This window comes from Lactuca virosa, chromosome 9, assembly GCF_052849685.1.
Source record: "Lactuca virosa cultivar CGN04683 chromosome 9, Lactuca_virosa_CGN04683_v6, whole genome shotgun sequence".
NCBI classification, from domain to species: Eukaryota; Viridiplantae; Streptophyta; class Magnoliopsida; order Asterales; family Asteraceae; genus Lactuca; species Lactuca virosa.
Window position 1 is genome coordinate 26630733 of NC_136434.1, and position 70993 is coordinate 26701725.

Here is a 70993-nt window from a genome sequence, read left to right on the forward strand (position 1 = left end):
ACAAATGATGTCCTCCACCCCCGTACGTTTCCGCCGTCTGGTTTGGGGGTGTGACAGTTGACACCCTTCATGGGCCTATGAGTCAATGGGCTTGGCCCATTAGGGTTTTAGGTCTGATCCATCAAGTATAAATATGGATGCATGCTAGGTCATTTAGTATCTTGAATTCTAGAGTGATAGGCGAATCTTTGTGTAATTGTACTTGTAACCTCTGTGTTGAGAGCTCTGAAATAAAGAATACTCCCCTCGTGCCCGTTGACGTAGGTCTCCTTGACTGAACCACATAAATACTGTGTTTTGTGTGCTTTTGGTTTTGCTAGTTATCCGTTTTACTTCCTAACAAGCACTATACGCTCACACACTAATACATGTGGTCGCAGACTCAATCATAATCTTGACCTGATCCCAGTTGCGGACCCAAACTCGATTCAAGAAAATATAAATATATATATATATATATATATATATATATATATATATATATATATATATATATATATAAGAAATGTCCGCTTACAAGTTAAGTATGATAAGCAAAAACTTGAGAATTTAATGATAATATTGATAGTCCATGACGCAAAATCACTATTTATAAACAATTTGAAAAATAAACAGCTTCTTTTAAACTGTTAAGTGTTAATATTCTGAATTGAAAACAATAATAACAAATATGAAATGACCATATACAAAATGAGAATATACAAGCAAAAATTTATGATTTCAATGCTTAAAGCATTATCATCCGCTCCACATTCATCCTTAAATAATATCTTGAATATTTAAACGTATTTATATGTATTATTAACAATATTAATAATAGTGAATTTAGAAAACAGTATACTTATTTATATTTTTAATAATAATAATAATAATAATAATAATAATAATAATAATAATAATAATAATAATAATAAGGTTTTTGTTTGCAGAAAAGTCATAATATTTTTGATTGCAGAAAAGTCATAATATTTTGGGTCAGTTTCCGAAATAGTCGGAAATTAATTTGTTACCGGTTCTATCCGGTCAAAAAGGATCAAAATGCAAATTTTTGTCAGTTTTTAGGAATTTTTCGTAAACAAAAATTAGTGTAAGACTAAAATATAAAATGGATTAAAATTTTAGGACTTTATTGGAGATTTCTCACTTCACAATCAGAAAAACATAATTAAATTTTCTTCCACATCACCACATATCACACAAAGAAAAAACGACACACCACGAGTTAACTGATAAATTGTATATTGATTTCAAATTTAAATGTTCAAAAATAAGTGATTTGTTTTGAAAATAGAAGTTAAAAAAAGTTATAGATATAAACAAATATAAATATATAGATAATAGATAATTATAATATTTTTTTTTCAAACAACTATTTCAAAATATTGGGAAACAAAGTTGCGAGGATCATGTGAAGTGCTATCGAATTCGAAGGTCCGGTAATCACAACAACACTTTCACTCCCGTATATATCTCCGTGTCACGATCGAGATTCTAGACTCTTCCGGAGTACTCAAGAAAATGGGAGAACTTACAAGTATAGCACATTAGACCCTGGAACGTCCTAGATTTCTCTAGGACATCGAAGAATGATTTAGAACATTTCGTGAAGACTTGTAAATATATGTAACTTGGTAGAATATTCTAGATTAGTCAAGAATATAGGACTAATGTAGTAATATCTAGAAACTTCCCTAAGGGGGGAAGGACAAGTATAAATAGGGAGGAGCTCATTTTCTCCAAACCATCGGAAAGTTTCCTTGTATTCTCTCGAGCTCTTATAATAGAAGTTCTCTTTCGTTTGTAGAAACTCGAAAGCCTTATTCTCTTGCTTACTTAGTCGTTTATTCATCTCAAGGAAGTGTTGTAGCCTGACTTAGTCGAAGTTACACTAAGTGGCACACGGTGATCGAGTCGTCCCGTGACACGTGGTATCAGAGCTTGGTTCGTACAAGCAAGAGATCATGGCTACGGAAGGAGGAAGTAGTGAAGTAGCAAACCTACCCCCTGTCGTCGAAGAGAGAGGAAGGAAGTCCAAGAAGAGGGACCAATCGATAGATGCCTTGGCAAGCTTAGAAAACAAGCTTACAAGGACAGAGATTAACGTCGGTGAGATCCTTGAATGGAAGGATACCGTTGATCAGTTCGTTGCAGAGATAAGTGACACGAGCGATGGATTAAAGGAGACCATCGGTGTCCTCAAGGAAGAAGTCCTTGGACTTGTCAACACCCTGCAGAATGAGTTCCGTGAGAAGATAAGCACTCTAGAAGATGAGGTGAAGCTATGCAAAGCAGCGATAGCCGGAGGATCTATTACGAAGATGACGCAAAACACAGAAGCACCTAAGCCCTCGAAATATGGAGGTAAGCGTGATCCTAAACTACTCGAGGAATTTTTCTGGTCCCTAGAATGTTATTTCAATGCTATCGGAGTAAAGGATGACAAGTACAAAATAGACACGGCCGTTCTGTACTTGAGTGAAAATGCGACACTATGGTGGAGGCGGAAGCATGGGGACATTGAGAAAGGCTTATATGTCATAGACACTTGGGACGAGTTTAAGAGACAACTCAAGAAACAATTCTGCCACCATAATGCTGAAGATGTTGCCATGAAGAAACTCCGAGGATTGAAACATGTCGGGTCTATTAAAGATTACGTAGCAGAGTTCACCGCCTTGATGTTGGAGTTACCCGATTTACAGGAGAAAGACAAGTTATTTTACTTCCAAGACGGACTACAATCTTGGGCATACAACGAGCTCAAGAGGAGGAACGTCCAAGATGTTGATGAAGCTATAGCAGTAGCGGAAGACCTTATGGACTTCCGAAGAGATACCCCGATTAGGAAGCCTAGTGGGGGAGAGAGACCGACAACTAGGCCGCAACAGAAGGACGATAAACCCGCTGCAAGACCATCAACTTTCAAGGGGAAGGCGATTGAAGGGGGACCTCGAAGGGAAGTCAAGTGCTACTTATGTGACGGCCCTCACCTAATCAAAGATTGTCCCAAGAAGAAAAGTTTCAATGCGATGGTCTTCGAAGAAGAAAAGGAAGAGAGAGACGAGGCACAACTAGGCTCAATGCGACGCCTCAATTCGGTGGCAAAAGAAGAGACCCACACAAAGAAAGAAAGAGGACTCATGTTTGTGAAAGTTAGTATAAACGACAAAGTCACTAAAGCCTTAGTAGACACAGGTGCGTCCCATAATTTTCTTTCTAAAAATGAAGCTGAAAAGATGAACATTCAATACACCAAAGAAATAGGCTGGTTGAAAGCTGTCAACTCTCCTTCCGAGCCTATTCTTGGAGTCGCTTATGGGGTAATTGTCGAGATCGGAGGATGGAAGGGTCCTATCGATCTAACCGTAGTACCCATGGATGATTATTGCATGGTCTTGGGGATGGAGTTCTTCGACCAGGTACGCCCTTTCTCGTTCGAAGATCAAACCATACGTATCACCAAGGATTCAATGATACACATCGTACCCTTGGAAAGAAGCAAAACGGAGTCTCGGATCTTGTCGGCCATGCAACTCAACAAGGGACTAAAGAAGGGAGAAATGACGTACTTAGCAGCGTTAAAAGAAGAAACCACCCTGCTCAACGAAGAGATGCCAAAGATAGTGAAAAAAGTACTAGAAGAATTCAAGGACGTGATGCCGCCAGAGTTACCAAAGAAGTTACCACCGAGAAGGGAAGTGGATCACGAGATAGAAATCGAGCCCGGAGCTAAGCCACCAGCAATGTGTCCTTATAGAATGGCTCCACTGGAGTTGGAAGAGCTAAGAAGACAATTGAAAGAGCTACTAGATTCCAGATTTATCCGCCCTTCAAAAGCCCCATTCGGTGCCCCAGTCTTGTTCCAGAAGAAACATGATGGAAGTCTAAGAATGTGCATAGACTACCGGGCCCTGAACAAAATAACAATAAAGAACAAGTACCTGATCCCACTGGTAGCTGATCTATTCGACCGACTCGGGAGTGCACGATGGTTCACAAAGCTGGACTTAAGGTCAGGTTATTGGCAAGTACGCATAGCAGCAGGGGACGAACCAAAGACGACGTGTGTGACAAGGTATGGCTCCTACAAATTCTTAGTCATGCCTTTTGGATTGACGAATGCCCCTGCCACATTCTGCACTTTAATGAATAAGATATTCCACCCATTCTTGGACAAATTCGTAGTGGTGTACTTAGACGACATAGTAGTTTAATCAGAGTCGTTAGAATAGCACGTTGAACACTTGCGGTTAGTCTTCCAAGTACTTAGGGAAAACCAATTATACATAAAGATAGAAAAGTGCTCCTTTGCCCAACCAAAAGTAACGTTCCTAAGGCATAAGATCGTTGATGGGAAGATCCATATGGATAGCAACAAGATACGAGCAATCCAAGAATGAGAGCCACCAAAGAACGTTTATGAACTACGATCGTTCTTAGGCCTTATAAACTACTATCGAAGATTTATATCCGGATACTCAGCTAAAGCCACTCCCCTCACCGACCTTCTAAAAAAGAAAGTTTCGTGGGAATGGACTGAGAAGTATCAAATGACGTTTGATCTTCTAAAGAAAGCTGTCACGGAGGAACCAGTCTTAAAGCTACCAGACTACACGAAACCATTCCAGGTGCAAACGGATGCGTTAGACTTCGCGATTGGAGGAGTGTTATTACAAGATGACCATCCAGTGGCCTACGAAAGCCGGAAACTAAATGATACAGAACGGAGATACCCGATACACAACAAAGAAATGACAACAATCATACATTGCCTTCGAGTATGGAGACACTATTTGCTTGGGAGTCGGTTCGTTATCCAAACCGACAATGTGGCGACTAGTTACTTCCAAAATCATAAGAAGTTAAGTCCTAAGCAGGCTCGTTGGCAAGATTTCTTAGCAGAATTCGATTATGTCATGAACTATAAGCCGGGGAAAACCAATGTAATTGCCGACGCCCTGAGTCGAAAGGCCGAACTAGCAACCCTCACTCGAGTAACATGCGATTTTGCTGACCGGATCAAGGAAGGGCTAAACCACGATCCGTTAATGAAGAACTTGATGGAAATGGCAAGAGAAGGCAAGACAAGAAAATTTTGGGTCGAAGACGGATTATTATTCACGGTCGGCAATCGAATGTATGTCCCAAGATGGAACAGCTTGAGAAGAGAAATCTTAAAGGAATGTCATGATTCTAAATGGATTGGACATCCAGGTACTCATCGTACGAAAGCAATCATAGAACGATCCTATTATTGGCCCAATATGCGAAGTGACATAGACGCCTATGTGAGGACCTGCCTTATTTGTCAACAAGACAAGGTCGAACAGGCCAAACCGGCAGGATTATTGGAACCACTACCGATCTCCGAAAGACCATGGGAAAGCATATCGATGGATTTTATTTCAGCATTACCGACGTCCGAAGGGTGCGAATCAATAATGGTGATTGTAGATCGATTCTCCAAATATGGAATGTTTATTCCAGCCCCTCGGGATTGCACAGCTGAAGAAGTAGGGCGACTATTCTTCAAGCATGTCGTGAAGTATTGGGGACTTCCTCGAAGCATTATAAGTGATAGAGATCCCCGCTTTACAGGGAAGTTTTGGAGGGAGCTATTTAAGCTAATGGGATCAGAACTCCACTTCTCGACTAGTTTCCACCCTCAAACCGATGGCCAAACTGAGAGGGTGAATCACTTGCTCGAGATTTATTTGAGACACTTTGTCAGTGCAAACCAACGGGATTGGGCCAAGCTAATTGATGTGGCCCAATTTTCATATAACTTACAACAGAGTGAGGCTACGGGGAAGAGTCCTTTCGAGATTGTAACGGGCCAACAACCATTGACGCCCCAAGAGCTAACAAACGGTTACAAAGGATCAAGCCCACCTGCGTACAAGTTTGTCAAAGGATGGAACGAGGAACTCGACATAGTAAAGTCTTACTTACACAAGGCAGCCAAGCGAATGAAGAAATGGGCGGACGAGAAGAGGCAGCCAAGAGAGTTCATAGTAGGGGACGAGGTGATGGTAAAACTCCCACAAAGGATGTTCAAATCCACCCGAAAGGTACACAAAGGCTTAACACGAAGATATGAGGGGCCATACAAAGTTCTCGAAAAGGTTGGGACCCGATCATACAAGCTAGAATTACCATCCTACTTAAAGATTCATCCAGTATTCCATGTAAGTCTCCTCAAAGCTTGCAATCGCGATGAAGAAGATCCATCGAGGAGCAAATCACATCGAGCCCCAGTAGCAAACATAGTCTCGTATGACAAGGAGGTGGACGAAATCCTAGTAGATAGAACAGTTCGTAAACGAGGCTTACCCAATTGGACATAATATTATGTTCGATGGAAGGGACTACCCGATAGTGAGTCTAGTTGGGAACGAGAACAAGATCTGTGGCAGTTCCGAAGCAAGATCGAGGAGTACATATCTAAGACTTGACGAGGTCGTCAAGAACTTAGGTGGGGGAGGGTGTCACGATCGAGATTCTAGACTCTTCCGGAGTACTCAAGAAAATGGGAGAACTTACAAGTATAGCACATTAGACCCTGGATTAAAATTAGTGTAAGACTAAAATATAAAATGGATTAAAATTTTAGGACTTTATTGGAGATTTCTCACTTCACAATCAGAAAAACATAATTAAATTTTCTTCCACATCACCACATATCACACAAAGAAAAAACGACACACCACGAGTTAACAGATAAATTGTATATTGATTTCAAATTTAAATGTTCAAAAATAAGTGATTTGTTTTGAAAATATAAGTTAAAAAAAGTTATAGATATAAACAAATATAAATATATAGATAATAGATAATTATAATAATTTTTTTTCAAACAACTATTTGAAAATATTGGGAAACAAAGTTGCGAGGATCATGTGAAGTGCTATCGAATTCGAAGGTCCGGTAATCACAACAGCACTTTCACTCCCGTATATATCTCCGGCTCCAAAACAATGGGCGACCCACCCTCACCCCTTCTCTCTGTCAACCCAGAGACCTTTATCCGCCATTGGTCATCGATCGAGGTACTAACACCATCGACGTTTCATCTTTTTTACAGCCCCCAATTCATCCATTTCAATACTCTTTCGTATATCATTCAATCATTCATAAAATTGACCAACATAAAACAATTCTGACAATCCCCTTTTCATAAATTCCTAAGACCCTCTCATCCAATCATTTTTATTATAACCAGAGGGATTCTTGCTCGATAGATTTTCTTTTGGTTCACAAAACCCAGTAGGTTTATAGATTATTATCGCATGTTATGTTATAGCTCTTGACCTATGATACGTGCTTTATATCTCCACTTTTGGTTTTGTTTGTGTTGATTCGTATATTATGTTTTCCTGACGTAGTTTATTGAGCTTTGAAACCGCATATACGGAAGAATCATGCTGGGTTCGAATCATACTTCCCAAGGTTTAAACATTATCGCCGATTATCCCGGTTTAAGTACCGAAATTCGATGGTTGATATCGGCTTTTGGAGGCATCATCATGTGTAAAGTTGTAAGTATTTGTTGCTGATTTTGTCTTCTTTTACATATTTGAAGTGAATATGTGTTTTGATTGACTGATTTTATAAATAATAACTTGATTGTTGTATATAGCATTTAACTTCTAAGTTTGATTGTGAGTAAAGTAGTTCATACATCATACATACACTAATGGGGTGTTTGGACTTGTGTCTTCAAAGCGATTATTAAAAGTCTAAATCAAATTAGATAATCATGATAATCAGTTGATAAAAGCTAGGATTAGTTTAGATGATCCTAGATAATCAGAAAATCAAAACGATAATCAGTTTTTGTCAATTTAACAAAAAAACATTATTGTGGGTTCAAGTGGCAATGGTATATAAAAAAGGAAATAACGAACAAGTTCCATCCATAATTGATACACAACATCAAAGAAATATCGGTTTTATTTTCATCAATCAGTTTCATTACAATACATATTAATTCATTAAGAGCAGTTAAATTCTTTGTTTGTATTCGTTTCTGCTTCATGTGCTTGTCTTTTCTTGAAGGTAGATGCCAATTCATTTGTCCTCTTCTTGTTATATTTGGAAAAGGACTAATACAATTACATTTCTTCTTTTGAAGGCTTATGAATTTACGGGAATATTTACACCCTTTGTCTTCGGAGGTTTTATCAAACTCAACAAGGCACAAAAACTAGAATGGAAAAACAGGTTATTTACCTTTATCTTTGTATCTTGGGTCATATGCAATAAATAGCAACGTACATCCCTTCATTTGTTCATTATAGCATCATATTTTTGTTTCTTACATGGAAGTACGCTGCTGTTTCTTGCATATAGCCTTTTTTTTTTTTTTTTCAAATTTTATATTTTTATTACAATTCTGTTAGTTAATGTGGTATTAGCTTCTTTTTTCAGGGGTTTCTCAACCTTCCATGCGCTTTTTGTGGCCATTGGTTCCGTTTACCTTTTACTTGTTTCAGATCTTTATGATGAACTTGAACATGAAGAGTTGTTCATCAAGAGAAGGTCTACCTTATCAGACACCATACTCGGTGTACGTCCAATTATCACATAATTTATTCATCTCAAAACAGTTGAATTCTTCCTCTGAAACCGATTAATTCATGTGCTTTTGCTAGATGTCTTGCGGTTATTTTTTGTCAGACGTGGCCATGATTATTTGGGCATATCCAACTTTAGGTGGTCTTGAATATGTAAGTAACTCTTGTTCAGTTGATTACAGCTAGGGACAGTTTCGTAATTTTACATTTACCACTCTTAGGTCTTGCACCATGGGCTCTCATTGTATTCAATCATGCAATCTGTTTTAACGGGTGAAGCCGAGTTTTACATCTTCATGGTTCTTTTCACAGAAATTACAACGCCCTTTGTGAACTTAAGATGGTAACCAAAGTGTATGGATATACTTACAATTTTCCTTTTTCTTTTTTGCTTTTATATTCCAGAAAAAAACTCATATTCACCAAACAAATGCAGGCATCTTGATGTTGCAGGCATGAAGTCTTCAAAGCTTTACTTGTGGAACGGTATTGCAATGTTCGTAGGGTGGTTGGTACGTGTATAATACAACCAAAAAAAAAATTCATCAATTTGTGTCGTTTTTACAGTAAAATGTTGATATGAAAGCTTCCCATTCTTGCAGGTTGCAAGAATCGTGTTGTTTGTCTTCTTTTTCTACCACATCTACAAGCACATTGATCAGGTAAATGATCTAATTGTGTGTAAAACTTTGTTAATTTTACAAGAATCGTGTTGTGTTTGGCTTCTTTTGCCCTAAAATTTCGGGATCAGTTTTGGGAAATTGTTGTTGAGAAATGATATTGGAGTCGGTTTTGCAGGTGAGGCAAATTAAAAACGCTGCGTTTTACAGCTTGCATACGATCCCACCAGTGTTGGCGGTGATGAATTTGTTCTGGTTCTTTAAAATTGCGAAAGGGATGATAAGAACTCTCAGGAAGAAGAAGGCTCAATAGTCCCATAGTTACACCAGCTAAAAGGAAAGGGTAATTATGTAATTAGACATCTTGTGAATTCAAATCCTGTACAGTTCTATTTGTGTTATCCTGCATTATAAATGTTGCAATGTTTATTTAAAAAAAAAAACATATTTAATTTTTTGTTTTGAATCAAAGGTATAAAAAACATGTTTATGTGACGGTGGGTTTTAAATTACGTTTGAAACATATATTCTTTAAATTATATAGAAAAAAACATGTCCATATGAGGGTAACTAGTGTTTCAAAACAGGAGTTGTACATAAACATCAAAATTCCTGGTTTCTTGGTTTAATCGGTTACGTCTGGACATCTTTGTAACTAAAATCCAAACTTGTAATTTGGATATTAGTTGATTTGGTTGAGATGTGTCCCTCATCCATAAGTTGAGTGTTTAAATATTGTTTGAGACAAAATAATTAGTTTATAAGTAGAAATAGAGTGTGTTTGTCATTTTAAAAAAAAGTATTATAACAAGGTCTTTAAAATAAGAAGAAAGTAATTTTGGTTGTTCCTAAGTAATTAAATTATTTTGTAACTTGTATGGTTTTGATTATCTAAAACAAATAATCTGAATCCATTATAACAATATAACCACCATCACTTTATTTATATACCAATTGAAATATCAATTGTTTAAGTGATTGACAAATTCTAAATATCTTAAAATACTATTAGAAACGATAAAATTAAGTTCCTAGTATATATTTATTTATTAAAGCATTTAAAATGAGAATTGAAATAGATTCGTTTCATATTTATTTATTAACAAGCATGTTAAAGGATTTGTAGTTTAAAATCCTTATATTCCTTCTTTTAATAGAATCACTAACAATAAAGAATATGGATGGGAAATCTTTAAAACATGGGGGTCAATATTTGTCTTTTTTACATACTCGGTTTTCGGGTGCCTTTCCAAAAAAAAAAAAAAAAAAAAAATCTCGGTTTTATTATAATCAAATAAATCAAATATATTTAGGATTATAAAATGATTAACTTAAGGATTAAATAGTATTAAATAATAGTAACAATTTCCTTTTTAGGTCATAATATTTAGATAATCCAGCCGACTCAACTCGCAATATGATGCGGGAACCCGTGTAAACGGTCAAAACGGGAATTCTCACCCGTTCTTCTCTCGCACCCGCTGATACACACACGCTTTCTCTCTCTAAAATTGGCATGGATTCCAATGGCTTATCATTCTTCACTTCTTACCACTGCCATGGCTAAGCTCTTGTCGATTTAAAAGCCATTATAAGACGAGATCGGAATTGCAAGAAAAAATGTGGAGGTCGTCGTTTTCGCTATTGAAGCAGGGGGTGACGTCGGCGGTTGTTAGATCAAAGCCGGTGTCGTTCGGATGGAGAAAAACCGGTTTCGTTGAATCCAATAACAAGTTATGTTCTTGTTTGTTCTCAACTTCGGCCGCCGGCGGCGGCGGCGGGGTAGGGTTAGGGCAAGGGGAAAAGGGTAATGACAATAATGATAGTATAACGTTTGCAGAGGCGAAGAAGCTAATGCGACTGGTGAATGTTGAGTCCTTGAAGATGAAATTGACTACCGAAGGCAAGGAGACGATTTGTTATTCGGAGCTTTTGGAGGCGTGTGAGAGTATGGGCGTCACGAAATCCAACGAGGAGGCGAAGGCGTTCGTTAAAGTTCTTGATGAGGCTGGTGTTGTTCTTATTTTCAGAGATAAAGTTTATCTCCATCCAGACAAGGTATAATCTAACATCCATCCTTCTCTTCATATCTCTACATCTGTTTTGTCGGATTTTCTACCTGATTCTTTGCTTCAAGTAGACGATAAGTGTTGCATCCTTTTGGGGCATGAAAATTAGATCTATAATCTGTGAAGTGGTTATGGGATTGGTGATTAATGGCGTAGTTCTTCGTTTTCATTTGAGAAACAATAGTTGTGCATGATTATTATATCACGATGGATCCTAATTAGATAATTAGATGCTTAAAGCTAGAGACAGATAGCGAACCACACTTGATAGCTATTTGGATAAAGGAGCTGTTCTAATAATGGATTTTAAGAATTGAGAGAAACATGATATTTTACTTTCATTACCAGTACAGACAATGCACTTAATTTTTCACTCAAAATAGCACCATACTTGCATCTCATTATCGACAATAGCAATATGTAATCTGAAAATTATGAAATGTTCTATATTTATTGCCCATAAGAGAAATGTACTTTGATTTCTTTATCCATAATGACAACATACTTACATTTTGTTACTTGTAAATTTGTAATAGGCTAATAGCAACATACTTCAAATCCTTTATTATGGGTAAAGAAATGTAATGATGTTGCTCTTCTTGGCCTATATTTGGTAGCGGGAGAAAGTACATTGCCTACATTGCTATTTTTCTTGATTTTTGATTTAGGTTATTGTCTCTCACGGTATAACATGTTTGCTTCAAGTGCTTAGAATATGAGTCAAATATAGAACCGGTGATTGCTTTTGCTTGGAGAGAGAAATTGTATTATAGAGCAAAAAACACATGGTCTCTTTATGCATTATACTTGTACCATTTTTGAAGTAAAGTCTTATCTTTTGACCCTATTTGGAATTTATCTCAAAAGCGAATGATTACTTTTGTGTTTTGGGAAGTTGATACTTGATTCAAAGAGCAGAAAACACATGGGTCTCTTTAGACATTATACTTGTACCATTTTTAAAGTGAAGCAACACCTTTAGTGTCAGTCTTGGATATAATCAACTGTTTTCTCAGGTGGTGGATCTGGTAAGAAGGGCGGTGCCGCTAGCGCTGACACCAGAAGACGATCCAAGGAGGGAGGAGCTAAGAATCCTACAAGCAAAACAGGACGAAATCGACATGTTGGCTCATAAACAGGTGCGCCGGATCCTGTGGATGGGCCTTGGGCTTTCGTTGGCCCAAATCAGCCTCTTTTTCCGTCTAACATTCTGGGACCTCTCATGGGACGTTATGGAACCAATCGCGTTTTTTACCACTGCATCTGGTCTAATCATCGGTTACGCCTACTTTCTGTTTACCTCGCGGGACCCGACTTACCAAGACCTGCTGAAAAGGCTCTTCCTTTCGCGTAGAAGAAAGCTCATGAAGAAGCATAACTTTGATATGGTCCGATTCATGGAATTACAGAAGAAATGCAAGTCGCCTTTAGATTCACATCCTGCAGCCAAACATGAGATAGCAGGGGTTGAACTTGAAACACGGGATCTCTTACATAGACATTAGAGTTTAGAGTTTAGACATTGACATAAAATAAAAACTCCTACATCATATGTTGCTTCTATGTTGGCGTTGGTGCCCCTTTTTGACATTAACATAGAAGCTTTGACTTTTTTTAGTTGACTCATGATCTTGTCTTGGCGAGGAAAAGCTTATAAACGGTGTAATTTTGTTTTTCTTTGAGAATATAGGAGAAGAGAATCAAAAGGGTATATTAATGGAAATTTCAGATATTAACTAAATACTTGGTTGAAATGGCAATTCGCTTTTTTTCTTTTGGTCTGATATGAAGTTGAACAGTATAAAACTGTTTTGACTGTTTGTGCTTGTTCATCTCTTGTGCTGTGATTAAAATTTTAAGAGCCTGTTACAGAAATGGTCCCTAAGATTTGCTCAAATTTTCTTTTTTGGTGCACCTTTTGAATTTCTTATACAGGCGATGTACCATCCAGATCTATTACAATCTGTCTTGGGTTTCATCTTTGCAAATACGTTTTTTGGTTTAAAGATTTTGGTTGTGGATAAAATCGATCTAGATGCAAATGCAACTTTTCTATGAAATCCATTTTGGATGCAACCAGAGAAGAAGATGACAGGTTAACCGTTAGTGTTGAGGAGGTAGTTGGGTTGATGCCTTGATGGGCCTTGAGGAATACTAATAAAAAAAACATAAAAAAACAAAAATGAGAATAACTTGGTCATTTTATAAAGGCTTGATGATTTATTTTTAACAGTGCTAGTCGCCAAAAGTGAGAAAATAACACCATGAGTATTGTCCATGCAAAAATTCAAAAGGTGGACCGAGATTTACGTCCTCCTCTTGAGTTTAAAATTGAGAGTATTAAAAAGGGGAAAATATATATATATATTCTTCTTATTTTCTTGCATTCTATCTTTTTAAATAAATTTTGAGAACATACTTCATTGTCTTTCTTTGTCTTTTTATTTTTAAAGAACAACTCTAGAACACAACTTTCCTTCCTTTTCCTTTTCTTTATCTCTTTAAAAAAAAAGTCGAGAACATTGTGTAAATGAACTTGAGAACACATTTATTGTCTGTTATTTCATTTCCTTCTCCTCCTATAAAAAAATTAAAAAATTAAAAAAAAAAACTCAAATATTTTAAATAAAGAATGGTTAAAATTTTATTAATGTTTTATCAACTTTTTAGTTATCATCATACAACGAATGAGAAGGCAAACGGGTAACAAGTTGTGTCGCTAAGCCCTTTTGTATGGTAAAGTCAATTCTTTTGAAGGCTATATCCATAGATCTAGGGGATATAACATTGTTATGCATGATCCGTTGTAGTCTACTAAGAAGCTCCACCGCATCCGACGCAAGGAAACCAAATGTATCAAATGCAAATGGTATGAACGCGTGTTGATTTTCCATGCACGGTTTCTCATGTTTGGTGACCTTACATGTAGCAGCTTTTAATGCAGCTTGCCCCGCTCTGAAACCCCCGACCCTCAAGCTTACGAGAGGGGATACCCTGTAAGGTCCACACATGCGTGTTTCCCTCCAACCCATCCTAAAATCAAAACGTCGGCCGGTCTAAGGGTTGACCTTCCTTCTGTCGGGCCAGTCAGGAAATTCACAGGAGCCTCTTTCTTGGCGGAAACCCCGACACGCTTACATATGTCGACCAAAACATCACTAACCACATTGTGCCTGTATTTAAACCCCGAGAGTTCTTTGCAATGAAGTACATGCTCGCCGAAAGAGTCCAAATATGCCTTGCGGCACACCGGACATATCCCATCGACTGGGAATATTGGAATCATGAGTCGATATTTGAGGATGGTACGATACTCCACCGGAGACATATGTTGGCCGAGCCCATCTATAGGGATAACTAAAAGAAAATCTTGAGCATGTGGTGCATGTAAACACTGGAAAACTGCTTTTTGCCGAGTCGTCATATTGAAATTCACTTCCATATCTTGGATAATTTTACTAAAAAGGGCACTCGCCAATGTATTCTGGGATTTAGGGGGGGGGGGGGCAGTGTCCTTAGTAGTAAAACTGCTAAGGTCAATGTCCGGAAGCTTGTTACGAAGAGAATCTAAGGAACAAGCATAATCAGAATCCATACCATAAATGTCGCTATCCCGTAAGATGTGGTCTTGCAATACCCAAGATTGGGCCCTTGAGGCAACAAAAGCATATGAGGTATCCTCTACTGCCGAGTATAAACCCAAACCACCAAACCGAATAGGTAGGGAAGCAAGTCGCCACTGTAAGTCGCCAAAGAAGGGGCCACCACAAACCACAATGTCCTCAATCGCCCCGCGTAATCCATTATCGAATAACAACGCCGCCTACTCCATGTGAACGGGTTGGCACGTCCTCAGCTCAAAGAAAAGTTTAGCAATACCCATACAAGACCGAAGTAGAAGGAGCTCACTCTGTGGGTCAGACAATTGTGGGAGAAGGCGCATCAAATTCACAGTGCCTTCAGCTCTCTTTATGGCTAAATTGCTAATGAAACTAGCATCTCTGCTAACAGCTCCCTCGAGAAGTTTCACCCCCAATGGCGGCCTCCCGATGCCAACCGAAAATAGCCCCTCACGCATCTTCCTTCCATCACACGAGGGCCAAAAGAGCTCGGTTTTATTGATATTCAACTGAAGGCCCAATTTTGGGCCAATAGCCTTAATGATGTCTAAGGCATTGGCCACCTCCTCAGAATCTCCAATAAGAGTGTCATCATCCAGGTACCATGCATGGAGAAGAAGCTTGCAATTGTCTCTAATATTATGCAAGAGCGGGTGCAACACAAGGGCAAAGAGAAGTGGTCCCAAGGGGTCTCCTTGTTCAACTCCAGTAGAAGACCAAATATGCGTGTCCCCTAGATATAACCTTGCTGCTTGACCATATAGGAATTCTACCCACAAGGATATAGAAGGGCACCTCAATCTGACCTCATGAAGTAATGCGGATCTGTCAACAAGGTTAAAGGCATTGGAGAAGTCCACAGTAAGCATGGAAAGAGACCCGTTATTGTGGCGTTCACTCAACACCCTGTTGGCGCTATGTAATACGACTTCAGTGCCACCCGACGCCCCGACCCCGAACTAAAAATCATTGAGATACTTGGCCATTTCTTTACCAACACCTTTCATAGCCAGCTTGGAAACCAAACGTCTCCATATAGTTCCTACTGCATTAGGTTGTATTCCCTTGTCAGGTTTTAGAACCAGTGTAAGAGGAGCAGAGGCAACAAATTCCGCCAAACTCGAAGGGCATCTACCCTAGCCATAAATTAATCATACATGTGATAGAACATAGGAGGTCTTTGGCAATTGTTGAACCTTCTCCACAAAGAGCATCTAAAATATGTTGAGCTCTCAACCCATCTCTCCCACACGAGGTTCCTTTAGGGAATGATTTAATGCCCTCAATGACATTGCCAATATCAACCACAAGGGGAGGTACTGAATATATGGTACTCGGCATGGATGGTCGTGGCTTGTGTAGATGCTTATCATCCAATGCCTTCGTGGTAGCATCCCCGTATGGAGCATGTGACATCCCCATTTTCACGGCCAAAAAAGACCGATTTTGTTTATGCTTTATAAAAATCATAGAACTTCTTTTAATAAAAATGTTGCAGAATTTGTTCCCAGAAAAACATGATAAATGTGTTATCAAAGCATTTCCGAAGAAATGTATTTTTATTCCTTTTAAAACCTTGGGATGTCATCGTCAATACAGAAACATAAGCATAAACAGAACTTACATTCATTTACACTAGTGATGTACATTTCTTTTAAATCTCTCAGTGTAAAGTAGCTTCGTATCGACACCTGTGATACAATTAAGCTTGAGTGCGTCAGGTTGGGAAACCTGGTGAGTACATAGGGTTTTCAACCCACAATAATATAATTATTATGTTTAAACATCAACAATCAACCCAACTACCCATCCCCATTATCTACCTTACTCTTAAGGATCTACCCTAAGAATCATCTATCCTGCATTCGTTCATTTCGAAGCCTATTGCTTCTAGGGTTTATATGATAGACACTCAGTCCATAGCTGCCAATGCTTGTTCGTAAAGCACTAATTCCATAGCTGCTAAAGTTCATTCATCGGGTACTAAATCCATAGCTTCGTATCGACACCTGTGATACAAATAAGCTTGAGTGCGTCAGGTTGGGAAACCTGATGAGTACATAGGGTTTTCAACCCACAATAATATAATTATTATGTTTAAACATCAACAATCAACCCAACTACCCATCCCCATTATCTACTTTACTCTTAAGGATCTACCCTAAGAATCATCTATCCTGCATTCGTTCATTTCGAAGCCCATTGCTTCTAGGGTTTATATGATAGACACTAAGTCCATAGTTGCCAATGCTTGTTCGTAAAGCACTAATTCCATAGCTGCTAAAGTTCATTCATCGGGTACTAAATCCATAGCTTCGTATCGACACTTGTGATACAAATAAGCTTGAGTGCGTCAGGTTGGGAAACCTGGTGAGTACATAGGGTTTTCAACCCACAATAATATAATTATTATGTTTAAACATCAACAATCAACCCAACTACCCATCCCCATTATCTACCTTACTCTTAAGGATCTACCCTAAGAATCATCTATCCTGCATTCGTTCATTTCGAAGCCCATTGCTTCTAGGGTTTATATGATAGACACTAAGTCCATAGCTGCCAATGCTTGTTCGTAAAGCATTAATTCCATAGCTGCTAAAGTTCATTCATCGGGTACTAAATCCATAGCTACCAGTGTTCGTAAGGCACTAATTCCATAGCTTCTAAAGTTCATTCATCGGGTACTAAATCCATAGCTACCAGTGTTTATCTAATAGGTACTAAGTCTATAGCTACCAACGTTTATCTAACAGGTACTAAGTCCATAGCTACCAACGTTTATCTAACAGGTACTAAGTCCATAGCTACCAGCGTTTATCTAACAGGTACTAAGTCCATAGCTACCAACGTTTATCTAACAGGTACTAAGTCCATAGCTACCAGCGCTTATTCAATTGGCACTAAGTCCATAGCTGTCGATGTTATTTATTAGGCACTAAGTCTATAGCTGCCTATGTTCACTCATATCATCCTTCATCTCTCATCTTTCATCTACCCATGTTTTACCCAACATATTCATAGATATAAAATACATATACAGCTTAAATCATTTAAAACTTGTATAAAATCGTTCATCCAGCATAGATAGCAAATATACAGATAATATGCACACATAGCACATAGTTTATATAAAATACTTCATATCTATGTAGGGGTGAGCAAACCCAAACCATAAAACCGAGAAACCGACTAAAACCGACGAAACCGGAACCGAAAAAAGCGAAACCGAAGCAAAACCGATGGTTAGGGTTTGATATTTTTAAAAACCGAAAAATCGGGTTCGGTTTTTACCTAGAAACCGACCCATCCAACCCGAGAAACCGACCCATACTTAAAACCGACAAACCGCCCCAAGAAACCGACCCATCCAACCCGAGAAACCACCGATACTTGATTGTGTTTTTGTTGTAATAGACTATTTCGGGCTTTGGTTGTAACTTGTAATAGACTATTTGTTGTAAGACTCATGTTTTTTGAAGTATTTAACTTCAATTTGGTGTTTTTTTTAAGTATTTAGCTTATTTTTTTCGTTTATAGAAAATGGGTTAAAACCCAAAACCCATGGGTTTAAACCCAGAACCCGTGAGTATATGGGTTGAACCCAAGAAACCGTAAAACCGACCTCAGAACCCGAGAAACCGAACCGACCAGAAACCGATCCTATTGGGTACTGAAAACAAGAAACCGACCATTTATAGGTTGGGTTGGGTTTGGATCCAACACCGACCCATGCACAGCCCTATATCTATGTGTAAGATGAAAGTAACGATGCACTCACTTGAAAAGGTGGTGACTTGGTACTTGGACAACACTTCGTTATCTCAAAACAATTTCCTTCGATAAAACCTAGTATCATTACCTCTAGGGTTTAGTCTAATATTCACTGAGACTAATTAATAGTCTAACTATTGTTACTATTATATAAGCGTTAAACAATACTCTTCACCCATTATGTACAGACAGGGACCAGACATAAAACACCGGAGGGCAGGACCATTTTGGCATATAGCACTTCTGAAATCCAACAACCCTATGCAGCCCTTTAAACCAGATTCCCCGTACCGCAAGTGGTTAAAAAGATATTATAACGACACTTATATAACTCATAATAATAACCCAAATAATTATTATAAGGTCCTAATAACATTACTATAATGTAACGCCCCGATTCTCAGGTATTATTTAAATAAGATTTATTGGGTTAAGCTCTACTCGACGAGTTGGTTGCCCTACTCGTCGAGTAGCAGCGGGGTGGGATTGCGTGTTAAGTGACCTACTCGACGAGTCCATATCGGGACTCGGCGAGTAGGAGCTGGCAGATGAAACCTTAAATCCCGGGGTTTGCACCCCTATTTAAAGGAGCCTTAGCCTCCCTTGGGCCTCTTTACAGTTCTAGAGAGTCCGTGAGAACCCTAATACGTGTGTGTGTGTGCCCATTGTATGTTTGAAGCTTGAAAAGATGATCTTTGGAGGGAGAAGGCTTGGAGGAGAAGGAGATTGGAGCAAGTAGAGTGTGGGAATCAACACCTATCTCAGTTATCATCTTCTGGAGGTAACCAAATCGCCTTTTTCCTTGTGGATCTCTTCTATTGGTTGAGTTTTAGGGTTTTTATGGGAATATTAAGTTGGAAAGAGGAGCTATGGGCTAGATCTGAGGTTGTAACTTCAGATCTGGACCCTCCTTGGATTCTAGAAGCATAAAGTTTCAGTTTTGGTCATGATTAAGGTCCCTCTTGAGCATGAAGCTCCATTAAGAACTTAAAATAGGCATTTAGAGCCTTTATAGCCATGCATGCACGTAAAGTTTGCAACTTTACGTGATAAGCATGCCCTAGAAGCTTGGATATATGATTTGGAGCCGCTGCATGGCTCAAAGCAAGTCTGTATGGAAAAAGGACTGAATGGACTCGGCGAGTCGCAAGGTTGACTCGGCGAGTCACATGAAGATGGTCGTGAACTCGACGAGTTGGATGAACAACTCGGCGAGTCCGATGAAGATTACCATAAGACTCGACGAGTTAAGAACAACTCGGCGAGTCGGATGAGTTTTCCCTAGGATATGTATGCGTGTGTATCCGTCGAGTTGCAAGAATTTTGTAACATCCATAAATTTTGCGCCAAATTTAAACGGAATTTGTAACATCCATAAATTTTGCGCCAAATTTAAACTTTTTCAATCATAATTAAAAATCAAATAGCATCGTTTACAAAAATGTTTTCAAATCAATATCCATCAGAGTGTCCCAAAATCATAACATAAGGATGAGGAGCGGTACGGTCACGCCTTCGCCTTGCCATGATCTCCTGAAGTACCTGAAACAATAAACTGAAAACTATAAGCCCGAGGGCTTAGTGAGCTACCCCCAAAATACCAATACCACACTGACAATGCCATATCAGCAACAATCAATCAATCAACATGTATACTGGGCCATCGGCCTGACTGGACCGCCCTACTGGGCCTACAGTCTATCTGAATCTATCCCGAGCCTTCGGCATGACTGGTCCGCCACGTGGGCCTGCAGTCTCCCCGGACCGCTCATAGGGTATGTTGGCCTTCAGCACAAAGCAGGACCGCCTCAACCCAACCAACAAGCAAATAACCATGTGCGCATAAGTATCATATACTGGCATACACAAACATCAAACATATATATCTCACTGATCATAAATCATAGAATTCTCTCATAACTAGAGTACCGACCTAGCAGGTCACTAACATACCAATCCTTACGGATCATAAGAGCATAACATACTGTCTACCCTGATTCCGATCTAACAGATCATAACCACATGTAGCATACCATAACAATAACAACTAAAGGGTCGGCCTTGGTGCCCTAGACCCTATCGATATAGTGAGGATAACTCACCTTGCAGATGTCAACTCAGAAGATAAACTCCAACTCTCGGATCACTTGACACAGGCTCCACCACCTATGATCATAGTACAATATACTCATAAGTCCTTAACCTTATAAGGTACTCCATAACCCACTAGTCAACCCCTGGTCAAAGTCAAAGTCCTCAGTCAAGGTCAACAGTCCATGTTGACCCCCAACTCGCCGAGTTCCTTGAAGTACATTCCAACTCGCCGAGTCATCGGGGTGACTCGTCGAGTTCCTTCGATTCTTGTCCAAACTTTAAGGCCACCCGTCGAGTTCCCTCCTTGCAACTCGACGGATACACACGCATACATATCCTAGGGAAAACTCATCCGACTCGCCGATTTGTTCTTCAACTCGTCGAGTCTTATGGTAATCTTCATCAGACTCGCCGAGTTGTTCATCCAACTCGCCGAGTTCACGACCATCTTCATGTGACTCGCCGAGTCCATTCAGTCCTTTTTCCATACAGACTTGCTTTGAGCCATGCAGCGGCTCCAAATCACAGATCCAAGCTTCTAGGGCATGCTTATCACGTAAAGTTGCAAACTTTACGTGCATGCATGGCTATAAAGGCTCTAAATGCCTATTTTAAGTTCTTAATGGAGCTTCATGCTCAAGAGGGACCTTAATCATGACCAAAACTGAAACTTTATGCTTCTAGAATCCAAGGAGGGTCCAGATCTGAAGTTACAACCTCAGATCTAGCCCATAGCTCCTATTTCCAACTTAATATTCCCACAAAAACCCTAAAACTCAACCAATAGAAGAGATCCACAAGGAAAAAGCCGATTTGGTTACCTCCAGAAGATGATAACTGAGATAGGTGTTGATTCCCACACTCTACTTACTCCAATCTCCTTCTCCTCCAAGCCTTCTCCCTCCAAAGATCCTCTTTTCAAGCTTCAAACACACAATGGGAACACACACACACACGCGTATTAGAGTTCTCACGGACTCTCTAGAACTGTAAAGAGGCCCAAGGGAGGCTAAGGCTCCTTTAAATAGGGGAGCAAACCCCGGGATTTAGGGTTTCATCTGCCAGCTCCTACTCGTCGAGTCCCGATATGGACTCGTCGAGTAGGTCACTTAACACGCGATCCCACCCCGCTGCTACTCGACGAGTAGGGCAACCAACTCGTCGAGTAGAGCTTAACCCAATAAATCTTATTTAAATAATACCTGAGAATCGGGGCGTTACAACTCTCCCCCACTTGAACTAGAATTCGCCCTTGAAGTCCGCTGGAATAAACAATGTCGGGTAATGCTCGCGCATGTCCGCCTCCGGCTCCCATGTCCACTCGGATCCCCTCTGATGCTCCCACTGTACCTTTACTAAAGGTATTTCCTTGTTCCGCAGAATCTTCTTCTTCCTTTCCAAAATAGCCACAGGCTTCTCCACATAGTTCAGACGCTCATCGACCTGAATATCATCCAACGATACCACTGCCTCCTGGTCCATAATGCATTTTCGCAATTGCAAAACATGAAATGTGCTGTGGATCCGGCTGAGCTCCTCCAGAAGCTCTAGCCTATAAGCCACCCTGCCAACCCTGGCAACAATCCTGAACGGCCCAATATAACGGGGACCCAATTTTCCCCTCTTCCTGAAGCGGATCACACCCTTCCAGGGTGAGACCTTCAGGAGAACCATGTCGCCCACCTGAAATTCCAGCTCAGATCGGCGTCGGTCGGCATAACTTTTCTGCCGACTCTGAGCGGTCTGCAATCGCTGTCTAATCTGCTGTATCATCTCGGTAGTTTGCAGAACTACCTCTGTCCGACCCATCACCCTGTGCCCAACCTCGCCCCAGCAGACTGGGGTCCTACACTTCCGCCCATACAACAGCTCGAAAGGCGGGGTGCCAATACTGGAATGATAGCTGTTGTTGTAGGCGAACTCTGCAAGCGGTAGGTGGGAATCCCAACTCCCACCGAAATCAATGACGCACGCCCTTAACATATCCTCGAGGGTCTGAATGGTCCGCTCACTCTTCCTATCATTCTGCGGATGGAACGCCGTGCTAAAATGCAGTCGCGTACCCAGTTCCTCATGGAACTTCTGCCAAAAACGGGAAGTAAACCTGACATCTCGATCGGAAACGATAGAAACTGGAACCCCATGGCGAGAGACAATCTCTCTGACGTACAGGTCGGCCAACTTCTCTGCCGACGAACTCTCCCGTATGGCTAGGAAATGGGAACTCTTGGTCAATCGATCCACGATGACCCATATAGCATCGAACCCCCTTGCCGTCTTCGGCAACTTCGTGATGAAATCCATCGCGATCCGTTCCCATTTCCACATGGGAATCTCCAGAGGCTGCAACTTGCCATGCGGCCTCTGATGCTCGGCCTTGACCATCCTACAGGTCAAGCACCTCTCAACAAACCAAGCGATATCTCGCTTCATACCAGGCGACCAATAACTCGAACTCAAATCACGGTACATCTTGGTGGCTCCCGGGTGAATAGAAAAACGAGACTTATGAGCCTCCTCCATCACTGTCTGTCGGACCCCTCCGGACATCGGAACCCAAACCCGACCGTATCGGGTCAACAATCCGCGGATATCCTGAAAAAACCGGGCGCTTTCGCCCTTAATCCTTTCCAACTTCCAGTTCTCTGGCCTCATACCCTCGATATTAGCATCCCTGATCAAACCCACCAGCGGGGAATCCACCGCTATCCTCATACACCTGGCTGGGGTAGAGGACCCAGCTGACTTGCGGCTCAAAGCATCCACAACCACATGCGCTTTACCAGGATGGTAAAGGATCTCACAATCATAGTCCTTGACCACATTCAGCCACCCGCGCTGCGTCATATTCAAGTTCGGCTGATCCATGATGTGCCTCAAACTCTTGTGATCCGTATATATAGTACATCGGACCCCGTACAGATAATGCCTCCAAATCTTGAGAGCGAAAACCACCGCTCCCAACTCAAGATCGTGCGTAGGGTATCTCGTCTCATGTGGCTTCAGCTGCCGCGATGCATAGGCTACCACCCGTCCTCTCTGCATGAGGACTGCCCCCAAGCCTGTGATGGATGCATCACAAAATACCACAAAATCCTCAACTCCCTCGGGGAGTGTCAACACCGGTGCTTCGCATAAACACTGCCGGAGGGTCTCAAACGCCCTCTGCTGCTCAGGGCCCCACCGAAAATCCACCCCCTTCCTCGTTAGACGAGTGAGGGGTACGACAATCTTGGAGAAATCACGAATGAATCTCCGATAATACCCTGCTAAACCCAAGAAACTCCTGATGTCTGAGGGAGATTTCGGAGTCTCCCACTGCATAACCGCCTCCACCTTGGCCGGATCGACCAAAATCCCCTCCTGGTTAACAAGATGTCCGAGGAACTGGACCTCTCGTAACCAAAACTCGCATTTCGAGAACTTGGCATACAACCGTTCTCGCCTCAGAACCTCCAGCAGCTCCCTGAGATGCTCCTCATGCTGCTCTCAGGTCTTGGAATACTGATGTGTGTGAAACAAACTAGTTTTAATCCTAACAAACTCAAATGAAAACAAACACACGCAGACAGTGTACCTATCGATAAAAGTTTAGTTTAAGCAAGTAGGGTATCGAACACAGGGAGCGGCAACATCTAAGATTAATACTAATATTATCTAAATAAAATAATTAATAAAAGAATGGGGGGTTTTTCTCTAGTTTTGCAAGACTAGAAACTTAAGCAAACACTTTAACACTCAAACAAAGACAATTAACAACTAAAAAGAACAAGAAAGGACAACTAGATTCAATGATAAAAGAGACTTCTATTCAGATTCGATTTACTTATTTCTATGGTTGATTTCGTGGTAAGTGCAATGAATTAATATGTCAATGGTCACCGTTTCCTAATGCGATTGGGTTCATGTTCATTATTACCAATCCTTTAGTAGACAAGTTAGTTTAAACAGTGATCAAGTGATTAAATTAACAAGTTTTCTAGTGTTTAGTTCGTATCAAGTAAGACTTATAATAATAATTAATCAAATTTGTTCAATTCAATCAATTCATGTATGGTTGTTCATCACACATACTTACACATTGATTTACATTTTTCCTAGTTAACCCTAGTTTCATATTCACTATTCCTAGGCTTACAATCTTGTTTTCACAAAACTATAAGAATCAAGTAATCAAGAAGATATTCATGCAACTTAATCACTCATTTGTTAACTAAAAACATTTATCATCAATATATAAGGATCTTAAATAAGCTTAACAAGATGAATAACCAAATTAATATCAATTCAACCACTCAATCAAACCATGTTCATAAGATTATCTCATCTAAACAGATGTAAAAAACTTTTAGCTCATATCTACAGAAAGTAATAACCTAATTTCAAAACCTAATGATTCAAACATGGTTCAAAGCAAAGATTAATAAAAGAAGAATGATTGTTTGCCTTTGATTCTCTTTGAAATTGTTTCTTGTGTTGAAATCTCGAAAACAGCAGCTCCAAGAATCCTTCTGATCTTCAAAAGTCGCAGCTAGCCTCCAGTAAAAGTTAGGTTTTCGAGCATAGAAGATATCTATTTATAGTTACCAAAAATCGATCCAACTCGTCGAGTTTTTTAGAATAACTCGACGAGTTTTTTTTTCAGTAATTCGCGCATACAGCGTGTACGGCAAGGCATCCTTAAATCGAGAATATTCTGACCAACTCGTCGAGTTTGTGCTATTAACTCGTCGAGTTCCTTTTTTTTTCAGCTTCTTTCCTTAATCTTTAATCTCCAAGCTTCCAATTACCCAATCCTCTTCCTTTTTCACCCGAGCATGTCTTTTATTGCTGAAATTGAAATATTAAGCTAATTAAGTACCTTTTGTCCATAAAATGATATAAAATCAACAATAATTAATAAGATAATGAATGATTTCTATGACTAAATAAGCCCATATCAAATACACCAAGATATCATCTATGAACACAATGACCGAGCGATCGAGCATCGGTCTGCAGACTCGGTTCATCAAATCCATGAACACTGCTGGCGCATTGGTGAGCCCAAACGGCATCACCACGAACTCGTAATGACCATAACGAGTCCGAAACGCGGTCTTCTCCACGTCTTCCTCCCTCACCCTGACCTGGTGGTATCCTGATCTCAAATCAATCTTGGAAAACCAAGATGCACCCTGCAGCTGATCGAAAAGATCGTCTAACCTCGGGAGCGGATAACAGTTCTTCACCGTTAACTTATTCAGCTCCCTATAGTCAATGCACATCCTGTGCGAACCGTCCTTCTTCCTGACGAAAAGGATCGGTGCTCCCCAGGGTGAACTACTCGTACGAATAAACTGCTTACCCAGCAGCTCCTGCAACTGAGATGATAGCTCCTGCATCTCGGGCGGTGCCAAACGGTACGTCGCCTTGGCGATAGGGGCCGCACCTGGCACTAGATCAATCCTGAACTCAACCTGCCTCACCGGAGGCACTCCGGGTAACTCCTCCGGAAACACATCAGCAAACTCTTTAACCACCGGGACCTCTGAAACTGAGAGTTGCTCTCTAACCCGCGTATCTACCACATACGCCAAATAACCGGCACACCCGTGCTGAATATACTGTCGAGCCCTGGCTGCCGAACAAAACCCTGATGCCAACCTGCTGTCCTCACCATATACTACCAGTTCTCCCCCACTTGGGGTTCGAACCACCACCCGCTGTCCCTCACAGTCGATCATGGCGCCAAAACGGCTAAGCCAATTCATCCCTACAATCACGCATACATCCCCCATGGGGATAGGAATCAAATCTATCGGGAAGGACACCCCGAAAATCTCCAAATCACATCCTCGGTAGACCGAAGAAGCAGAAACCACGTGCTCGTTGGCGATCGAAACTCGCAACGGACACTCAAGATCATCTATCGGCACACTGAACCCTCTAGAGAAGGTCTGAGATACAAACGACCGACTCGCCCCCGAGTCAAATAATACCAAAGCGGGCAAAGAATTCACTAAAAACGTACCTAACCGCAGGTACAATCAATAAGCATAACACAAATAAAATAACTGAGACAGAGAATAGAAACGTACCAGCAACCATATCAGGTGCTGCCTTGGCCTCCTCGGTCGTGAGCTGGAAGGCGCGACCCTGAGCCTTCGGAGGCTCCACCTTGACTGGCCTCCCATCTCCAATCCTCACAGTAGCTGGCGCGGAACCCTGAGCCGACTTGGCGGTGAGCTGCGGACAGTTGGTCTTCACATGACCATCCTGATGACAATGGTAACAAATCCTCATATCTACGGGAGGGGCGGACTGACGGCAGTCCCTGGCATAGTGCCCCTCCTTGCCCCATTTGTGGCACCCACCACCTGCTCTACAAACTCCCGAATGAATCCTGCCACACTTTCCACAAGTGCGACTCTGCTGACTCCCAGATCGTGCATCAGCGGTCTTAGACCACTTAAGCGCCGGCTGAGACTGTGCCCGTGCCTGACGCTGCTCCTTCAGCTGCAGCTCTATCTCCAACTCATGCCGCCTCACGGCTTCCTGCAGATCCAGGAGGGTATCAGATCCAGGAGGGACTGAGGAGCTGGATGCTGCTCCTTCAGCTGCAGATCCAGGAGGGTGCCTGACGCTGCTCCTTCAGCTGCAGATCCAGGAGGGACTGAGGAGCTGGATGCCAGGCACCCTCCTGGATCTGCAGCTGAAGGAGCAGCATCCAGCTCCTCAGTCCCTCCTGGATCTGATACCCTCCTGGATCTGTAGGAAGCCGTGAGGCGGCGTGAGTTGGAGATAGAGCTGCAGCTGAAGGAGCAGCGTCAGGCACCGGTACAGTCTCAGCCGGCGCCTAAGCGGTCTAAGACCGCTGATACACGGTCTGGGGGTTAGCAGAGCCGCACTTGTGGAAAGTGTGGCAGGATTCATTTGGGAGTTTATAGAGCAGGTGGTGGGTGCCACAAATGTGGCAAGGAGGGGAACTATGCCAGGGACTGCCGTCAGTCCGCCCCTCCCGCAGATATGAGGATTTGTTACCATTGTCATCAGGTTGGTCATGTGAAGACCAACTGTCGGCAGCTCGCCGCCAAGTCGGCGCAGGGTTCCGCGCCAGCTACTGTGAGGATTGGAGATGGGAGGCCAGTCAAGGTGGAGCCTTCGAAGGCTCAGGGTCGCGCCTTCCAGCTCACGGCCGAGGAGGCCAAGGCAACACCGGATGTAGTTGTTGGTACATTTCTATTCTCTGTCTCAGTTATTGTATTTGTGTTATGCTTATTGATTGTACCTGCAGTTAGGTACATTTTAGTGAATTCTTTGCCCGCTTTGGTATTATTTGACTCGGGGGCGAGTCGGTCGTTTGTATCTCAGACCTTCTCTAGAGGGTTCAGTGTGCCGATAGATGATCTTGAGTGTCCGTTGCAAGTTTCGATCGCCAACGAGCACGGGGTTTCTGCTTCTTCGGTCTACCGAGGATGCGAGTTGGAGATTTTCGGGGTGTCCTTCCCGATAGATTTGATTCCTATCCCCATGGGGGATATATGCGTGATTGTAGGGATGGATTGGCTTAGCCGTTTTGGCGCCATGATGGACTGTGAGGGACAGCGGATGGTGGTTCGAACCCCAAGTGGGGGAGAACTGGTTGTATATGGTGAGGGCACCAGGTTGGGATCATGGTTTTGTTCGGCAACCAGGGCTCGAAAGTATATTCAGCACAGGTGTGCCGGTTATTTGGCGTATGTGGTAGATACGCGGGTTAGAGAGCAGCTCTCAGTTTCAGAGGTCCCGGGGGTTAGAGAGTTTGCTGATGTGTTTCCGGAGGAGTTACCCGGAGTGCCTCCGGTGAGGCAGGTTGAGTTCAGGATTGATCTAGTGCCAGGTGCGGCCCCTATCGCCAAGGCGTCGTACCGTTTGGCACCGCCCGAGATGCATGAGCTATCATCTCAGTTGCAGGAGGTGCTGGGTAAGCAGTTTATTCGTCCGAGTAGTTCACCCTGGGGAGCACCGATCCTTTTCGTCAGGAAGAAGGACGGTTCGCACATGATGTGTATTGACTATAGGGAGCTGAACAAGTTAACGGTGAAGAACCGTTATCCGCTCCCGAGGATAGACGATCTTTTCGATCAGCTGCAGGGTGCATCTTGGTTTTCCAAGATTGATTTGAGATCAGGATACCACCAGGTCAGGGTGAGGGAGGAAGACGTGGAGAAGACCGCGTTTCGGACTCATTATGGTCATTACGAGTTCGTGGTGATGCCGTTTGGGCTCACCAATGCGCCAACAGTGTTCATGGATTTGATGAACCGAGTCTGCAGACCGATGCTCGATCGCTCGGTCATTGTGTTCATAGATGATATCTTGGTGTATTCCAAGACCCGAGAGCAGCATGAGGAGCATCTCAGGGAGCTGCTGGAGGTTCTGGGGCGAGAACGGTTGTATGCCAAGTTCTCGAAATGCGAGTTTTGGTTACGAGAGGTCCAGTTCCTCAGACATCTCGTTAACCAGGAGGGGATTTTGGTCGATCTGGCCAAGGTGGAGGCGGTTATGCAGTGGGAGACTCCGAAATCTCCCTCAGACATCAGGAGTTTCTTGGGTTTAGCAGGGTATTATCGGAGATTCATTCGTGATTTCTCCAAGATTGTCGTACCCGTCACTCGTCTAACGAGGAAGGGGGTTGATTTCCGGTGGGGCCCTGAGCAGCAGAGGGCGTTTGAGACCCTCCAGCAGTGTTTATGCGAAGCACCGGTGTTGACACTCCCCGAGGGAGTTGAGGATTTTGTGGTATTTTGTGATGCATCCATCACAGGCTTGGGGGCAGTCCTCATGCAGAGAGGACGGGTGGTAGCCTATGCATCGCGGCAGCTGAAGCCGCATGAGACGAGATACCCTACGCACGATCTTGAGTTGGGAGCGGTGGTTTTCGCTCTCAAGATTTGGAGGCATTATCTGTACGGGGTCCGATGTACTATATATACGGATCACAAGAGTTTGAGGCACATCATGGATCAGCCGAACCTGAATATGAGGCAGCGCAGGTGGCTGGATGTGGTCAAGGACTATGATTGTGAGATCCTTTACCATCCTGGTAAAGCGAATGTGGTTGCGGATGCTTTGAGCCGCAAGTCAGCTGGGTCCTCTACCCCATCCAGGTGTATGAGGATAGCGGTGGATTCCCCGCTGGTGGGTTTGGTCAGGGATGCTCAGATTGAGGGTATGAGACCAGAGAACTGGAAGTTGGAAAGGATTAAGGGCGAAAGCGCCCGGTTTGTTCAGGATAGCCGCGGATTGTTGACCCGTTACGGTCGGGTTTGGGTTCCGATGTCTGGAGGGGTCCGGCAGACAGTGATGGAGGAGGCTCATAAGTCTCGTTTTTCTATTCACCCGGGAGCCACCAAGATGTACCGTGATTTGAGTTCGAGTTATTGGTGGCCTGGTATGAAGCGAGATATCGCTTGGTTTGTTGAGAGGTGCTTGACCTGTAGGATGGTCAAGGCCGAGCATCAGAGGCCGCATGGCAAGTTGTAGCCTCTAGAGATTCCCATGTGGAAATGGGAAAGGATCGCGATGGATTTCATCACGAAGTTGCCGAAGACGGCAAGGGGGTTCGATGCTATATGGGTCATCGTGGATCGATTGACCAAAAGTGCCCATTTCCTAGCCATACGGGAGAGTTCGTCGGCAGAGAAGTTGGCCGACCTGTACGTCAAAGAGATTGTCTCTCGCCATGGGGTTCCAGTTTATATCGTTTTCGATCGAGATGTCAGGTTTACTTCCCGTTTTTGGCAGAAGTTCCATGAGGAACTGGGTACGCGACTGCATTTTAGCACGGCGTTCCATCCGCAGACTGATGGGCAGAGTGAGCGGACCATTCAGACCCTCGAGGATATGTTGAGGGCGTGCGTCATTGATTTCGGTGGGAGTTGGGATTCCCACCTACCGCTTGCAGAGTTCGCCTACAACAACAGCTATCATTCCAGTATTGGCACCCCGCCTTTCGAGTTGTTGTATGGGAGGAAGTGTAGGACCCCAGTCTGCTGGGGCGAGGTTGGGCACAGGGTGATGGGTCGGACAGAGGTAGTTCTGCAAACTACCGAGATGATACAGCAGATTAGACAGCGACTGCAGACCGCTCAGAGTCGGCATAAAATTTATGCCGACCGACGCCGATCTGAGCTGGAATTTCAGGTGGGCGACATGGTTCTCCTGAAGGTCTCACCCTGGAAGGGTGTGATCCGCTTCAGGAAGAGGGGAAAATTGGGTCCCCGTTATATTGGGCCGTTCAGGATTGTTGCCAGGGTTGGCAGGGTGGCTTATAGGCTAGAGCTTCTGGAGGAGCTCAGCCGGATCCACAGCACATTTCATGTTTCGCAATTGCGAAAATGCATTATGGACCAGGAGGCAGTGGTATCGTTGGATGATATTCAGGTCGATGAGCGCCTGAACTATGTGGAGAAGCCTGTGGCTATTTTGGAAAAGAAGAAGAAGATTCTGCGGAACAAGGAAATACCTTTAGTAAAGGTACAGTGGGAGCATCGGAGGGGATCCGAGTGGACATGGGAGCCGGAGGCGGACATGCGCGAGCATTACCCGACATTGTTTATTCCAGCGGACTTCGAGGGCGAATTCTAGTTCAAGTGGGGGAGAGTTGTAACGCCCCGATTCTCAGGTATTATTTAAATAAGATTTATTGGGTTAAGCTCTACTCGACGAGTTGGTTGCCCTACTCGTCGAGTAGCAGCGGGGTGGGATCGCGTGTTAAGTGACCTACTCGACGAGTCCATATCCGGACTCGGCGAGTAGGAGCTGGCAGATGAAACCCTAAATCCCGGGGTTTGCACCCCTATTTAAAGGAGCCTTAGCCTCCCTTGGGCCTCTTTACAGTTCTAGAGAGTCCGTGAGAACCCTAATACGCGTTTGTGTGTGCCCATTATGTGTTAAAAGCTTGAAAAGAGGATCTTTGGAGGGAGAAGGCTTGGAGGAGAACGAGATTGGAGCAAGTAGAGTGTGGGAATCAACACCTATCTCAGTTATCATCTTTTGGAGGTAACCAAATCGCCTTTTTCCTTGTGGATCTCTTCTATTGGTTGAGTTTTAGGGTTTTTGTGGGAATATTAAGTTGGAAAGAGGAGCTATGGGCTAGATCTGAGGTTGTAACTTCAGATTTGGACCCTCCTTGGATTCTAGAAGCATAAAGTTTCAGTTTTGGTCATGATTAAGGTCCCTCTTGAGCATGAAGCTCCATTAAGAACTTAAAATAGGCATTTAGAGCCTTTATAGCCATGCATGCACGTAAAGTCTGCAACTTTACGTGATAAGCATGCCCTAGAAGCTTGGATCTGTGATTTGGAGCCGCTGCATGGCTCAAAGCAAGTCTGTATGGAAAAAGGACTGAATGGACTCGGCGAGTCGCAAGGTTGACTCGGCGAGTCACATGAAGATGGTCGTGAACTCGACGAGTTGGATGAACAACTCGGCGAGTCACTTTCCTTTCCTTTTTCTCTCAACACATTATTCTCTTCACCACTTAAACCTTCTCTATTCTTTCTCTCACTCTCAATCTCGAAATTTCCTCCAAGAAATACTCATATTCCATCCAAGAACAATCTATTATACTCAAATCTTCATCCCTCTTGAAGCATTCATCAAGGTATGTTGTTAAAAGTTTCAAATTCATACAAGAAACAAATTAAATCCACCAAAATATCTAAAACTCATTTTATGCATAAATCTGATTTTTCTCAGAATACCATCAATAAAATAAGAAGTTCTGGAAATTTTCAGAAAATAACTTATTTTTATTGAATTATTATAATTATTGCAATAACGTAGGACAATAATTCACATCAAATACTTGTTGCATTCAATAAATTCTGAGAAAATTCTGGGATGACCTATATATTGATTAAACATGATATATGAAGTTTCATGCATTTATATTACTGTTTACTATTATTTATGATTTTATTGATTAATTAATAATGAAATATATAAAAAATACTTCCCATAGTCACAAACATCTGAAACTTATACACTGGGCTCTATATCATGTTATAAAACTATGATTAATTTTATAGAATTTTTGGGAATAATTTACTATTTTTCCCGAATTTTGTGTTGTTTAATCATTAAAATATTAAATAAATACTAAAACAGTTCAGAAAAATATAAAAATTTTACAGTAATTCATATTGTATGAAATAATGATTTCCTAATAATTTCATATTTTTTCAACACTGTTTACTATTTAAAACCATTTTCCTAAGTATTTAAGCATGTAAAAATGCATTTTAATGATTATTTCATATAAATAATTGTTAAAATCTGTAAATAATTATAATTGGGCAAGTTATTATTTTAATAAGAAATTATTAAAATCTGGCCTAAATTGAAAATATAAATTAATTATGCAAAGTAATTAATTCAATTTAAAATTCATTTAACAAATAAATACCTTAATATTATAATCAAAATGAATTATTGTTAATTCATCTAATATAAGAATATGTGTCTAATTATTTGTATTAATACTCTATTCTCGTTTAGCAGTTCCTAAACCAAAACTATTAATTATATTAGGTTCTACGCCATTTTGACCCGAACCGTCTATCGTACGACACACGCATTTCGTTTTGGGACTAAAGTGAGTAATCTACCCCATATTTTATAATTTTCAATACTTTTGGGGTGTATCATGTGGTTCTAATATGTTCCAACTTCATTTTATTGTTTTATCACAATTGAGACATTGTTGGGACATTTATACGTGAGTCATTAATTGTATAACTATAGTTTGTTTACGCTACATGTACTTGTTGTGCATTACCATTTTTAGTCTAATCTCCATGACTATGCCCGTATTCTTGAGGTACGTTATGGACAATAATAGCGCTATTGGGTTGACCACCCCGCCTTGGGACGCTAAGGTGATTGATCGCACGTGGTTGAGTGTGTATGATCATTTGATGCTCCATCATATATATATATATATATATATATATATATACATATGTATATATAGGGTGATGATTTATTGTTGTTGTTATCATTTGTTAATCAATTTTTGATTTATAAACCGTTATCTCAAATACAATTGTTTGCCGACTTCAAAAGAAAACAAATTTCAAATTATAAATGTTTCAACTTCACAATTTTCTCTACTAAAATTAGATTACTCACCAACTCTCGTAGTTGACCTGTTTTTACCCATGATGCAGATTTGAAGAATGAAGTTGATGAAAAATAGGTTGTGCCTTAGAAATCCACAAGACAATTTAAATTTGATGTAATAAATGTTGTTCGTATTTGGATATGTATTTGTATGTTGTGGATCTTGTTTGCATACTTAGTACTTAATTGAATCTAATCATATTATAACATAGTTGTCATGAGACTTTGAACAATATATCACGCCTTGATCGATTCCGACAAGGATCGGGGTGTGACAGATTGGTATCAGAGCCCTTGACTATAGGGAATTAGGTTAATTGCCTTGACCTAGTCTATAGCCTCTAGGGTCCTCTCGTATGCTAGTTTATAAAATGCACACACAACTGCATGCAATTCACACTTAGAAAATCCTAGGAATACCTTTGTGTGCTAATTGCTCCCTTAAGTGCATATGTATTACTCCTGACACTTATATGTGTGCATACACTGGTGAATATTCTCCTCTTTCTCTGAAAATCACACACATATTCAAGTGGTTTTAAAAAAAAATGTATATACATATATATTCCTTAGAGCTCATAGGAAATTCAAAGTCATCCACTCTAGTTGGGTAGGATCATAGTAATGGACGCGTAGTAACTGGAAGGGGGAGGTGCCGGTAGCCCGAAAGTCCTGACTAGGCAAGCATTCGTATACATCCCAATCAACCGAGGGACCAGTTTGCTTATCTGGGGACCAAAGGCGAGAGTTCCCAAACCTATAGGCCAAAGCGCGTCATTCACATTACTTTTGAGCCATCAAAATACCCGGCCTTATCAAACGTATCCGAAAGGATACACTCCAAAATGGCCAACTCATTGGACTATTAAGTTCCCTAATGGGCCTAGTAGTGGGAAAGACATGTGAAAACTTAGTTTTGTGGGGGCCCACGCAAGTGCTACATGTTTCACATTTAGTAACCATGGAAAGCCCAAAAGGTGCCCAACACTCCTAACCATGGCCCAACAAGTGTTTTACAATTATTTTACCCAACAATGTCTAAAAACTTTATTTCCATAATCAATTTACAAATAACTCACAAGTCCATATGCGTGTTTCTCGTAGATGGCATTACGACCCCCATACGCTGCTCGCAACAACCGAAGGCTAGCTGCCCTTATCGCCAAGGAGGTAGCAAACGTCATCCCAACAATTGCAACCCAACTTCATTCTCTTCAGCCACAAGCTCCAGCAACCACTCCTCGTTGCTCGTTCAAGCACTTTCGTAACTGCAATCCGCCTTACTTCAAAGGCATCGATGGTGCCACCGCACTCCTCACCTGGATTGAAGAAATTGAGAGTACTTTCATCCATAGCGAGTGTCCTGAGGACCTGATGGTCCGTCATGCTACAGGGTGCCTCCAAGGTCATGCTCTCACATGGTGGAACCTAGAAAAACGGGCAAAGGGAGAGGCTGTTGCCTTGGGAATGACCTGGTCAAAACTAAAAGAACGCATGATGGAGAAGTTCTGCCCTGACAGCGAATTGCAAACTCTCGAGGATGAATTCTGGAATCTGAAACAGGAGGGAGGCGACAACGCGTCCTACACCAATAGATTCCATGATCTCTCGAGACTCCTACCTCACATGGTTCAACCTATGAAAACTGCAATACGCCGCTACATCAAAGGGTTACCATGCCAGATCCGTGATTCGGTGACCAGCAGCAGGCCATCTACCCTAGAATCCGCCATTGAAATAGCAGGTCAACTCAACGAGGACAATATGAACGATGGTGTCCTCCCACGCAAGGGTTCAAAGATGTCAACTGAAAAGCCGACCCCTGAGACCCCCCTAATTGTCAAGTCCGAGTCCTCCCACCGACATGACAAAAAGAAGCAGAAAAGTCATCACCACAACCATGCTGTTATTACCCCTGCTACTCCTATCACCTAAGTCACCCCACAAGCCCAACCGAATAAAAAGCCGTATACCGGACCTCACCCCCTCTGTAACCACTGTAACTATCACCATATGACCACCAGCCCGTGTCTTCTCTGTACGAATTGTGGTCGCTATGGCCACTTAGCGGACACCTGTCGTGCACCAAAAACTCAGCGACCACTCTATCTACCCTCAAATCAACAAACACAAACCCGGTATCCAACTGGAACATGCTTCAACTGTGGTGACCCCACCCATTTCAGAAACGCGTGTCCTAGGCTAGTCAATATCATCAACACCCAAGCCCAGGCAAATCCAACAATGCAGGTTCCAGCTCCCAAAGGCCGAGCCTTTGTCATTACCGCAACCCAAGCAAAGACCGATAACAAGGTCGTAAATGGTACGTTTCTCATAAATGACTGCTACGCGTCAGTACTTTTTGATTCAGGTGCCGATAAAAGTTTTGTGTCTTTGGAATTTGAGCCCACACTTCACACATCTCGCACGATTCTTGATGAGTACTTTACCGTAGAAGTCGCCGATGGAAAATACGTTTCAGTCAATGCAGTCATCCAAGATTGCACTTTCGATTTTTGCGGTCATAAATTTTCTGTCAATTTAGTTCCTATGGAAATTGGTAGCTTCGACATCATCGTAGGAATGTATTGGCTATCCCAAAACCATGCTGAAATAGTATGTTACGATGAGTTCATTCGTATTCCTCTCGCCGACGGTCAAAGTCTTCGTATTTATGGCGAGACTCATTCGAAAAAGCTTAGTCTTATGTCATGTACTCAAACTCGATCATATCTACGAAAAGAATATGGCTAAATACATAATACAAACTATAATACCCAAATTATACAAAATTTTCTACATTAAAAATCAATAGACTAACACAATGAAACTGAAAAGGGTATCAAACTATCAAGAGAAAAACATATACAATGTAGATTAAAATCCACTGATCATAACAAAATAACTAAAAAAAAAAAACCCCTTGATTACATCCAAAAATACGTTAAAGAGAAAAGGTAAGGACTAAGGATTGTTAAGTCCTCTCTTCTTATAAATAGCTTTGAAGCAAGCTTGCCTAAGCTTCTTTGTTCTTTCTGTCAATTCCATACCTGGCAATTTCTCCATCATCTTCTTGTGCCCTTCTAACGTCTCTATCTCCTCCTTTAATCCCAACTCCTAGTTTTTTTTTTTAAAAAAAAAAAGGCAGATGCAATATATTTTTCGTGTGAGTTCACAAAATTTATAATGAGTTAAGTTTATATAAATATAAATCAGGAAATCGTAGTAAATCAATTGAATTGATGTGGAATATGCCTAGGGCCATTGTTTATGTTATAAAGAAACTAATAATTAAAATTTTAGAAAATACCAAAACTACTTTGGTTACCAAGTGCAGGCATGCATGCATGAGTAATGTATAGAAGGTTATTATCGTAATTTACCTTGGCATTTTGAATGAGGGATTGTAGGCTCGTAAGTTTTCTATGAGGCCATCTGTTTATGTTTAGCTCTCTGCATCTTTTCTTCAACAATGTTAACCCTATCCCTAGTTCCTTTGCCGCCATGATTATCGGCATCTCAAAGTACTTCGCTATCTCTTCAAACTCCAATGGTCTCAATCTCTTTGCCACCTTCCGGCCACCGTGATCAGTGGTGGCAGCACTAGAACTACATGTAGCCTCACCACCGGATTTACAGTCTTCACTGAAACTAACCAATGGTAAATTACCATCCTCCCAACAATCCCATGAGCTTATGTCTTTAAGGGGATCTAAATCGTGAAACTCATTTCTAGAAATGATGTTTTGATCTTTGTTAAGTACTGTGGAAACGTTCTGATCGAGCACTTCATGCAATTTTTCCGACAACTCGTAATCACGATGGTCGAGCATGTCACCACTGCAAAAATCCAAAAAAAAAAAAAAAAAAAAAAAAAACTCAAGATAATTAAATCCAACACGATGAAAGACTCTTTTTGATCACTACAAATCCAAACCATGTTTTGATCAATGTCGACAAAATCACTTTTATGTGCGAAAGATGGTGTAATGAGTAACGTTTATATATATACCTGAAAAGATCTTGATGATCAAAGTATTGAAACCAATCGAGGTCATCTATGGGGTTTTGGTGATCTGCAGGTGGATCCATTTGTGAGGGAGAAGTTAAAAGTCGCGATAAGAATGTGATGATTTATATAAGTGAAGTGGGAGAAGTAATTAATAGCAAGTTGTGGGAATGCAACAAAACAAGTTAAGCACTTCTGAAAAATTGATAAATGATTTCGGTAACACTCGCGGAATATAAACTAGTGAAAATTACAAACGAAAATTGAATATATATAGTCTATGATGTTATGGTTATTGTGTATCTAACAAATGAAGAAGAAAATGAATATATATATTCTTTGAGCCGTAACCTTCTTCTTCAATTCACACACATATCCGTATATGGTGCTGAAAATTATGACTTGTGTGCCTCATGCATTTAATGCATCACATGCCTACTGCATATTCTTGACTTTGAAGCTACGTACCAGTTTCCAATTTCCCCAGTAGCACACTTTTCATTAGAAAGTACTCCAAGTCTTCACGCATGCAAATTATGACTTGTGTGTCGCTATAGGTATGTCGTTGGCCCTTGTTAAAAACCTATAGCGACAACAAGTCATCGTAATAGATTAAACCTGTGGTGACAATGAGTCATCGCTATAGGTAACTAATAAAACTATATTTTAACCCCGAAGATATGATTGACAAAATCTATCCGATGAAACCCTCGTGATACCTCGTGACGAAATTGAAATCAACGAGAGTCTCCACTTCGTGGAAGAACCGGTAGAAATCATGGATCGAGAGATCAAAAGAACAAAGCAAAGTCATATTCCCATTGTGAAGGTCCGCTGGAACGCTAAACAAGGACCCGAATTCACCTGGGAACGCGAGGATCAGATGAAACAAAAGTATCCACATCTCTTCCCAAACTCTCGAAATCCCAGTCAAAATGAAAATTTCGGGACGAAATTCCTTCTAACGGGGGGATGATGTGACAACCGTCAAATTTCGGTCAAGGCAAAGTCAAACTAAGTCAACAAGTCAAACCGGTCAACTCCCTTAACCCTTGTATGTTAGGGTTTACGTTATGTAATAACTGTACAATTCGCTACTTTAATGAGAAAACATCATTTGGAAAATTCGTGTGTTTGATTTTCCTTAGCCTTTACAGTGCTAAACAACATTGGAAATTTAATAAACCCTACTCAAGATTACTTGACGCTAATAGGATCAAAACCCATACACTACGATATAAATTGACGTTAATAGCAACATAGTATAGTACAACGTTATAACTATAATCAAATTAAATTATGATACCATATTAAAATCAAATCAAAGTATAATGCTCTAATTAAATTAAAAGAATCAAACTTGAATGCTATAATTAAACTTCAAAGCAAAGTAGATTGTTATAATCAAATAATAACCTATCTTTTATAAAACTCCCTTTTTATAAACTTTACATTAAATTTTATAAAACTCTATTTTTATAAACTTTACATTAAATTTTATAAAACTCTTATATTAATTATGTAAAAGATGCTTGTGTTAGTGGGAAATTATGAAGACCACCAAAAGCAAAAAGATTATTCCCATGGTCTCCCACTCACACCTCCCATCCACTTTCCTTTCCTTTTTCTCCCAACACATTATTCTCTTCACCACTTAAACCTTCTCTATTCTTTCTCTCACTCTCAATCTCGAAATTTCCTCCAAGAAATACTCATATTCCATCCAAGAACAATCTATTATACTCAAATCTTCATCCCTCTTGAAGCATTCATCAATGTATGTTGTTAGAAGTTTCAAATTCATACAAGAAACAAATTAAATCCACCAAAATATCTAAAACTCATTTTATGCATAAATCTGATTTTTCTCAGAATACCATCAATAAAATAAGAAGTTCTGGAAATTTTCAGAAAATAACTTATTTTTATTGAATTATTATAATTATTGCAATAAAGTAGGGCAATAATTCACATAAAATACTTGTTGCATTCAATAAATTCTGAGAAAATTCTGGGATGACCTATATATTGATTAAGCATGATATATGAAGTTTCATGCATTTATATTACTGTTTACTATTATTTATGATTTTATTAATTAATTAATAATGAAATATATAAAAAATACTTCCCATAGTCACAAACATCTGAAACTTATACACTGGGCTCTATATCATGTTATAAAACTATGGTTAATTTTATAGAATTTTTGGGAATAATTTACTATTTTCCCGAATTTTGTGTTGTTTAATCATTAAAATATTAAATAAATACTAAAACAGTTCAGAAAAATATAAAATTTTTACAGTAATTCATATTGTATGAAATAATGATTTCCTAATAATTTCATATTTTTTCAACACTGTTTACTATTTAAAACCATTTTCCTAAGTATTTAAGCATGTAAAAATGCATTTTAATGATTATTTCATATAAATAATTGTTAAAATCTGTAAATAATTATAATTGGGCAAGTTATTATTTTAATAAGAAATTATTAAAATCTGGCCTAAATTGAAAATATAAATTAATTATGTAAAGTAATTAATTCAATTTAAAATTCATTTAACAAATAAATACATTAATATTATAATCAAAATGAATTATTGTTAATTCATCTAATATAAGAATATGTGTCTAATTATTTGTATTAATACTCCATTCTCGTTTAGCAGTTCCTAAACCAAAACTATTAATTATATTAGGTTCTACGCCATTTTGACCCGAACCGTCTATCGTACGACACACGCATTTCGTTTTGGGACTAAAGTGAGTAATCTACCCCATATTTTATAATTTTCAATACTTTTGGGGTGTATCATGTGGTTCTAATATGTTCCAACTTCATTTTATTGTTTTATCACAATTGAGACATTGTTGGGACATTTATACGTGAGTCATTAATTGTATAACTATAGTTTGTTTACGCTACATGTACTTGTAGCGCATTACCATTTTTAGTCTAATCTCCATGACTATGCCCATATTCTTGAGGTACGTTATGGACAATAATAGCGCTATTGGGTTGACCACCCCGCCTTGGGACGCTGAGGTGATTGATCGCACGTGGTTGAGTGTGTATGATGATTTGATGCTCCATCATATATATATATATATATATATATATATATATATATATATATATATATATATATATATATATATATATATATATATATATATATATAGGGTGAGGACTTATTGTTGTTGTTATCATTTGTTAATCAATTTTTGATTTATAAACCGTTATCTCAAATACAATTGTTTGCCGACTTCAAAAGAAAACAAATTTCAAATTATAAATGTTTCAACTTCACAATTTTCTCTACTAAAATTAGATTACTCACCAACTCTCGTAGTTGACCTGTTTTTACCCATGATGCAGATTTGAAGAATGAAGTTGATGAAAAATAGGTTGTGCCTTAGAAATCCACAAGACAATTTAAATTTGATGTAATAAATGTTATTCGTATTTGGATATGTATTTGTATGTTGTGGATCTTGTTTGCATACTTAGTACTTAATTGAATCTAATCATATTATAACATAGTTGTCATGAGACTTTGAACAATATATCACGCCTTGATCGATTCCGACAAGGATCGGGGTGTGACAGTATGCTACATGTGGTTATGATCTGTTAGATCGGAATCAGGGTAGAATTCTATGATTTATGATCAGTGAGATAGATATGTTTGATGTTTGTGTATGCCAGTATATGATACTTATGCGCACATGGTTATTTGCTTGTTGGTTGGGTTGAGGCGGTCCTGCTTTGTGCTGAAGGCCAACATACCCTATGAGCGGTCCGGGGAGACTGCAGGCCCACGTGGCGGACCAGTCATGCTGAAGGCTCGGGATAGATTCAGATAGACTGTAGGCCCAGTAGGGCGGTCCAGTCAGGCCGATGGCCCAGTATGCATGTTGATTGATTGATTGTTACTGATATGGCATTGTCAGTGTGGTATTGGTATTTTGGGGGTAGCTCACTAAGCCCTCGGGCTTACAGTTTTCAGTTTATTGTTTCAGGTACTTCAGGAGATCATGACAAGACGAAGGCGTGACCGTACCGCTCCTCATCCTTATATTATGATTTTGGGACACTCTGATGGATATTGATTTGAAAACATTTTTGTAAACGATGCTACTTGATTTTTATTTATGATTGAAAGAGTTTAAATTTGGCGCAAAATTTATGGATGTTACATATAATTAATTAAAAGCTATATTAAAAATAGTGTAGGCGTAACTCACTTACAGCGGGTTTTATCGAAAACCGGGCTTCGCTTGGAGCAGCGTTTACGAGCCGAAAAACTCTTTTCTCGGAGCCTTCGGGAGCCTCGGGGCTCGCCTCTAGCACTTGGAAGTTGTTAGGGATTGGGGAGGAGAGGTTTGGTATTGAGAGAGAAAGAATTGGAAAGATGTGAGTTTTTGGTGTGATTTGCGCCTCTATTTATAGGCTGAGTTCGGTGCGAACGCAGCGCGTTCATTGCCACGTGTCGCTATCTTTTTCCAAGCCGTGGGGAAGAAGGTGTGGCCCAGATTGCGTCACGTGTCACTCGCAGATTACCCCAAAAACTAATTATCTTCTAAAATCCGTAACTTTCGCATACGAGCTCCGTTTTTGACGTTCTTTATATCCACACGTAGGCGGAAACATGATCTACAACTTTCGTTTAGACTCCGTCGGCTAACTTTGACTTTATTTTTAAAGTTATATTTTTAACAGGCCGGGACAGGACAAGTCCGTTAAAAATTCATAACTTCTTCATCCGACGTCCGTTTTCGTCTGTCTTTTTACCGTTGCGCTACTAATAATGAGATCCTCAATTCTCATTTAGGTTGCATCGGCCAAAAACCACTCGATCTAAAATTCAAATTTCGGGTTGTACACTGTCATGCCAAATCTTAGAAAAATCATAACTTCCTCATACGAAGTCAGATTTGGGCGTTATTTTTATGCACGCTCTCGGTTTAACGTATACTGCAACTTTAGTTTAGATTACTAAGGCCAAAAAGTCCCCTATCGTAAATTCACTATTTACGTTTCCCGGTGTCGTGCCAGTTTTGCTGTAAAACTTCGACGGGCCATAACTTCTTCGTTATAACTCGGATTTCGGCGTTCTTTATATGTACGGAACCCTTGTAACATATACTATAACTTGGTTAAGATTAATCCTTCTAAATAATCTTCCATCAAAAACTTATTTTTGATGCTTATTGTCTCTAAATTGAATAACCCGAAACTGCGGGTGTTACAGAGCAACCCCCGAGGAACATAATACTTTCACTGATGCTGTGAAATGCCCATCAGCAACCTTATGAAGACATTGTATGACGTTAGCGTCACCCCGTGTTCTATCCTCCTGAATGTACTCTTCATTTTTGCCTTGTAGCTCCATCCTTGCATTGTCAACCGAGTTTTTAACAAGCTTGGCTATACCATCTTTTGCACCCCAAGTAGCTAATGCGCTTAAGATGTTACGATGTTGCAAGTACTTCCTATTCCCAGACCTACTTTCTTGTCTATTCTTTGGCCTAAACACCTGAAGAGTACACCTAGGAAGAATTATCAATGTAACCCACGCTTCAATGGACCCAGGATGAGCAGCAACCATGGAAAGGGTTGCTTTCAAAGCCTGAGAGAAAGTCATACGACAATTATGATAGATGTTTTTGACTGTGGTGATGGATAGCACTTGTAAATGGCTCAAACTTTAATGTCTACCCTTTATATTAACCCTAGCAAAACAACCGCGGATTTTATTGGCATCCGAAATTTGTCATGATGATCTTATTTGAAATGACATGGTTGACTATTCAAATGGATTTTACCAATTTAAATTGTATTGTCTTATATTTTCATTTACTTCATTTTTACTTTAATCCATTTTACTAATTCAAACTGTAAGGTGTTACTCCTTCCGTTCTAAAATTATTGTCGATCTTTCCTTTTCGGTTTGTCCCAAAATAATAGTTAATTTCTATAAATAAACCTCACTATTGCTAAAAAATTTAATTATTTACTGAGTGCATTAAATGCAAGAAATGGTAAAGTAGTCATTTTATAGATAAAGTAAGTAAGAATTATTGTTTTTCTTAATCTGTATGAATCTTGTCTCTAGACAATAATTTTGGGACGGTAGGGGTATATTTTTACTTTTATCCCTTTTATTTTATTGTAACTATTATTCTTTTTTTTTTTTGACAAATTGTATTGTTTTCTAATATATGTGTTTAACAACTCCCCAAAATAACATGTCAAAGCCAAACAATTGGATATGTCAAAACGGTTTAAGTTTTTAATAGGGATGATGATCTATAAGCATTTTTTTGTCCATTTTAAAATATTATATAAACAATTAACATGTTAGATAATAGTTATGGTTACAAATAAATAATTATGAGCGTGTTTGACAAAATTAACTGGTAGTTAGAAGTTGTACGTTTTATTTGTTAAACGAGTGTTTTACAAAAGTAACTTGTTCAACGAGTGTTTTATAAAAATAACTGAAAGCTTAAAAAGACAATTGTTTAAAAAAATAAATATACAAATATATTTTTAAAGGCAATTCTAAAAATTAATTAAAAAAATTCAGTAGTTTTTCTTAATCGTTACATGAAGTATGCTTTAGATTTGGAGCTTTTAATTTACACTAAAAGCTAAACACATTTTTTTTGTTTAAACTTTAAGTCGAACTTTTTGTTAAAAGCTAAAAGGTGGAGGCTGCCAAACACACATATATGTCTTTTTATTTAATATTGTATTTTAGCATACTACTTTCATTTATATATATTACAACATTGTAATTTTTATTTTTATTTTCTTATTAAAATGTTGTATTTAAAAGTATGAACAAACTTCTTTGTTTGGACAAAACAATATATCTTAAAATAGGGTTTAATTGCAAAAATTAACAACATACTTTACCAAACTTATCTTTCATTTGTTAGTTCCCGGAAATATAACTGTTTTGTTTGCAGGTGCAGCCAATGGCAGAATAAAATTTCCATATCCAATTTGTAAAATTTAAAATAAAAGATATTGAAAAAACCATTAGTTTAATCAGAAAACAAGCTTCCTGTATTCATCTGCCTCTTTAGCCATTTCCTCCATGCTTCTATCTTTTCTTTCCTTGTCCAAGTCAAGTGTCTTCTTCAGTTCCTTCTCCTTCTCATCAATCTACACAACCACATAAATATTATAATAACAATCAGTAATTCAATTTCCAAACATAATCATATTCATATAAACCTTCTTCATTCTTGAAAATGAGCAAATAGAAAGTGGTTGCAGGTATGGACTTACAGCATCATAGATCTCATCATTGTTCTCAAAATCCCCACCTTTCCTAGGGACAATGTGGATGTGAACATGAGGAACTGTCTGTCCTGCTTGGGGCCCATCCTGAAATAACATGAAGCATGTCAACTTCAAGATTGCACACATATATAAAATGGAAGGAATCACATTCCATTCCATTCCTTCCTTCCCTGATTCCACCTATATATAATATAAGGCAGAAGCAAGAAATAACAAAATTGGGAATTGAAGCTTACTTGGATTGCAAATGTAAGTGAAGAAGCTTTGTGGTACTTCTCAAGCTGTCTCCCAATTTTTTGGGCCGAAATCCACAAGTCACTGGTCTCCTCTGTGGTGAGGTCAACAAATCGCTTTACTTCACGCTTTGGGCAAACAAGCACATGTGCTTTTATTGTTAAGTAAACCAAAGAGATCCAAATTTCAAAGAATAAATAGTGATGTGAATGGGCAACATGAAGAGCATATATATATAACTCCATTTCTATAATGTATAAACTAACTAGCATGCTAAAAAAATCGATCAAGTCTGCATGACCTTTTCTTGAATGCACAAACTGATCATGGGAGGCAACTGCTAAGTGATGTATGCACCTAATCTGTATCTATGTTTGATTCAACTTCATTCGAGTGTACAAAATCAGTATCAGTTGACAAATAACAACATAGGGCAAAACCATAAGCAGGCATTCAAAGGGACTAAAAGATATATGAAGTACTACTACTACATATTCAAGCTGATTCCAGTGTAAACTTGTTCAAGGATATGACCTGTAAAAGAAAACGAAGAATAGTCAGAATTAACTAAGGTGTAAAGCAACGGATTATGACTTTATGAGTAATAGATGATAATGGAAGTCACAGTTAACATTTCTGAATCCTATTGCGTGTTGGGACAGAATCCTCTTACACCTAGGGTTTATACAACATTTTTTTTTTCTTTGAAATTAATCCACAACCATTAGGTCGAGGAGAATGAAAGGAACCTTCAATACTAGACGATGATTGGTAGGGTTTAAAGAACATCTAATCATGAATTAACAATTTAGCATGCGGTAGCAGGTATAAAGATACTAGGGAAATCTTACGAGATTCCGTCATCAAGTGCATGAAAACGAAAACAAAACCCTAAAACAACAAACCACAATTAGCACTACAGGAACGAACAATTACCAGGAAGAAGAGGGCGGAGATTGACCAAAGCATATGAAAGATCAGTAGAGTAAAATACTTCCTTTTGATCAATCTTGTAAGGTCCAAATTTATAATGTTCCGCCTCCATCTACACGCATCAATTTTCAATGATCGGTAAAAGAGCAAACTGGAATTTACAAAGAAAACAGAAAATGGAAAATTTTGATGTTACTAGCTGTGAATATATGTTGCCACTCACCTGAGTGGATGAAGCAAATGATGCTCTTGCGATATGGAAACGAGCAGCGGTGGCCGGGCGGAGTGCTACGGATGAACGGAAAGAGGAGAGCGGTGAAAGTAGCGATGGTAGCCTTTCCATATGTACGTTAAAATGTCTAACGGAGAATTGATTTTTATTTTCCAATTTTACAAAAAATACATTTTTGTTTAGCTAAAAAAAATCAGAACACATTTTCCAATTTATCAATTTTCCAATCCAATTACCCAAAATACCATGCGATGAGCACAAAGCAACGGTGACCGACATAGTTATCAAATTCGTACGAGTCACCAGCCGAATCATTTTGAACCATAAAAGAGTCGGCTTGGTAGTATGACTCGGCCGAAAATCGTGAGTCTATGCTTGACTCATACCGAGTTAAGCCGATTCATGACTCGGTCGAGCCATATGTCAACTGTGTAATCGAGTTATCCAGCAGGTAATTTGGTTATTGAGTGGGTTCTAACATTTCTTTTAGAGAAGTTATATATCTTAGGCAATGATAGACATTTTCTATATAAAAATGAAAAACAAATGAGGAACTTTCTTAGACGTAAGCTTTCTAAGCCTCATACTCTGCAAATCATGAACATCATTCAACCCTTCTTCCAACCTAAGGGCTAAGGTTGAAGTAAGGAAGAGAGTGTTGGTTGTTCGGTTAGTAGAGTTGGTAGCTAAATCTCAAATAAATTACCGGTAAATATTTTGGTAAATAGAAAGTCATGAGATATTTTTTTGAAAAGGTGAGAAAGGTCTTACCTTAAGAAGTGAAAATACATTACACTTATTTATTATTTTATAATGTTAGTAACAATGAATAATTTTTGAAAAACAATATTCTTTCAATCAAATTTATCAATTTTCCAATCCAGTTACCTAAAATACCATGTGATGAGCAACATGACAATGATGATTCAAATAGTTGTCAAACCCGTACAAGTCACTAGTCGAGTCATTTTGAATCATAAAAGAGTCGACTCGATAGTGTGACTCGGCCAAAATCATGAGTCGATGCTTGACTGGATGACTCGGTCGAGCCATATGTCACATGTGTAATCGAGTTATCCAACATGTAATTTGGTTATCGAGTGGGTTATAACATTTATTTTGGACAAGCTATATGTTTGATGTAGTGATAACATTTTCTATATAAAAATGAAAATAAAAGAGAAACATGTAAGCTTTGTAAGCCTCGGACTATGTAAATCATGAATATCATTCAATCTTTAGTCCAACCCAAGGTTTGAAGTAAAGAAAAGAGTGTTGGTTATTAGGTAAGCATAGTTGGTAGCTTAATATTGAGGAAATGACTTGTAAATATAATGTTAGTAAAAGTGAATAATTTTAAAAAAGCATTATTTTTATTTTAAGTTAACAAAAGATTGATATATATATATATATATATATATATATATATATATATATATATATATATATATATATATATATATATATATATATATATATATATATATATATATATATATATAGGAGTAGGATCAAATGAGAACACCTAAACGGTTGAGAACGCGAGAACGGATCTGGACCATCAAAATATTCAGATATGAGACTATTATCAAACGGGCCATTTATGTAAATTCTAAAACCATAGGTATTTAAGTGTAACTTGTAAAAGGTCACAAGGCTATAATGGTAATTGCAATTTTAACTTGTTCCTATAATTTCTCAATCATCTCTCATATTGCCGTTTAAATTATTTTCCCCCACCTCATCTCTTTCTCTCTCTCTATACCTAGGGTTGAATCAATAAACCGCCTCCATCATCTGTATTCCCCCAATTTCTTCCTAATCGCAACATCATCATCGCTCCACCATCTATCGCAGCCCTAATCGGACCTTTGTAAGTCATCAACTCAATCATTTATGGTATAGTCGATTTTTCTAGGTGGGCATCGTACTCCGCCAAACACATCAGATGTGGCGACATATCGAATCCACGTAGCGCCTCTCCCTCTCCTATCAGACATGTTATCGGGTGGTCTCTAGTGGTGCTCTCCGACAACCCTAGCTTCAGAAACTTATACAGCATGTCCCGAGTAAAAATTGAAGACTTTGGTTTTTCCAACTCCGACTTGCTTTTCACCGATCTGAGAAACCCTGGATGGATGAGAATCGCTCAGGCCAGTCTCAGTGGATGGAGGTTTTCTCCGGTGCTATCTCCGATGAGGAAAACACGGTTGAAGTCTCCTTTACTAGACAACCATGGTTGGTGTGCTTTTTCGTTAGCCAAATCTTGGAGCCACAAAAGGGTGGAGTAAGCTTCATTGATAACAGTAGGGAGTCGATGCTTAGGGGCAAAAGGGTGGAGGTACTTCATTGTGGTTTTGTGTGGGGTCGAAATCTGAAAACAGAAGCAAGTAAGGATATCATATGGGTTTACGTTATATTTATTTATGATTACAGTCACAATTCTAAATGAATGTATAGTACTATAGTATATGGGTTTATATTATATTTATTTATGATTATAATTACAATTTTAAATGAATAAAATATATAGTGTATTTGGGTTTTCATTTTTTGTTTAGATATATTAATTGTTTATACGTACTGGTTTTGATTTATTTTTTGATTTATTAATTGTTTGTATGAGTTTTGTTTTGTTTTTTTTTTGTTAGGTTTGAAGTTATATGTGGTTACCAGACAACATTCAGAATTTTCGGTGAGACGATTAAGCCTACAACAAGTGCAACAAAGTGGACAAGAAATTGGTGGTAAACATAAAAGACAAGGTGTCAAATTTGTTAAGTATCACTGAAGTTGGTTACACAAGCACGTGGATTTTAGCAGCAAAAAATAATCACAGATGTTGAAGCAACGATTTCAAGTTAAAAGATTCCAAACAAAAATATATAAGAAACCTACAATATTTTATGTTATATTCATTTATAATTACAACTATTTTAAAAGTTTTTATCAAAATATTTTTCTTTATTCATTTTTTTTATTTGTTTATGATGATTATACATGTATTTAATTATCTTTGTGTATATTGGGATTTATTCATTAATGATTACAAATGTATTTGGTTTTTAATCTTTATATCATGCTTTATTTGCTTATATTTACAATCATATTCATATATGATTGCAACCATATTTAGATTTGTCAGCTTTACAAAAATTTATTAAAAAAACTAAAATTATAAAATCATAAAACTGTATTGTGTTATTATTTATGAATAGATGTTTAATCTAGATATAAGTAGCCAATATGTTTTATTTATTTATGATTATAGTTGTATTGTAATTTTTATTTATAAATTGTGCTATATTCGTTTATTATTATAAATTAATTCATCTATTCATTCACGATTAGAACGGATTCATATATGACTACAAATATGTTTTTATTTTTGTATGATTACACATATTAAGTTGAAATCATTAATTTATCAATCTTTTTTATATACTCGTAAAATAATAAAAAATAAAAAACATTTTTTAATCATGGTAAAAACATTTTTTTAATAATCTGATTGATTAAAAATAGATTAAATTTATTTTTAGTTTTTAGGTAAAAAAATCAATTAATTAGATAACATCCCATGATTGTAGAAATTAATTACTTATCCATATTTAATTACATTGTAAAATTCCTTTTACACCTTTATGGAATGATTGATCTACAACTGTTCTCGCGTTCTTAACCTTTTAGGTGTTCTCATTTGATCCTCTCCCTATATATATAGGGAAAAGTTCAATAGAGAACCATTATTAATCAAATAACCAAGGAACCAATCCAAAGCGTCGGAATTTAAAACGATCAACAGCAGAAGGAAGGGTTGTAAAATTTTATAATTGACGCACATGTACCGGATTATAACAAAACTCACTTCCTTTTTTTCATTTAAAATTTTTTTTAGGCCAAGTTTTTTATCGAAAAAAAAAACCGAATATACCGTTGTTCACGATTTTTCGTCCTCTTTCCATAGAGATCCATGATGAAATATAAAAAACGAATTTTTTTTTTTCGAAAAAAACCCACTAAATTTTCTTAGTTTTTTCAATATTTAAGTTTATTTTTATCAAAAAAAAAACTAATTATACCAAAAATATTAATTTTTTGTACTCTATTAATAAACATCAACAACGATTAAAAAAAAAAAACCTCGAACAGTGTAGATTCACACTGTGAATCTAAACTGTAAATATTTCAATTTTTAACATTCACAATATGAAAAATCTCGAACAGTTCAGATTCACATTGTGAATCTGAATTACTATTATGCACACTGTGAATCTGAGAATGTTCACAAAAAAAAAACCTCGATCAGTGTAGATTCACATTGTGAATCTAAACTGTAAATATTTCAAATTTTAACATTCACAATGTGAAAAAGTTTCGATCAGTTCAGATTCACACTGTGAATCTGATTTATTATTATACACACTGTGAATCTGAGGAGGTTCACAATGTGAATCTGAACAGGTTCACAATGTGAATCTGAACTGAAATATCGTTTTTTTTTAACATGAATATAAATCTATGTTTAAAAAGTACAAAAAATATGAATTTTGATATATTTATTAATTTTTTTTCTATAAAAAATAGACCTTAACTTTTTTTATTAAAGAAAATGAAGTGGGTTTTTTTCGAAAAAAAAAAGTTCGTTTTTTATATATCATCATGGATCTCTATGGAAAGAGAACGAAAAATCATGAACAACGGTATATTCGGGTTTTTTTTTTATAAAAAACATGGCCTAAAAAAAATTTTAAACGAAAAAAAGTGGTGAGTTTTTTTGTAAAGGGTGGATTTTTTGGTATAATCCGGTGTGTGTGCGTCCAATGTAAAAGTGTACATCTATTTCCTTGGCCGTTGATCGTTATGATTTCCTATGCGCACGATTGGTTCCTTGGTTAATTATGGTTCTCTATTGAACCTCACCATATATATATATATATATATATATATATATATATATATATATATATATATATATATATATGGAAAAATTCAATAGAGAACCATTATTAATCAAGGAACCAAGGAACCAATCCAAAGCGTCAGAATTTAAAGCGATCAACGGCAAAAGGAAGGGTTGTAAATTTTTATAATGTACCGGATTATAACAAAACTCACTTCCTTTTTTTCATTTAAAATTTTTTTTAGGCCAAGTTGTTTATCGAAAAAAAAAACCGAATATACCGTTGTTCACGATTTTTCGTCCTCTTTCCATAGAGATCAATGATGATACATAAAAAACGAACTTTTTTTTCGAAAAAAAACCCACTTAATTTTCTTAGTTTTTTCAATATTGAAGTTTAATTTTATCAAAAAAAAAAACTAATTATACCAAAAATATTAATTTTTTGTACTCTATTAATAAACATCAACACCGACTAAAAAAAAAAAACCCTCGAACAGTACAGATTCACACTGTGAATCTAAACTGTAAATATTTCAATTTTTAAAATTCACAATATGAAAAATCTCGAACAGTTCAGATTCACATTGTGAATCTGAATTACTATTATACACACTGTGAATCTGAGAAGGTTAAAAAAAAAAAAAAAACCTCGATCAGTGTAGATTCACACTGTGAATCTAAACTGTAAATATTTCAATTTTAACATTCACAATGTGAAAACGCTCCGATCAGTTCAGATTCACACTGTGAATCTAAGGAGGTTCATAATGTGAATCTGAATAGGTTTACAATATGAATCTGAACAGGTTCACAATGTGAATCTAAATTGAAATATCGTTTTTTTTTTAACTTGAATATGAATCTATGTTTAAAAAGTACAAAAAATATGAATTTTGATATATTTATTAATTTTTTTTCTATAAAAAAATAGACCTTAAATTTTTTCATCAAAGAAAATGAAGTGAGTTTTTTTCGAAAAAAGAAGTTCGTTTTTTATATATCATCATGGATCTCTATGGAAAGAGAACGAAAAATCGTGAACAACGGTATATTCGGTTTTTTTTTCGATAAAAAACATGGCCTAAAAAAAATTTTAAACGAAAAAAAGTGGTAGGTTTTTTTGTAAATGATGAATTTTTTGGTATAATCCGGTGTGTGTGCGTCCAATCTAAAAGTGTATATCTATTTCCTTGGCCGTTGATCGTTATGATTTTCAACGCTCATGATTGGTTTCTTGGTTAATTATGGTTCTCTATTGAATCTCATCCTCTATATATATATATATATATATATATATATATATATATATATATATATATATATATAATTTTTTTACTATCACGACAATTATGAGTGGAGTCGCGAGTGAAAAAATTGTATTTTCGACAACTATGATGACAACGAAATTTACAATAAATTGTGGACATAATTGCAAAATGGTCCTTGTGGTTTCTTATTTTATATGTTTAAGGTCCAAACCTTTAAAAAGTTATAGATTTTATCTTTTTAGCATAGTTTAGCTGCGGATTTTGTCCCTATCCAAAATAAAAAACTATTTTACCCTATTTATTTATTTTCTAAAGATTTTAAACATTTTTCTAAATATTTAATAATTACTAAAATAAAAAAAAATACCAACGCTCTCTCATTGTTTCTTCAAAGCCCATCTCCTCCTCAACATTCTCTTTCCCTTAACCGAAGAATACCTCCCCACCACCACCTTCTGACCACAATGCCTTCACCAACAGCCACCTTGCACCACCAACCTTGAGCCAACTCCGGTCAAACCCCTATCCTTTTTTTTCTTCTCTATAATCACACCAATACATTACGTGTATGGTTTTCTGCTTCTGCGTCTCCTCCCCACCTTTCTATTTCCCTTCACCGGAGAGTACCTCCCCTCCATCAACAACCACTCTCGCCCCCTCCCTCCAAAGAACATGTCGGCAACTCCAATCCCTAATTTCCAATCTATTCATGTCTTTGGTGCTTTATAATTCCTTTTAACTAAATAAACAACACAAAATCCATCAAGAGTCCAAAACCCAACAAAAACATTATCGAAAACCTACAATTATTTCCCCTAAATCAATCCCAAAAAAACTACAAGTATTTTCCCCAAATTGATCTCCGAAACATGTAGTTATCTCGAGAGAAGGCTTGTTTGTAGACGGACCTGGGTGGAGGAAGGCGTCGGTGACTGTCACATATGAAACTTATGTGTTTTTTCACAGCTCCAACGATGTCTGTCACAACTCTGTCAACTTGTGAGCTTGTATAACTCCGACGATGTCAAAGATTATGGGTCTTTTTGTTTTTTTTAAGAAAAACCACTAATAGCTGCGCCGCGTAGCACACGCAACACTTGGACTTTCACAACTGTTTTTGTAGAAAACTTATGACTTAAAAACTGTTATGTTTGTGCTGCGTGACGCAACATTGGACCCTCCTCTTCAAACCACTTCTCATCTTACTTTAAGTTATATTATTCAACATAAATATGTTTTAATTTTTTTCAAAAACATGTTTATTATTTTAATAATATTATGAAAGATATTATTAACAATTTGAGTATATTTTACATAATTTCAAAACCGTTTGGTAAATTTCATATTAATATATTTTTTTTATGTTACATTGTCTATAACCAAATATTAATAAATTATAAAGTTAATCACTAAAATTGTCAAATTTATTGAAACTAACTGGAAGAATAACCACGAAAATTTAACAAAATAAGCATGTTGTTCGCTAATTAACAATTTTATTTATTGTTATTTAGCAAATGTTATGTTTAATTATTTTATATAAACATCTTTAAAATTCATATCATCTCAATGATTTTTATATTTGATTTGCATATGATTAAACTAAATAAATTTTTTATTTAGACTTATTTTAAATTATTGTATGGTTAATTTCAGTTTATTGCAGTAGCTGACAGACGTTAAAAAACAAACATACTTCTTATTACAGGTTGCATCGGTTGGTCTATATCTTCTCCTGCAGATAGTGACCACATATTTCATGTGTTTTCGCTTCGAAAAAATAAACACACCTATGTGGGTTTGTGCATCAAAGATTATGTGGGCAGTAGTGACCAATATGAGCATAGCTTGTGATGAGGGAAAATGTTAGCGATTTAGAGTGTGGGAGGGAAGGGAGTTCGTGGTTCGTGGGACACGAAGAGGGTGGGGTGGGGGAATTTTTTTGGTTTTTATAATAAAATTTGGTAAAATGATTAAAAATAATGGGAAAGAAATTAGAAAGGTAAAATAGACCTTTCAAGTTTTTAGATCAAAGCCACAACTTAACTACGTCAGAAAAAACATATCTATATTTTTTAAATGTTTGGACCCTAACTACATAAAATGATTGGTACCATTTTTTCAATTTTGTGTGATTTCTAATATGTATTGAGAATTTGAGATACGTCTTTGTAAACACCAAATGAAAAGAATTTATTGATATCGGGGTCTATATAGAATATTTTTTAAGTTCGGGGGTTAGATTATAAAAATGGATGGGGAAAAGATATCCAGTTATCCATTACAAAACACCATCTTCACCATCACCAACAAATTCATAGCTACAATTGCAGAGTGAACGCCCCATCCTCGGGCCATAATCGAAGCAAAAAGATGGCCAGCGCCACAACTACATGGAGCATGTCGTCTCTGAAATCGTCACTCCCTTCGATTTCTTGTTCGATTTCTTCAAATCCCCATTCTTCAGTTCGCTGTTCATTTCGGCCCCCAACGTTTACGCGGTCTAAACCTAATTCGAAGCCTGTTTTTGGATCTTTCCTTGGTCTCGCCCCTCTTCATCCACTTCTGAATCTCACTTCTTCAGGTAAAGCGTATAATCTATTCGACTGTCTGTTCTTCTGTGCTATAATGTAGAATATGGTGTCGGTTTGATGTATTTTCTGCTGTGCATTTGATTATTACTGATAATTTTGTGCAAATTTAGGTGGTTTTAACCTTGTTTGCTTGCATAAGTTTGATTCATTTGATGGATAGAATTTTGGTTTTAGAAGGATGTTACAGTAGGAAGAAATTCTAGGTTTTATCGAATAAAGGACATAGTGAGGGCTGATGATAGTCTTAAACAGTAATATGATTGTTGAACATTGGAAGCAAGTTTTTGGTTATCAGTTTGCTGATAAACCTTACCCTAAAATGATTCCACATTTGCATCAAATTAGGCAAAATCAGAGTCTGGAGAATGTTTTCTTCACAAACAATCATCTCCATACCATGAATGTAAATCTTTAGCATGAAACAGTGGTTTTGACCATAACTTTGTTTAGCCTTGCTATAATCTTGTTCAATTTTGGTATCAGGAAACAATGGTTTTGAGCATAACTTCACCATTATTGACAATGGTGGCCGTGTGTCTGCCATGAGACATGGAAGGCGGGTCCCGAAGCTGAATCGGCCACCTGACCAACGCAAAGCACTCCTTCGTGGCCTAACCACTCAACTTCTAAAGCACGGGCGGATCAAAACCACAAGGGCAAGGGCCAGTGCTGTGAGAAAGTATGTGGACAAGATGATCACTTTGGCTAAAGAAGGTTCACTTCATAAAAGAAGACAAGCTCTTGGCTTTATCTATGAAAAGCAAATTGTGCATGCCTTGTTTGCAGAGGTCCCTGAAAGGTATGGTGAAAGAAATGGAGGGTATACAAGAATTATAAGAACTTTGCCTAGGAGAGGGGATAATGCACCCATGGCATATATTGAGCTTGTTTAGGTTCTGTGATTCTGTTATCTTTATTGTTATTGTTACTGTTACTGTTTAGACTCTTTTTGAACTTCTATCGGTGTATAATATGATTTTGAATGTGTTCTAATGGTGGTTATGCTCAATGCACTTATCATTTTTGACCATTGTTGACGTTCGCGCTTGGCCATTTGTTTTAAAAGATGCAAACTTGTGTCGGTTTTTGTTGTTGAATGTGATATGGAATTTTGTTTAGGGCCCTATGGATGCTCTTTTTAGAACTGGTTATGTTGTCATTCCGATGTGAAGTCAGCAATTATCAGTTTTTAATGTTTGAATCAACTGATTGTTCTTATTATCTTATTATATAATTGATCAAATACTTTTTCTTTATGATAGGTCAAATTATTATCGAATGGTAATCTAAATTTATATATTTACCTATTCTTTTAGCCAATTTACGAAGTTCTATACTTATATCTCAACAGAAGTCCCTTTTGGGTCATTTTATGTGATTATTATTATAACCATCCAAAAGCCCATAAAACTTGTTTTATTACAACCATCAATTTGATTTTTAGTTAGTTAATATTAATATAATATAATTTATTTCCAATGCATGTCCAAACACCCCTAAAACTTGTTTTATAACAACCATCAATCTGATTGTTTGATAATGGTTATAATTTTCATTCCATTACAAGATACAAGGAGCGTATAAATACATATACAATGGTTATGATTATCATTCCATTACGAAGAATACAAGGAACATATAAATACATATACATGAGAGGCCTTGGGTTGATAAACACAATGGACATGAGCCATACAAAGTACGTATACAAATGAGTCCGCAAACACCCCCCCCCCCCCTGCAATTTGATCGGGAGGATGGTTATGGATGTTCAAACTGGTATTGAGTTCGTTGAAGAGATGTGAAGGCATGCCTTTGGTGAAGATGTCGGTGTACTGAGCGGAAGACAAAACATGGAAAACACAGACCAAACCTCAAGCCACCCGATCACAAACAAAGTGAATGTCAATCTCGATATGTTTGGTTCATTGATGTTGAATCGAGTTCAAGGACATGTTGACAGACCTGATGTTGTCACAATAGACAATAGTGGCTTTGGTTGGTGGACACCGAAGCTCGTGAAGAAGGTTTCGAACTCAGCATGTTTCGGTTAGTGTGTTGGCTACACCATGGTACTCAACCTCATCATTGGACTGAGAGATGACCCCCCTGACGTTTAGACGACTTGGATATTAGATTATCCCCATGAAAAACACAGTAACCGGAGGTGCATCGAGGAGTGACTGGGCACCTACCCCAATCAACATCAGAATATGCAACTAGATATGAAGAAGATGACACATGGAGTTGGAGTATATGGTCAAGGGTGCCTCTGATATAACGCAAGATGCACTTGAGAGCATGCATGTGAGGCTCTCTAGGGTCATACATGAAGAGACATATTTGTTGAACCACAAACACAATATCCGGACGAGTGAATGTAAGATACTGAAGCGCTTCAGTGAGACTGTGGTATGGAGATTGGTCGAAGATCGGAGGGCCTGTGACATCCATCTTATTAATGGTCCTGGATGGAGTACGAGCAGGGTTGCACTAAAGTATGTGTGCTCGCTCTAGAATCTATGATGCATATTTTCTTTGAAAGAGTAAAATACCATGTGAAGTGCGAGTAGCATAGATACCCAAGAAGTAGTTAAGTGTATCGATATCAGTCATCACGAACTCGTGGCTAAGTTAACCAATAATTGACTGGATAAGAGTTGTAGAGGAGGCAGTGAACACAATGTCATCTACATATAGTAAGAGATATGTTATATATGTACCATGATGAAAGGTAACAAGAGATGAATTTGTCCGGTGTGCCAAAATCCATATGAAGGGCATGTTGAGCAAATATCTGGTACTAGGCCCATGAGGCTTGTTTAAGAGTGTAAAGAAATAGTTGTATATGACATACATGATTCGAGTGGTGCGGGTCGTGAAATCTAGGTAGATAATTCATGTATATTGTCTCCTGAATGTGACCGTGAAGAAATGTTTTCTTCACGTCTAGTTGATGAATAAGCCAATGTCTCGAAACAGTCAAACTGAGAACAATGTGTGTAGCATTTGGTTTAACAATCGGACTAAAGGTCTCATCACAGTCAATACCCTGCTGTTGATTGCGACCATCAGGCACTAGTCGCGCTGTAACACCCGGTCCTTGCATGTAAATTACTTTCTCTGTTTCTTAAGTGTAAGTGTTGAATTTTGATCTACGCATGGCGTAGATAGCCTTCTATACGTTGTGTAGAAGGAAACTTGGAGACGAAACTTTAATTATTTACGCAGGGCGTACTCGGCCAGAGCCTAACCCCTAATTGCGGGGTTTTGATCCCTATTTAATGACTTAAACTTTCATGATACCCTTCCATCCTCAACCTTTGTCCTCCCAACCGACCCCCTTGCAAACCCTAACCTTCATTTGTGAGTTTTGAGCTTTTTGAGTGTTTGATGTTCATCTTTGAAGGAAGGATTGCATTGGAGAGCACTTGGGAAGCTTCAAGCCTTGTGGATCTGGAACTTGCATCTCATAAACATTCTCCAAAAGGTATAAAGTTCAGAACTTGATAATGTTTTGATTAGATCTTGTTAGTCCTTGTATTTATGTCCTTTTGTCCCATATTCTTGGTCTAATTGGGTATGATCAACTCCAAGCCTTATGATTGGCCTTTTCAGACGTTTTTGTGTTCATGGAATCATAAAAATGCAATCTTGGTCCCTTCCATCCATGCATGAGATATGGAGCTTGTAAATATGTAATAAGTTAGGGTTTTGGATTTGAACTCTCTTTAGCCATGCAAAGGCATAAAGTTGGAGACTTTATGATTTAGGATGCTTATTGGGGTTAGATCTGAGTATTTTGTGAAAGGTCTTAAGGAAATAACTGCTTAATGTGAGTTTTAGAATCTGAGTAATTATGCAGCGTGTAATCTAGGCTACGCCCAACATAGCCTGGTGGAGTCTCGTTTTCAGGATAAGGCTTTACGCCAAGTGTAGAGTTGGAGTACGCAACACGTAGGTCAGCAGAGGTCTAGTCGTTGACTTTTTGACCTGTTGACTTTTAGTAAACTATTAGGGTAGGTCTTGGAAGGGCAAAATGGTCTTTTTCCCTTTGAGGAGTTATTCTTAGCCTAAGGACTTCTCGGTTTGAGGTTTTTGTCTCGTTTTGATTTAAGGTTTTTTGGTGAATTGATAGTATGAGGAGTTCGGGAGTCAACAGCTCTAGTTCGTGTTTTATATGACAACTGATTGATGTGAGTTTTCCTCACTGTACTCGTGGGTCGAAGGCACGAATGTCGACCCACTAGGTTGTATGATGTATCCTGGTATATAGGATGTTGCTATGATGTAGTGTTCTGTTAGACTGTAGATCTGCATGATTATCGGTTGTTGGTTTTGTCAAAGTGGTAGATCTGCATGATTATTGGTTGTTGGTTATATGTTTATCAGTTGCATATGTCGACATAGTATGGTTGGGTTGAGGCAATACTACTTTGTGCAGAACCCAACAAAGCTAGGAGCAATCCAGGCAATACTACTGAGCTCATGTCGTGAGATCAGTCTGACAGAAAAATTCGATTTGTTCGGGTTCAAGCAATGTATATTCAGTTTTCGTTTTGATATCAATCGTTGTATTGGACAATTTGTTATTTTGCTTATCTATTTTATAAAAAAATGTTGTTTTGCTTATATGTTGTTGTTCGTTATGTTATAGGTATGGCAAGCCAAATTAGAAACTATAGGCCATGAACAAGTAATGAAGAACCGAAGCTAGTTGAGGCAAGCATTGTAATAGCTTGAGCAAGCATTGAAACAATTAGTTACGAACTTAGGTCTTTTAGGTAAGCCACATATTGAATTTAAGATAAAAACCATGAAGAAAAATTGGCAATGTGTCTACGATATGGTAAACAATTCAAACACAAGAGGTTTTGGTTATGACCCCGAAAAGCATTGCGTTACTGCTGAGGATCGGGTATGGGAGGCGTACCTAGAGGTACATAAATAAGCGATTGGATGGAAACACAAAACATTTCTTTATTATGAAGATATTTGCATTGCTTTTGGAAAAGACAGAGCTTTTTAAGGAAATAGAGCTAGAGATTTCATTAAGATAGAACAAGATGTGAACTTAGAAGAAGAAACGCAAGATTCAAATGATGATTTTCTAGATTCAGAGGAAGTTAGCCGTGCAACATGATGAAAATTAACCAAGTGTCCGTTCCAAGAAGAGGAAAAATCGAAGCGACGAGGGGTTTAACAATGCGGTTGACTTAATTATAGAAAGTCTTAAAGAAATATCAAAGGACTTGAGTCATGGTTTTAAATTTGAAATGAAGATCGACGAGTTGAGTGAGAAGACCCCTTTCGAGATTTTAAAGATGAATTCAATAAGTCAACTTGAGAAATTCAAAGCTTTGACAATGATAAGAAGTGATCCCATTAATGTTCAATTTTTTTGGGAAATTGAAGAAGATGACAGAGAGGTTTGGGTAAAATACATTTTGGAAGGGTAATATTATCAATTAGGATGTTCATTGGATGTTGATTTGATATTTTGGATTTGTAAGTTTTTTGTTTTTTGTGTCTTCGATTGGGATGTAACTAAAGATTTTACGTTATGCTTTTATTTTTTTTCTTTTTCTTTCTGTAACAATATTATGATATGTAGTGAAGAAGGTGATATCTTTTAAGTTATTTTTTTGGGTAACATTATTAGGACGTGTATTGAAATGATTTTAAGTTATGAAGTGTTTTGCATTATTTTCGCATTATATTGGCAAGGACACTCAATTAATTAAATAAAATATTACTATTTTTATAATTTATATAATGTATATTTATATATAAGTTAAAAAAGAAAATAAAATTAAGCAAAATAAACAAAAAAAATGCAATTTTGTCATTTTATATGGATTTTAGTTCCAATTCTTATAATCAAATAGAATCTGAAATTAATTTCAATTTTATTTCATGCCAACCAAATAGGATATAAGATTGGATTCGAAATTTTGAAAATTCATTTTTCAATTTCAATCGATATGTATTGAACTTTTATTATCAATCGATTGTAATTCAACATTTGCGAACCAAACAACAATTTAGTTTTCTTTTTTAATTATGCATAAGATCTAATAAATAAAATACCAAACATATTTTTTAAATTAGGTGTGAAACCCGTATGTTATACGGGTTTGATAAAGCAAAAAATTAAATATGAAAGTTTAAACAAAAATTTATTTAAATTTGAAATTTTAAATTTGAAATTTAAAATTTAAAATGAAACATATTAAATACTATATGAGTATTAATTTTGTAATTTATTGGTTATTTTCAATTAAGACAATTATTAATTGAGGTGTAAATATGATTGTTAATTAAGAAAAAATAAAAAAAATGATTAAATGACAAATGGAAAAAACATTTAATCTAAAATACCAAAAAATGACATGTGTCAAAGTTAATGAGAGAGTGACATGTGACAAAATTATTTTCATTTATTAGGGAGGATATATATATATATATATATATATATATATATATATATATATATATATATATATATATATATATATATATATTCAAAATAATTGCTTTTAGTATTATTTGATCAAAATCAAAATGCTCGAAATTACCGTCTCCTTTCATTTTAATTTTACCTTTTAGCAATTTCAGTTTGTCCATTTCTTCAACGGATTGAATATTGCATACTTCAAACAAACCCTTTGAAGTCCCCGCCGGTGATCTCGCCGCCACGAATTCAATTTGCTGACAACTCTTTTCCCACACCCATTTAGGGTTCTACCCATTTTTTTAATCCAACGACGTGTTCACATCGTAGTCAACGACTTTTCAATCCAATGCCAGCTCCATTAAATTGAACATATATGCAATCAACGATGGCCACAAGGTGCATTAGGGCTCGTGAACTCATTCTTCGGACTACAACCAACAAGATGATGATGGGTTCGAGCCACAGCTGTAGTAGTAGTAGCATTTCTCGTTCACTCCTCCCACAAACTTTCATCAGTGGTTCACAGAGTTTCAGTAATCGTGTTTTAGTCAGACAGCTTGCCATCCAACCGCCAAATTCATGGGGTGGTTCAAGGAACTCTACGCGCTTTTTCAGACAATTAACTGCGTTTGTCTCGGATTTCTCCTCTATTCCCCCGAAAAAACCTGTAAGTTTGTGCGTTTACGTTTGATATTGATTATAAAGAATATCTTGGGCAGGAGGTTATTAAAATGTTGGTTGGTCATGGCGTTTGATGAAAATCGAATGTATCATAGCTTTTTTTGTAGTTAAATTAGTTTTCTGATGATTAATATTGAGTTAAAACACTTATTTATGCAAAAGAAAGTTGCACTTTTATGTTACAAAGTGAGTCATGTTTTAATTTGCTACTAATTTACATAATTGTAATTAGCAGGGTTCAGTGTCAAATGGGGTTGCTTCATTAACAACATCAAGCGGAGAACAAGGAACAAAGCAGAAAAAGGAAGATGATGAAAAGAATCTTGTTACAAAAGGGGATGAAATTAGTAACACCAAGATTCTTAGTACACTTGCAAAAATCTTGTGGATGAAAGATAACTTGGAGTTCAAGCTGCGAGTACTCACTGCCTTAGGTTTCTTGGTTGGTGCCAAGGTGAGTGTTCAGGGCCATGCTGGCGGGTCTATCCAGACCCTATTGACCCGACCCAAAAGTTTACATTTTTTTTGACCCATACCCATTTTGTTTCAGGTAATGAATGTTCAAGTTCCATTCTTGTTCAAGCTAGCTGTTGATTGGCTAACAACAGCAACAGGGAATCCTACTTCAATTGCAGAGTTTGCAGCTTCTAATCCAACAGCTTTAGCTGTTTTTGTGAGTCCTGCAGCTGTGTTGATTGGTTATGGTATAGCAAGAACAGGGGCTTCTGCTTTCAACGGTACTTCACTATGAAGTAATTGCTTATGCTTGTCTTCACATTTATATATATCTAAAAAATTATATCTAATAATAAAACAAACTATGAATGTATGTTGCTATGTTTTGCTCCAGAATTGAGAACTGCAGTGTTTTCAAAGGTGGCACTTCGGACCATTAGATCAGTTTCAAGGAAAGTATTTGCACATTTGCATGAACTTGATCTACGATATCATCTAAGGTATATTATAAAAACCATAAATGTAACATTATTATAAAAACCTATTAGTGGATTTGCTTCTTATTGATATTTTTGTTTGCAGTCGAGAAACTGGGGCTTTAAATCGGATTATTGATCGTGGTAGTCGAGCTATTAATTTCATCCTTTCAGCCATGGTATTCAATGTTGTTCCAACAGTATTAGAGGTAACCTTTCTTTATCTATGCAATAATGGTTTAATCACTATAGAAAATAGTTAAAATGGTGAAAATACTCTAACATGTGTTTTCAGATTGTGATGGTAGGAGGTATTCTTGCGTACAAATTTGGATCAGTGTTTGCATTGATTACATCTTTGTCTGTTGCTGCATACGTTGCCTTCACTTTGACTATAACACAAGTATGCCTTTTTTTTATTATGAAATTGCCTTTTAAGTTTTAAAGAAAGTTGAGAGAAGAATATGTCACTTATGTGAACTTTTCTATATTTTCATTTTCTAGTGGAGAACTAAATTCAGGAAGATTATGAACAAAGCTGACAATGATGCAAGCACAAGGGCAATCGATTCTCTTATAAATTATGAGGTGAGGAGTACTTGTGCAAGTATAATATATTAATATGTAAGATCACATTTTACCTTTCGTTATTTGTCCTTTATCTTACAACTTTTTTTTTTTCTCTTTTAGACTGTGAAGTATTTCAACAATGAGCAGTTTGAAGCTGATGAGTATGATAAGTATTTAAAGAGTAAGTAGTTTTTCTTTCCTCACACAAATTTATTTATGTGAAAAGGGTAAAAAATTAAGTTTTATAATGTTTACCTCAGGGTATGAAGATGCTGCCTTGAAGACACAACGTAGTCTTGCTATTTTAAACTTTGGTCAAAGTTTAGTATTCAGTACTGCTCTTTCGGCTGCTATGGTGTTGACTTCAAATGGCATATTGAATGGTCAAATGACTGTTGGTGATCTGGTATTATACGTTTTTGAGTCTCATTTAATTCTGACAAATATAATTTATGAAGTGGTGTTATAAACTATGGATTGAGATTATGCACAGGTTATGGTGAATGGGCTCTTATTCCAACTGTCTCTTCCTCTCAATTTCCTTGGAAGTGTGTATCGTGAAACTGTGCAGAGTCTTGTTGACATGAAATCCATGTTTCAGCTGCTTGAGGTACTTCCATTTCCATAGATTTAAGTGTTTTATTGTTATTTTATATATGCAAGAAACAGCAATGTACTTTTCCTATATTTCATATAAATCGGAACCTATGTGATAAATATGTCAGTAAAGAAGAATATATATATATATATATATATATATATATATATATTTTGAATGTACAGGAGAAGGCGGAAGTGGGAAATGCAGATGATGCAAAGCCTTTAAAGTTAGGAGGAGGTAGCATTGAATTTGAAGATGTTCATTTCAGGTAATAAGTAATCATTGATAAAAGGTAATTATTTTTGGATTTAAGTTGCTGATATGTGGTCTGGTCTGGTGTGGTTATTTTAGTTATCTACCAGAAAGAAAGATTCTTGATGGGATATCTTTTGTGGTTCCATCTGGGAAAAGTGTGGCTATTGTTGGAACTAGTGGCAGTGGTAAACTTTCTCATCTCATCTCATCTGCTCCCTTTTTTTTTTTTTTTTTTTTTTAAATGTACATGTAGTTAGTGATGGTAGTACAATTAGGCTTCAAAATCATATATATTGATTTTTTTTGCATCAAGTCACGTTTCTTATATATAAATGTGCAGGTAAATCAACTGTCCTTAGGATGATATTCAGGTTCTTTGACACCAATTCTGGCACGGTAACTGATTATTTTTTCATTAATATATTATGCATCATGCAAATGTCAATCTTACAACCCACCCCAGTTTATGTTTATGTTATTTTATGGTTTTATTGATTCATGGGATAATGGTAATGGGAATGAGCTGTTACATTCCATGATGATGTGATGTTTGGTTTGCCTGTAGGAACTGGAATATATTTCATATTTTGTGCCAAATACAATATATAATTTTTAACTCTACTATATACATTATTTAATTTTTTTTTTACTTACAAAAATACCAAATTAACATTAAAAAAAATGAAATTATAATAAAAAATATACTTTCTAATTATATTTACAGAAAAGACATGTTCTATTAAAAATTTACTTAAATAAGAAATTGGGTACTGTTGCAGTTTTTTATTCCATTCCATAAAAAACACTCTCGAAAGAGTGAAAATTAACAAATAAGGGATCGCATTTCTTCAAAGTGGTCTATTCCATTCCATTTTTTTTTTCTTCATTCAATGGAATAAATAATTCCATTCCTTTGTCAAAGGATTTAGTCACACCTAACTTACTACTTATTAGGTATATAATATCTGAAAGTATTAAGACTTTCCTATATATATGACAGGTGAGGGTAGATGGTCAAGATGTACGAAAAGTTACGCTCGAAAGCCTTAGAAAATATATTGGCGTGGTCCCGCAGGATACGGTAAGTTCAAGAAAGATCACATCACACACCTTTTTTTTTTGACTTATATATTCAAGTTTTCAGTTGTTAAGTTATTTACATTTGTGTTGAAGTCTTTAAGTGAGCATAGCATGATTGAAGCACCCTTGCCTTTGTTTCTTTGAGCACAGGTATTATTCAACGATACAATTTTTCACAACATCCATTATGGTCGTCTTTCAGCTACACCTGAAGAGGTTGTTAACATAACGCCTTGCCTTGCCTTCCTTTCTGACTTAATAGTATTAGTCATTTTGATTTTGATTTTTGACCAACCAATTTAATTGACTTGATGGTTAATGCAGGTGTATGATGCTGCTCGAAAAGCAGCAATTCATGACACTATTATGAACTTCCCCCAAAAATACTCCACTCTAGTTGGTGAACGTGGTCTCAAGGTAATTATTAACTTTGATTATGTTATGTTGCTCCATTGGTCTTCTATGCGACAACCATATTAAAGTATGATGAGTGGATAACTTAAAATACACAACATGAACATAAATAATGTGTTTGTTTTTCATATTCTTAATTGTTAACAGCTTAGTGGGGGTGAGAAACAAAGAGTGGCTCTGGCTCGTGCCTTCCTGAAAGCTCCTCCTATTTTGTAAGTCTCCATCACTTTTCAACTGTAATTGTAAATGATTTTATTATTATTATTATTATTATTATTATTACTATAACATTTGATTGACACAGGCTGTGTGATGAAGCAACAAGTGCTCTGGATAGCACAACAGAGGCAGAGATACTGACGGCATTAAGGTCACTTGCCAATAACCGAACAGCAGTCTTTGTTGCTCATAGGCTTACAACTGCAATGCAGTGCGACCAGGCAACCCCCCCTCCCCCTCCCCTTCTTTTTATTTTTTTTTTCAAAAAGAAAAAAAAAACCATTTTCTTATGTTATCAGTACATAAATAAATATTTGTTTGATTCAGATTATTGTGCTGGAGAACGGGAGGGTGGTGGAGCAGGGTGCTCATGAAGCTCTGTTGTCAAATGGTGGTAGATATTCACAACTCTGGTCACAGCAAAACAACACAGTTGATGCTCTTGATGCAGCTATCCCATCAAATTAGATTACAAGCTTAAATTATTATTATTCTTCATGTTGATGGATTTTTGTTTCTTTAAAAAACAAAAAACATACCTAGTCAAATCATTTTTCAGCTACTTGTATAGTTTTTCTTGTGTTAATGTTGATGGCTGTGTCATACGTTGTGTAAATCTTCTCCAGTTTTACTTTTACAATATCCATCCAATTTGTTTCAACTGAGCCACATAACGAGTGCAAGTGTTTATAGCTTTTATTTAAGATTGCATTACAGTGTAATGGCAGATATGTTGGTAGCAGATCAAGTGAAAGTTGTACTTGCTTGAAGGAGATGTTAGATAATACCTTTGTGTATTTAAAAATTAAAACTCTCAACATCAAAACGCAAGCACTTCTCTTAATTCCAAAAAAATAAAAATAAAAACTGATTATGCACAATGCTAAGTAGTAAAACATCATAAAACAAAATAGAAATAACATTTATAGATTCACATGACCTGTTTTCAACTTCTTCCATCTTCATATAATTAATCTCTTCCCTAAGTTGTCTTCAAAACATCAAGCTCGATTGTGGATGGGGTCTGACCCTTTCCTAACTGTTCTTTTGCTTGATTGACAACGACTGAATTTCTTGTTTACAGCTTCCTCAGATGATGGATTTCTTTTAAGATCATCCATGTCAATTACTGCCTTAAGCATGCGATGATTCATCACTATTCCATGGTCTTCCTTTATGAATCTTAGTTCAAACCCTACACTTCTGATGCCAGAAACCGTATACGGTTCAACTGCTAATATCCCAATGCAGGTAACAAATATGAATAGTTTATGACTACCAAGAATCATAGTTCATATGTAACCGAGATAAGTGGTAAGAGAGTGTGTTTCCTTTAAAACAAGTAAGACTGATAGCTTAGTCTTACATGTGTACATCTAATACAAGGATTTATATATACAATAAATGAGGTGTAGGACCCACGTGGCATAGAAGAAGTTCCAGATTTATTCCAATCATAAGCCTTCAATCTATAAGCAGAATAAAGAAAGTAAAAGAATCTGACTAGGATGAATAAAGGAAAATGGAACAGTACCCTTGAGAAGCTAAGCATCTTTTTCCTTCCTCTTTGCTTTTGTCTACTAATGAAAGACCAAACCATTAACCATTGTCTCCAACTCCATCATATATATCTTGCCACATCAGCATACCCATGTGGCAATATGAAGGGTATTTTGGTATTATTACTTTTGCTTAGTTAGTAAGAAAAGAGAGACATGAGCAGCAAAACACCAAATAGGCCTTGTGCTTGGCTAGTCGGAAAGAAGAACAGTGAAAAAGCATTAAAAAAATTAGACAAACTTATAAAAAAACATATACTTTATGCGCTTTGAAGATCTCACTTTAGCATTCCAAGCTCTGTTTCCCATGCAACAAAAAGAACAGTCTCGGTTTTTTGTGCTAAATGTGTTTCTTTGCTTTTCTTTATTTTGCTCTCATTCAAAACTAATCGTGCTCTCTCTCTCTCTCTCTCATCATCATCATCAAGGTGGAACATTCTAATTAAAGCTCATGTTTTTATGCTTTATCGATCGGATTTGATGGGTTTCAAGATCAAAGGGAAGATGATAATTGTTTATTGATCTGATCTCAATAAGGATAATAAAGATTTTGGTAAGGGTACATAAAAGTTAGATTCAAATGTGATGTACTTATTAGATACACTTGCTTCCTCACTTAAAGTAGAATATAATGTCATGATCTGAATCTTTAGCATTTTATACTAGTTATATAAATAGAAGCTCATAATTCAAAAAACTTGTGAGATATTGGCTTTGCAGCTTGTAGATTCTCTCAAGCCTGGTCTTAAAGAAATTGCTTTTGTTAACTTTAGTGCAAATTTTGGGTCCATTATCAAGTTATGCATCAAAATTCAAAATACTCTCCACAATTATAAGCAAATAATTAAAAGAGAAATAGAAAATGAATATTCAGGGTCTATTATAAATTCATAGTACAACTATCAATGCAATGAGTACTCCCTATAATGGATTTATGGAGATGGGACACAAGTTGTTGCAAGTTCAATGGTTTTATGTAAATTGGAATTTGATTCAAAATTTATGCTAAAAGGGGGGTGAAGGTATTTTTGCAAGACGGCAATAGGAATGTCAGTTTTATGCTAAAGATGAATGCTTTATTGGTTACTTTAAATATTATTCCCCGATATTATAGTTATACTACCACCATTTATTCTATATGTTTTATAAAAGCAAGATAAGAAAAGTTAGATATGTGACATAAGACCGATAGAGAGAGAGAGAGAGAGAGAGAGAGAGAGAGAGAGATATACTGTGGCAAATATAGAATTGAGACTGGAATTCAAGATCTCTGATAACTTTTTATTGCTTGAAAATCTAAACATAAGTTTTTTAGACGCTTACTATTATCCAAAGGCCTTCGCAAAAACTTTATGCAAAACAAGCAATCTATCACAAGCTCAACTTGCTATTATGGCCCCACCCCAACACCAGTTTCATTTGGTAAATAGCGGCTCAATTTTCATTTTGTCCACTAAAATAAACCCAACTTCTCTACCATTATAAAAGGCAAATTATGTGGAATAGCAACCTACTTTCCTCTTGCTACTAAGAGATTTAATGTATAAAAGCAAAAGCAATGTATTTTTATATCTTTACCCATAATAGCAACCTACTTGCTTTTTCTTTTACCGATAAAAGCAGCCTGCTTTACTTATTACCTATAACATCAAAGTACTTAATATTTTTTTACCCATGATAACAACGCACTTACATCCCTAAAAATACAATATGAGCAATGCACTTCATTTTTTATGTATCACAGAAATGTGTAAATAAATGTTAAGTATATTGCTATTAAGGGTAAAAAACAAAGTACATTGCCTATATTGGTAAAAAGAGTAAAACATGTGGCTATTTCCTACAATTTGCCTCATTATAAAAAACAAAATACAATAACTGTGTCATCTTTTTTCCATCACAAAGATGATCCAATCCAGCATATAATAAGTGTTGCAAAAAGAAATGTAATGATTGAAGTACAAATCAAACAGAAAATTTTACGCCCTCATCATCTGTTGAAGTTCCCTTGAAGATTGCAAGTTTTCCTTTGTTTTCCAGAAGTTTAAGTGCCCTCACTAGAACAGTTCGCTCCATTCCATGGATATCTGAGATACTTTCTAATCTTTTTTTAGAACGATTGATTTGAATTTTTTTTAATCCGAGTAAATTTACATTTTTGTCCCTAGATGTAGCCGGTTTTTGCAATTTTGGTCCCAAAAAGTTTTATCATGCAATTTTGGTCCGTATTTGAGGTCCTTGTACGCTTTTGGTCCCTGTTCCAAGTGACGTGACTATTTTTGGTCCCTGAATATAGCTAATTTTTTTTGCCAAATTTGTCCCAATAAAATAGTTACTTTACTTGGGAACAAGAACAAAAATGTTACAAGGATCTCAAATAAGGACCGAAATTGCAAGAGAAATTTTTTTGGAACCAAAATTGAAAAAATCAGCTATAATTAGGGACCGAAGATGTAAGATAGTCTTTAAATTATTTTTGCAAAAATAAATGGTTAGAGAAATTACCTGTTCCACGTGACTCAATCCCTGAACGTATTTCCTCAATTGTCATTACACTGTCCTCTAATCCATTCTCCTTAACCTAATAAATCGATAATCATTTAAAAAAAAAAAACATCCACTTACTTTGATAAATGAAAAGAATAGCATAGTACATACAAAGCGTAAGATGAGGTCAGCCCAATCTTTTATACGATGCCATAAGATAAGACATTGCCTATGACTCTTGTCCATCCATTCTGCACGTCCTGTTAGGATATTGACATTTCAAACAGTCAAGACATGACATGACATGACAGAACAGTGCCTCAGACTGTGACTGTG

General features: G+C 37.5%; 8 protein-coding genes across 11 annotated transcripts in view; 5 read left to right on the forward strand and 3 right to left on the reverse strand.

Moving 5' to 3' along the window:
* The first annotated feature begins 1961 nt into the window (after positions 1-1961).
* On the forward strand, positions 1962-6347 carry LOC145139064 (uncharacterized). The gene is made up of 2 exons (XM_079073019.1): positions 1962-3882; positions 4483-6347. The coding sequence occupies exons 1-2, from the start codon at positions 1962-1964 to the stop codon at positions 6345-6347; spliced, it is 3786 nt and encodes a 1261-aa protein (XP_078929145.1).
* Positions 6348-6871: 524 nt separating this feature from the next.
* LOC145137839 (uncharacterized) lies at positions 6872-9691 on the forward strand. Its single transcript, XM_079071974.1, has 9 exons — positions 6872-7049; positions 7386-7538; positions 8135-8223; positions 8431-8569; positions 8655-8729; positions 8798-8919; positions 9013-9088; positions 9179-9238; positions 9375-9691. The coding sequence occupies exons 2-9, from the start codon at positions 7422-7424 to the stop codon at positions 9507-9509; spliced, it is 813 nt and encodes a 270-aa protein (XP_078928100.1). The 5' UTR covers positions 6872-7049; positions 7386-7421; the 3' UTR covers positions 9510-9691.
* Positions 9692-10615: 924 nt separating this feature from the next.
* Positions 10616-13046, forward strand: LOC145138146 (calcium uniporter protein 1, mitochondrial-like). Its single transcript, XM_079072283.1, has 2 exons — positions 10616-11254; positions 12282-13046. Exons 1-2 carry the CDS (start codon positions 10817-10819, stop codon positions 12768-12770), a joined length of 927 nt encoding a protein of 308 aa, XP_078928409.1. The 5' UTR covers positions 10616-10816; the 3' UTR covers positions 12771-13046.
* Positions 13047-44837: 31791 nt separating this feature from the next.
* FHIT (FRAGILE HISTIDINE TRIAD) lies at positions 44838-46777 on the reverse strand. The gene is made up of 5 exons (XM_079071919.1): positions 46626-46777; positions 46406-46514; positions 45472-45620; positions 45221-45319; positions 44838-45094 (listed from the first exon to the last, which is right to left on the reverse strand). Exons 1-5 carry the CDS (start codon positions 46743-46745, stop codon positions 44978-44980), a joined length of 594 nt encoding a protein of 197 aa, XP_078928045.1. The 5' UTR covers positions 46746-46777; the 3' UTR covers positions 44838-44977.
* An 8325-nt stretch (positions 46778-55102) lies between these two features.
* Positions 55103-56432, forward strand: LOC145140886 (Ribosomal protein L17 family protein). Its single transcript, XM_079074272.1, has 2 exons — positions 55103-55392; positions 55886-56432. Exons 1-2 carry the CDS (start codon positions 55182-55184, stop codon positions 56293-56295), a joined length of 621 nt encoding a protein of 206 aa, XP_078930398.1. The 5' UTR covers positions 55103-55181; the 3' UTR covers positions 56296-56432.
* A 5595-nt stretch (positions 56433-62027) lies between these two features.
* Positions 62028-67353, forward strand: LOC145137141 (ABC transporter B family member 25, mitochondrial-like). 2 transcript variants are annotated; one of them, XM_079071278.1, is made up of 19 exons: positions 62028-62526; positions 62773-62994; positions 63091-63277; positions 63391-63496; positions 63579-63681; positions 63768-63875; positions 63977-64060; positions 64163-64223; positions 64303-64448; positions 64536-64652; positions 64826-64911; positions 64995-65083; positions 65239-65294; positions 65899-65979; positions 66129-66194; positions 66303-66395; positions 66540-66604; positions 66697-66832; positions 66939-67353. In XM_079071278.1, the coding sequence occupies exons 1-19, from the start codon at positions 62233-62235 to the stop codon at positions 67077-67079; spliced, it is 2241 nt and encodes a 746-aa protein (XP_078927404.1). In that variant the 5' UTR covers positions 62028-62232; the 3' UTR covers positions 67080-67353. The 2 variants fall into 2 exon arrangements, with proteins under 2 accessions (XP_078927404.1, XP_078927405.1); XM_079071279.1 differs by having other exon boundaries at positions 62776-62994.
* A 259-nt stretch (positions 67354-67612) lies between these two features.
* Positions 67613-67900, reverse strand: CLE45 (CLAVATA3/ESR-RELATED 45). The gene has a single exon (XM_079073020.1). The coding sequence runs from the start codon at positions 67898-67900 to the stop codon at positions 67613-67615; it is 288 nt and encodes a 95-aa protein (XP_078929146.1).
* A 2106-nt stretch (positions 67901-70006) lies between these two features.
* The window catches only part of VPS25 (E2F/DP family winged-helix DNA-binding domain-containing protein), a 3128-nt gene continuing 2141 nt past the window's right edge, over positions 70007-70993 (reverse strand). For 2 of the 3 annotated variants that reach the window (XM_079074421.1, XM_079074419.1), the window contains 3 exons: positions 70829-70917; positions 70676-70751; positions 70007-70269 (listed from right to left, as the gene is read on the reverse strand). In XM_079074421.1, coding sequence (XP_078930547.1) covers positions 70136-70269; positions 70676-70751; positions 70829-70917 — 299 coding nt within the window. In that variant the 3' untranslated portion in view covers positions 70007-70135. The remainder of the gene's footprint in view (positions 70270-70675; positions 70752-70828; positions 70918-70993) is intronic. The other variant, XM_079074420.1, reaches the window with a different exon arrangement.

Excerpts from the sequence above, each read along its gene's own strand:
- LOC145139064 (XM_079073019.1), top strand. The coding sequence starts at position 1,962 with ATGGCTACGGAAGGAGGAAGTAGTGAAGTAGCAAACCTACCCCCTGTC. Across the intron at positions 3,883-4,482 it reads CCAGAAGAAACATGATGGAA|CTAAAGCCACTCCCCTCACC; the intron begins GTCTAAGAATGT and ends CCGGATACTCAG.
- LOC145137839 (XM_079071974.1), top strand. The coding sequence starts at position 7,422 with ATGCTGGGTTCGAATCATACTTCCCAAGGTTTAAACATTATCGCCGAT. Across the intron at positions 8,730-8,797 it reads CTTTAGGTGGTCTTGAATAT|GTCTTGCACCATGGGCTCTC; the intron begins GTAAGTAACTCT and ends TACCACTCTTAG. Across the intron at positions 9,089-9,178 it reads CAATGTTCGTAGGGTGGTTG|GTTGCAAGAATCGTGTTGTT; the intron begins GTACGTGTATAA and ends CCATTCTTGCAG.
- LOC145138146 (XM_079072283.1), top strand. The coding sequence starts at position 10,817 with ATGTGGAGGTCGTCGTTTTCGCTATTGAAGCAGGGGGTGACGTCGGCG. Across the intron at positions 11,255-12,281 it reads TTTATCTCCATCCAGACAAG|GTGGTGGATCTGGTAAGAAG; the intron begins GTATAATCTAAC and ends CTGTTTTCTCAG.
- FHIT (XM_079071919.1), bottom strand. The coding sequence starts at position 46,745 with ATGGAAAGGCTACCATCGCTACTTTCACCGCTCTCCTCTTTCCGTTCA. Across the intron at positions 46,515-46,625 it reads CATTTGCTTCATCCACTCAG|ATGGAGGCGGAACATTATAA; the intron begins GTGAGTGGCAAC and ends TGATGCGTGTAG. Across the intron at positions 45,621-46,405 it reads TCTCCGCCCTCTTCTTCCTG|CACATGTGCTTGTTTGCCCA; the intron begins GTAATTGTTCGT and ends TAACAATAAAAG.
- LOC145140886 (XM_079074272.1), top strand. The coding sequence starts at position 55,182 with ATGGCCAGCGCCACAACTACATGGAGCATGTCGTCTCTGAAATCGTCA. Across the intron at positions 55,393-55,885 it reads TCTGAATCTCACTTCTTCAG|GAAACAATGGTTTTGAGCAT; the intron begins GTAAAGCGTATA and ends TTTTGGTATCAG.
- LOC145137141 (XM_079071278.1), top strand. The coding sequence starts at position 62,233 with ATGCAATCAACGATGGCCACAAGGTGCATTAGGGCTCGTGAACTCATT. Across the intron at positions 65,084-65,238 it reads TGTTGGAACTAGTGGCAGTG|GTAAATCAACTGTCCTTAGG; the intron begins GTAAACTTTCTC and ends ATAAATGTGCAG. Across the intron at positions 66,605-66,696 it reads CTGAAAGCTCCTCCTATTTT|GCTGTGTGATGAAGCAACAA; the intron begins GTAAGTCTCCAT and ends TGATTGACACAG.
- CLE45 (XM_079073020.1), bottom strand. The coding sequence starts at position 67,900 with ATGATTCTTGGTAGTCATAAACTATTCATATTTGTTACCTGCATTGGG.